The 63,276-nt window shown below is 33.1% G+C and overlaps 3 protein-coding genes across 3 annotated transcripts; 2 read left to right on the top strand and 1 right to left on the bottom strand.

Moving 5' to 3' along the window:
• Window positions 1-5,856: 5,856 nt before the first annotated feature.
• LOC132757718 (nuclear envelope phosphatase-regulatory subunit 1-like) lies at window positions 5,857-17,395 on the bottom strand. Its single transcript, XM_060749085.1, has 7 exons — window positions 17,306-17,395; window positions 16,745-16,766; window positions 13,472-13,543; window positions 10,959-11,032; window positions 10,425-10,534; window positions 7,897-7,951; window positions 5,857-6,590 (listed from the first exon to the last, which is right to left on the bottom strand). Exons 1-7 carry the CDS (start codon window positions 17,348-17,350, stop codon window positions 6,552-6,554), a joined length of 417 nt encoding a protein of 138 aa, XP_060605068.1. The 5' UTR covers window positions 17,351-17,395; the 3' UTR covers window positions 5,857-6,551.
• Window positions 17,396-21,677: 4,282 nt separating this feature from the next.
• LOC132757716 (nuclear receptor coactivator 5-like) lies at window positions 21,678-46,408 on the top strand. Its single transcript, XM_060749083.1, is given in 12 exon segments — window positions 21,678-21,795; window positions 26,064-26,481; window positions 27,673-27,783; window positions 34,226-34,343; window positions 34,677-34,799; window positions 35,409-35,444; window positions 37,737-37,823; window positions 38,090-38,230; window positions 39,387-39,586; window positions 43,281-43,382; window positions 43,385-43,573; window positions 45,101-46,408. Coding segments are annotated over 11 exon segments (2,136 nt in total). The 5' UTR covers window positions 21,678-21,795; window positions 26,064-26,075; the 3' UTR covers window positions 45,724-46,408.
• A 4,498-nt stretch (window positions 46,409-50,906) lies between these two features.
• LOC132757717 (TAR DNA-binding protein 43-like) lies at window positions 50,907-62,627 on the top strand. The gene is made up of 4 exons (XM_060749084.1): window positions 50,907-52,063; window positions 55,089-55,246; window positions 56,352-56,492; window positions 57,589-62,627. The coding sequence occupies exons 1-4, from the start codon at window positions 51,826-51,828 to the stop codon at window positions 58,300-58,302; spliced, it is 1,251 nt and encodes a 416-aa protein (XP_060605067.1). The 5' UTR covers window positions 50,907-51,825; the 3' UTR covers window positions 58,303-62,627.
• The last annotated feature ends 649 nt before the right edge of the window (window positions 62,628-63,276 follow it).

The following is a 63,276-nucleotide window of genomic DNA, read 5'->3' as shown; positions in this document are numbered from 1 at the left end:
TTTTAGACAGGCTCTTGTGGGGTGTGGTGGGGGCGGGGGCACTGCTTAATTAGTGTGTTTCGAACAATGGACCAAGTGTGTTTAAAGTCAATTTTTCTACAATAGGCAAGTTTTCCATAAGTATTTCAAATATTGATAAAACACTAAAGAAATGTATAATTTGGATATTCTTAAAAACATGCTTGAAAATATTAATAATATTCTAAGTATTCTAAGTTTTTAGTATGAACATTTTATGATGGATGATACTATTTTGTTCAAGAACAATTTATTATCTGTTATATGAATATAATAATTCATTATGTTATATCGGATATGTATCTCTAATCCAAGCATAATTCTTTCATAGTTGGTTGTTATGTGTGATAGCACCGTAATTTTTATTGTTTTACATACCTTTCATTGACCAATTCACTTTAAACTATAAAATAGGCTAGCTTCAATGGTGGTACGTTTAGTCTTATTCCACATACTTTTCACGCCTCTGTGTACCTTGCCGCATCGTTATTTGCCTAAAGGACTGGTGGGGGAGAAAATCGGAGTCACCGGTGTACGGTGCATATAGGAGGGGGGGGGAGAAAATGAAAGTCACCGGTGTACGGTGCATATAGGAGGAAATTAAAGTCACTCGGTGGCCCGGGACATTAAAGAGGAAATCAAAGTCACCCGGTGCCCAAGTGCATTCAATTCGGAGGAAATTCAAGTCAACCGGTGTCGCACTGTGCATACTTCTGGACCGGTGGTTAGCACGTAGACTGAAACAAATTTGAACTTCGTAAACAAGCTAAAACGCTTCATGACTATATACTGGGTATTAAATATAGATTACAATTTTATTAAAACATATCATTTTTATTGAATAGCTCTCCATTTATTTTCCTTGGTGCAGTGTTTTTGGTAAAAACACTTTCATAATGCACACTTCGAAGTGCCAATAAGTTCTGAATTCATTTATTGAAACATTTAGCGCCTTAAAGCAAATTAGCCTTATAGTAAATTTGCGCAATAGTCAAATGAAACAGCTAACAGTAAGAACCCACTGTGGCATACTTGTTCGTGTTGATAATTATACATGTAAATGTTACCGATGTACAAGGAAGTCCTACATACTCGTAAACAGTGTTTGTTCCTCATTTCTATTTTTCTCTCCTCTTCCGCTACCGACAAGAATACTGTATTCTGTTATGGCCATGACCATTCAACGGACAGACGGACTGACATACAGACAGAGGGCAAATCTTTAAAGTCCCTGGTAGACACCAGACTATAACATTTTTAAAAGCAAAATTCTTAGTCCAAGGAGGAGATAACTCTTAAAATAAAAATGCTAGAGTTATGAACCTTGTCATACATGATGTATGTGGGTGATGACAAAGAAAACTTCTCTTAAGCCTAAAGTAGATACCATTTATAGTAACAAAGAAGAAAAGTGAAAAAAAAATCAAATAAATCCCAAGTTTAAAATGGACATAATTCTGAAAACCAAGGTGCTAAGACTAATAAATGTAATCACGTATGATGTAGGTGTTGATAACAAACATATATTTAAAATTTGAAGCAAATCCGCGAGGAAATAAGACAATTACAAATTCAAAGTTTAAGGGGGAGATAATTCTGGAAATATTAATGCTGGATTTATACACTTTGTTACATTATTATGAAATAATAATTTCTAGAAAAAAATCTAAATTCAAGGCGGACATAATTTTGGAAGTTAAGGAAGAGTAATATAATAATTTTGATGCTAGAGTCATGAACCTTGCCACATGCGATGTGGGTGCGGATAATTAAGGAACATATAAGTTTGAAATATGTCTTAAGAATTAAATTAAATCAGCTCAGTAAAGAATAACATTTTTTAAGGAAAAGCCTAAGTTGAAGGGGATATGATTATGGAAATATTGCTTCTAGAATTGTGCACCTTGAGATGTGATTAAGAATCAGGAACATTTATTTGAAGTTTGAAATAGATTCCTTAGGAAATAAGAATGTTATACTAAAACAGACTATACTGCGCAAAAACTTTAAATCAGAAATTTGAACGTTGTTGCCAATGCTGGGCAAGTAGGACAGTGTATAGTCAAAATAAAAAAAAGATGTGCACAATCTCCATACTGCCATCTATCCATTTTTTAAGTTTCATAGCACTTTTTTCAGTACTTTTCGAATTACAACAAAATATTGCTATATTTGCCATATTTTAAGTATATTTGTTGCAAAGGCAACAAGTTTCAATAAAAAAAATGTGCATTATCTCCTCTTATAATCGTCTGCAATGTTTGCTATGTAGTCAGTACATATTTCAAATTTTCCCCAAATAACAAAAATGATTTGGTTCAGATAGGTATATGTTATGGCGATTACATACACATGAACTGTTTAAGTGGATATTAAATATTCCCGTGTTGAAAAGTTCGGCAATTTTAAATTCCAGACATTTCAAGTTCATTTCATTTCAAGGAAATATTAGCAAATTGTGCCATTTTAGAATTTGATGACAGGTAGGTTGATCTTCACACTAGAGGATATTTCAACATTTTTGTGTCGCCTCTACGGAGTAGTGGCGACATATAGGGATCACTTCTCCGTCGTCTGTCTGTCCGTCTGTCTGTCTGTCTGTCTGTCCGTCCGTCCGTCACAAAACTTGTCCGGACTACTCCTCATAAACTACTGGTGCAATTTCATCCAAACTTTACAGGAATGATCAGTACCAAGTCTAGTTGTGCATATTGTCAGCATTTTCCGGTTCAATGATTTTTGTCAGAGTTATTGCCCTTTAATAATTTTTAATTTTAAAGTTTGTCCGGACTACTTCTCTTATACCACTAATGCAATTTCAATGAAACTTTACAGGATTGATCTGTAGCTCAAGTCCTTGCGCATATTGCACGGGTTTTCCGGTTGAATGATTTTTGGCCGAGTTATGGCCCTTTGATAAAAAGGTGTTTTTTTCTGTGTGTTGCCAGATACACAAAAGCTTGTCCGGACTACTCCTCATAAACTACTGGTGCAATTTCATCCAAACTTTACAGGAATGATTAGTACCAAGTCTAGTTGTGCATATTGTCAGCATTTTCCGGTTCAATGATTTTTGTCAGAGTAATGGCCCTTTAATAATTTTTATTTTTAAAGTTTGTCATGACTACTTCTCTTATACCACTAATGCAATTTCAATGAAACTTTACAGGATTGATCTGTAGCTCAAGTCCTTGCGCATATTGCACGGGTTTTCCGGGTGAATGATTTTTGGCCGAGTTATGGCCCTTTGATAAAAAGGTGTTTTTTCTGTGTGTTGCCAGATACGCAAAAGCTTGTCCGGACTACTCCTCATAAACTCCTGGTGCAATTTTATCCAAACTTTACAGGAATGATCAGTACCAAGTCTAGTTGTGCACTGTCTGTCTGTCTGTCCGTCTGTCACAAAATTTGTCCCAACATGAAATTGGCCATCATGAGGCGACACATGTGATTACTGATCGCTCTTGTTCATAAATGCGCCAATATTTCCGATCACTAACACAGTATTCTAGTGCGGCTGTCCTTGCTCTTAAAGAAACATATATGAAGCTTATACAGGTCACGTATCATGAAAAAAAAGTGCAATGACTAAGATTGACGTAAATCCAACTTTCCTAAAATTAACGCTTCAATTTATATGATCTAAAAAAATAAAAAGAGTACTACATTTTAGCAGGCTAACCCAGAAATTCCTCTTACATAAACCTGTTACTTCTATTAGCAGTCAAAAGGTGAAAATACATATATTTGTACATTATAAAACACAAAAAACATAAAACCATTTTTTTTACTTTTATCTTTCTTTTTATTTTATAATTTCATCAAAAAAAATATGTTTCAATAAATTGCACAATACATGCATAAATGATATAATGAAAAATAAAACAATACTTTTAATCATGAATCATTAAAGGAACTCCACTGGGGTCCAAAGGCAAAAGAAAAGTAATACAAATATTAAATGAAACAATTAATATGGAAAAATCTGCAAAGGGTAACAAAGAACTAAACTCAAAATTGAATTGAAAATTGATTTTTATGTGACTATAAGCCTGTTTGACTGTAAAGCATTGCAATGCTTCTCATTTTTGGTCTGTTTTTCACAATAAAAATATTATTCTGGAAAAACAAGGTTAGGAAATAAGTTGAAAATTTGCACACAAGCTATTGGATAAAACCTGAATCAATTGGTACACAAATCTCAGAAAAATATTTTCAGCCCAATCATGTCAAAAAACCTTAGGGGAGTCCCTTTAATGCAACAATCAAACTTAAAGTATACAGCTTAATGTAAACTGTCTTGCTTATTTCTTTAGATAGAATGCCTTCAGTTAAAGAGAGTTTAAATCCTTGTCAAATGATATACTTGAAGTTAAAATCTTTAAGTTGTATGCCTCCAGATAAGCAAAAATGAGCTGTGTCACGACAAAACCAACATAATGGGTTTGTCACCAGCATGGACCCAGACCAGCCTGCACATCTGCACAGTCTGATCAGGATCCATGCTGTTTGCTTACCAACCCTATTACAAATAGAGAAACTGATAGCGAACAGCATGGATCCTGATCAGACTGCGCCAGATGGACAGGCTGGTCTGGATCCATGCTGGTCGCAAACGCACTACGTTTGTTTTGTCATGACACGGCTCAAATATTTCACAAAATCAGCCTCAATAAAAATATTCTAAAATGTACTAAAATCCTGGATCACTGGTATGTTTAAGTTTTTTATAGTCCCCCATCCCCTCCAAAAAATTTGTTTCTCCCAAATGCATTTTTCCCTAATTTTATTGTTGTTTCTTTCTCTTCTCTACGTATGTTCTTTTGACAGGTTGATAATAAAACTTTCTGAAATGTTTTTGTGCCATTATCCAGCAGCTTTCCATCACACATACATCATATTTCTATCTCCCCAAGAGCCATAACTCTCAAGACATGGTTATACACAAAGTGCTCTCTCTTACAAATAAAACCAAAAATATACAATATGAAAATTTGGTGTGCTATCAAATATCAATAACCTTTCACAAACAAACAAAACTAATATTTTGTTTCATAAAATAACAATTACTCTTACATAACTACTACATTAATACACAACTACAAAGATGTATGATGAAAAATGGTGCTTACAAATCTATATTTATGCTAGAGAAATTTGTATCAAAACATTCCTGCATATACTCAACCACTCAGCATAAAAAAATCAAAATCATTTTCCGCTTATTGATTAAACACTGTTTCTCAATGTTAAAGATCAAAAACAAAAAACATTTACTGCAAATATAACTTAGCAATGATGTAGGAAGGAGATTTGAGTAAACATTTACAGTATGACCAGATTTTTACAATGATTCTATTTCACAAATATCAGCTTCTAATGATTCTAAGCTCACAAATATCAGGTTCTGATGATACTTAGCTCACAAATATCAGCTTCTGATGATTCTTAGCTCACAAATATCAGCATCTGAAGATCAAAAGCTCACAAAAATCAGTTTCTAATGATTCTAAGCCCACAAATATCAACTTCTGATGATCATAAGCTCACAAATATTAGATTTTGATGATTCTAAGCTCACAAATATCAGCTTCTGATGATTCTAAGCTCACAAATATCAGATTCTGATGAGTATAAGCTCACAAATATCAGATTCTGATGATTCTAAGCTCACAAATATCAGATTCTGATGAGTATAAGCTCACAAATATCAGATTCTGATGATTCTAAGCTCACAAATATCAGATTCTGATAAGTATAAGCTCACAAATATCAGATTCTGATGATCATAAGCTCACAAATATCAGCATCTGGTGATCATAAGCTCACAAATATCAGCTTCTAAAGATTCTAAGCTCACAAATATCAGCTTCTGATGAGTATCAGCTCACACATATCAGCATCTGGTGATTCTTAGCTCAAAAATATCAGCTTCTGATGATTCAAAAACAAAGGAACAATTGCTGCAATAAGGAACAATTGCTGCAAATATAACTTAGAAATGATGTAGGAAGGAGATAAGAGTAGAATTTAGGACCAGTTTTTTACCATGATTCTAAGCTCACACATATCAGCTTTTAATGATTCTAAATTATTATAGTATCAACCTTTAAAGAGTCTTTGCTAATTACAAATATCAGCTTCTGATAATTTTAAGCACTAAAATATCAGCTGTTTATAAATCTAAATCTCAGAAATATCAGCTGAAAGGTGATATGGAGCTTATAAATATCAGCCTTTAAACTCTGAAACATTTGTCAGTAACATGCAATTGTTATATTGTTCATTTTTGTCCCATTACAATAAGTAGTGTTGCTACATTTTCCAATCAGAAAAGTCTTATTATAAATATTCTTACACACTAAATTTGAATTTTATACAGGGATTTCTTAAATCTGTATTTCATACATCAAAGTTCTGTTGAAAATATCTAGAACATTGCTTTAAAGTTCTGGTGTCAATTATAATTAATCAACAAATTATGTAAGCAAGTCTGTAAGTAAATAAACTGACTGCTTCCCAAGTATTCATTGTCAGGTAGTTGGTCTTGGCTTTAAAATAAGTTTCCCAGTCTGAAAATATAGATAAAGAATAATTAACATATCAGTAGCAAAATCAGTCATGTAATATGGAAAATGACACACAATAACATAAAATTCCTATAGTTCACTTTGTTGTAAATTACATGGTTATAACAAACACTCTTAACAAATTGGCAGGTCATATCTATTGGTATATACTATGATATTTACAGCTATTTGCATATTTCTATGAAATTTCTTTGAAATCATGGATAAATGATAATTATGGTAGACAACACTTTCTATGTTTAATATTATTAAGGGCTATAACTCTATTTGAAATTCATAGTATTACAAATAAAAAATATGCATAGGTAAGTTTTAAGTTCATGTACGTTTGTAATCATAGTTCATGTACACATAGTTCATGTACACATAGTTCATGTACACATAGTTCATGTATACATAGTTCATGTACACATCAAAAGTAACAATTCCGACCTTCATCTTTACACTTGAGACAAATGAAGTAAATTAATTTTATAACTGCATTGCAAAACATTACTGGCTATTCCTTTTTTCTACCTTTTGAGGGTGAAATTACACTGTTATAGTCATTTGGCAGCTTTCCAGCAATACTACTGGAGAACTGGTAGTTCAGCTCTACCCTGCATTATATCTGGCACAAGCCAGCACTTAAGTGGAACCACTGACTTCTTATAACTAAGTAAGATAGCTTCCTAAAATGAATAAAAATTCACAGCCCCTGTGGAATTCAACCCAAATGGAGAGGGGCCAGTAATCATAAGCCAGCAATCTTTAAACATTTGGTCATGTAGGTCCCTTCACTTGTCACACACTGTAATTTATCTGTCAGTTGTAACCTAGCCCCTTTCAACTCCTTTGAAATAGTTGTAACTTTGCTTTTACAATTTGGCGAACCCACATCACTTTTAGGGCAAAGTTCATGCAGAAAATGCAAAATGATACAAATTCTTATAAATTTTCTATAAAATTTTTTTTTCATAATACTCTTACTCCTAAAATAAAGTTCATATAGAAAGCACTTTCCTTGGCAGTCAGCAACATGTATGATATGTAAAGTACCTCTGACTTTCTACAGTCTTTTCTTACCTGTTTCATTCGATGGAATGTTTTGAACAATACATGTATGCATAGATGAATCGACTTAATCAGTTGAGAAAAGAGAAGACTTAACATCAAGTTTTAACATTCAAGGAAAGTGCTTCCAAATTGGTGTTTATGCGCTTTATTTAAAGAAAATTTATTCAGTATTAAAAAGGAAATTTGTGACGGGTGCATAATGAGAAAAAGAAATTTTATCAAACATACTCACATCATCACAAGACATATTGTAATCTGCTAAAACTTGTCTACATCTTGCAGCAATACTGAACACAATAGTTAAGGTTTGATTTGAAAATACAGTTATGCATTTAAAACTATCATTCAAAGAATGTGTTACAATCTTTTATTACAAGGTGTAAATAATCTGTTTACAATTTCTTTAACCAGTAACCTCAACTGATCAGCTGTAATTGTTAAGAATTTAGTTGAAAAATTCATCTTTTTTTCTTTTTTTGGTTTACGTCGCACCAACACAGTATAGGTCATATGGTAACTTTCCAGCCAGCTTTTCTAGTTAAGACCTCAGGTGCGCCATGTGTATTATTTCAGACACAAACAGGCACCAGAGAAGGACTGCTGACATTCCATCAGCTATCTGGATAGCACGAAGAAAACACAACAGCTGCTGTGGTGTAGTGATTAGCGTACTGGACAGGCAATCTAGCTGCATCATGCTGATTTTATGTGATTTTTGTTTGTATAATTTCCCACACATGACTTTCTTTCTTTCATATTATATATCTATCTATAACCTAGTACACAAAATAATACACATTTAAGTCACTCTAATGTAACTGGTTTATAAACCACAATGGGATGATCAGGTTGGTTAAATTTAAATGTATGTTAGTTTACAAATTCCTTCATTTTCAACATATGCCATGTAAATGTGCTTTTTGTAACCTTTATTACAAAAAAAATCTTGCTAAACAGTTTTAGCAATGATGTCACTGACCTAGATCACCATCCCCATATCAAGACAGCAAGTACATGTAAATCCATAATGATATTATATTATTGGACAAGGCTTTTAGCAAGGTTGGTGAATGTATATATATTTTGTATGTTATATGTTCTCATTCATAATGTTCTGAAATACATTGTAAATGTAGCAGGTAAAGACACATTTTTTGTTTTGTTTTGATTGGGTTTTACGTCACACCCACACAGTATAGGTCATTTGGGGACATTCCAGCTTTACTGGTGGAGGAAGACCTCAGGTGCCCCTCCGTGCATTTTTTCAGGCATGAACGGGCACCTGAGTGGAACCACCATCGCTACATAAGCTAGCTGGATAGCTTCCTCACATGAAAGAATCCAAAGTCTCAGTCGGGATTCAAACCCACAGCGGTGAGGGGCAAGTGGTTTGAAGTCAATGACCTTAACCACTCTGCAACGGACGCCCCCATTAAAGACACATTGTAAATGTAGCAAGTAAAGATACAAGGTAAATGTAGCAGGTAAAGATACAATGTAAATGTAGCAGGTAAAGATACACTGTAAATGTAGCAGGTAAAGATACACAGTAAATGTAGCAGGTAAAGATACACAGTAAATGTAGCAGGTAAAGATACACTGTAAATGTAGCAGGTAAAGATACATTGTAAATGAAGCAGGTAAAGATACACAGTAAATGTAGCAGGTAAAGATACACTGTAAATGTAGCAGGTAAAGATACATTGTAAATGTAGCAGGTAAAGATACACAGTAAATGTAGCAGGTAAAGATACATTGTAAATGTAGCAGGTAAAGATACATTGTAAATGTAGCAGGTAAAGATACATTGTAAATGTAACAGGTAAAGATACATTGTAAATGTAACAGGTAAAGATACATTGTAAATGTAACAGGTAAAGATACATTGTAAATGTAACAGGTAAAGATACATTGTAAATGTAGCAGGTAAAGATACTTTGAAAATCAAACAGGTAAAGATACTTTGTAAATGTAGCAGGTAAAGATACATTATAAATGTAGCAGTTAAAGATACATTGTAAATATAGCAGGTAAAGACACAAGGTCAATGTAGCAGGTAAAGATACAATGTAAATTTAGCAGGTACTGGATACATTGTAAATGGTGATTACTAGTTCTAGAGTCTGTGAAATTGCTTCCTGAACTCTTTAAAATTATTACATTAACTTATAGTGATTCATGAAATTCCAAGTTTGAGATTCTAAAATGATCAAAGAAAACTTTTTGTGAGTCCTTCCAATTATTCATAGAATTTTTTTTTACACTTACTGGTCATTTCCATTCTTTTTTCTCCCATGGAGACCCCGTAACAAATTTCAGTCAATTTTCAGAAATTCTACATAAATTCATGATTTTTGTCAAATTTTGTGTCTCAATTTACAATTGTTATTTGGAAAATAAAGCTCTGTTCTGTCTACCATGAAACTGGGGTAAAGCTCATGTAGCCTTGTGGGAAAATCAATGGTTAATTCATACCTTAAGACATAAACCATGGATGGAAAGAATCTGAATGGTTTGATTATACCTTAAGACATAAACCATGGATGGAAAGAATCTGAATGGTTTAATTATACCTTAAGACATAAACCATGGATGGAAAGAATCTGAATGGTTTAATTATACCTTAAGACATAACCATGGCAAAAAAAATAAGAATTGATTAGTCATACCTTGAAGCATAAATCATAGGCATAGGCAAAAAGAATGTTTTGCCATACATGTACAAATGTACTTTGAACTGAAACTTTTCTGAAAGGATACATTGAAGGTGCCACAACTCTTTTATGTATACCACACAAGAATAACGCTACCAGCGTTAAACAGGTCAACGTGAAAAATGGATGGTTAAATAATGACTGTGTGAATGGAACCTGAAGAAAGAAAAATACATCAATTTAAAATGTTCATACATAAATATATGAGGCTTATTTAGTTCTTATACATGAAAGTTTATTCTTAAAATAAATATAAATATGGACACTTCCAAGAGATAATCTGATCGATAGAAAATTAAATCTTATAAGCCATTATGAACCAAACATTTTATTATTTGGTTGGACTGCAAGCCACACGATACTGTGATACTGTTAAAGACATGCAGGAATTTTCCAGCTTTACTAATTGTGGGAAATGTGTTAAGAAGAAGAAGAAGCTTAATCATGATCATTGCATTTCTTGTAACAGAGGATAATAATTCAGTATTAATTCTGAGATCATTATCTTTCTCATGGACGATTAAATGCAGATGAGACCCGATTGTGTTATCAATGTTTATGATTGAGGATTGATACTTACCTGTGAAGTGTCAGGATCCCACAACCAAGTCCAGGCTCCAACTGCTGTACATATTGAGATGAAGATAAGTATAACTGAAATATTTAAAAAGCTTTATATTTCCAGTAACTCTGTCATATAGTTTAAAATGTACATAGTTTACTCAGAGTACAATACCGGTAATTATAGCAATAGTTTTACTTCAGGAAAAAGAACATCCCAATTTACTGCAATTTTTATTCCAAAAGATCCATACCCTATAACTGCTCATGGCCTATGCCATCAGTATAGAGCCAGGCTACCCTGCCAACAGGGCTTTTTTCACAGGCTGGGGAAGCAGCCCTTCCAATAATTTTGGTGGAAAATTATATGGAATTTTTGTAAAATGAGAAAAATCTTCTTGATGACAATTAAGTTGTCTTGAAAACTGCATGATTTTAAAGATTTTTGTTTTCTTTGGGGAAGTCGCCCTTAAACTGCTATAGAAGAAAACTAGAACTGCCACTATCATGGCTTGAATACCCCCGCATACCACTTTGTCAGAATCAACAGTGGCCATTTAGAGCTTAAGGACAACCTCCCTGCAAAATCTGAGGTTATGCCAGTGCATTGCTAAGTTATGTATTCTACATGCTTCAAATGTGAAAATGTCAAAATCAATAAATTTTGGACAGGACATACTTTAGCAATTAAGAAGAAAAGCTTTTTTTTTTGTCAAGGTCCCTGTGACCTTGACCTTTGACCCAGTGACCTCAAAATCAATAGGGGTCACCTTATAGTCATGATCAACATCCATGCCAAATATGAAGACTGTGGGTCAAAGGAATCTTAAGGAGTGGACAAACTTTTTGAAGTCAAAGTCCATATGACCTTGACCTTTGATCCAGTGACCTCAAAATCAAAAGGGTCATCTACTAATCATGATCAACATCCATGCCAAATATGAAGACTGTGGGTCAAAGTAATCTAAAGTTATTGGGCAGACAAACTTTTTAAAGTCAAAGTCCCTGTGACCTTGACCTTTGACCTGGTGACCTCAAAATCAATAGGGGTCATCTACTAATCATGACTAACCTCCATGCCAAATATGAAGACTGTGGGTCAAAGGAATCTTAAGTTATTGGGCGGACAAGCTTTTTGAAGTCAAGGCCCCTGTGACCTTGACCTTTGACCTGGTGACCTCAAAATCAATAGGGGTCATCTACTAATCATGATGTACCTCCATGCCAAATATGTAGACCGTGGGTCAAAGGAATCTTAAGTTATAGGGCGGACACGCTTTTTTAAGTTTAGGCCCCTGTGACCTTGACCTTTGACCTGGTGACCTCAAAGTCAATAGGGGTCATCTACTTATCATGACTAGCCTTCATGTCAAATATGAAGACTGTGGGTCAAAGGAATCTTAAGTTATTGGGCGGTCAAGCTTTCTGAAGTGAAGGCCCCTGTGACCTTGACCTTTGACCTGGTGACCTCAAAATCAATAGGGGTCATGTACTAATCATGACTTACCTCCATGCCAAATATGAAGACTGTAGGTCAAAGGAATCTTAAGTTATTGGGCGGACAAGCTTTTTAAAGTCGAGGCCCCTGTGACCTTGACCTTTGACCTGGTGACCTCAAAATCAATAGGGGTCATCTACTAATCATGACTAACTACCATGCCAAATATGAAGACTGTGGGTCAAAGGAATCTTAAGTTATAGGGCGGAAATGAAAAAACCGACGGCCGGACGGACGGCCGGACGGACAGCCGGACAAGCTGATTCCAGTATACCCCCCTTACAACTTTGTTGTGCGGGGGTATAAAAACCCTGGCTTGTATGTGCAGTCAATCGAGGCTCAGTCATTACATACTGATAGGAGCAGAATTTTTTCCTTTTGACATCATAACCCCCTACCAGTAACTTTAATAAATGAACAATGCAAAATTCAAGGCAGAGTAAGTCCATTTTTCAAACATCACATGAGAAGTAATAAGTTGTCTTAGTCTGTATCATAAAATTTTGTATTTTATAGAAAGCATAGTTTTATTATGTGCAGTTTGAAGGGAGAATCTGTTGCTAATGTTGAGATAAATTGTGAGTCATCTCTTATGCCAAATATTCTAAATTACAGCACTGCATTTGTGAGTCATGCCTTTTGCCAAATATTCTAAATTATAGCACTGTATTTTAACTGTCATTATATGTATACTCATGTTTGGCAATGAAATATTTTAAAACATGTGCAATATTCATTTAATTTTATTTATATGCAAATCTGAAATTAAGGTCTAAAGAATAACACATAATCATGTGTCCTTCCATTGCCACAACCTCTATCAACATGTACAATGTGCTAAGAAGATTCATTGAGTACTTGCTTCGAGTACATATCTATATAATAATCAATGAAAGCTTTATTAAAATATGGTATATTAATTCTATTATAATATATTGATATATCCTAAACACCCGTCTTTAAATTTATTTTATAATCCATTTGATAATAAGAGTCTTATTATCAAATGGATTATAAAATAAATTTAAACTAACTTCTCCAAAATCTTGCGGCTGGTTGAAGTTTATCGATAACCTCTGTTAACCTTCGCTCAAATGCCTTCAAATCTGAAAAAAGTACATAGAAGAATTAGAATAAAACAATTTTAAATAAAATATAGTTTTCCTTGAAACATATTGTTCTAGTTGTACTACTACACTCCTAAACTTTTTCTTGTAATTCACTTTAATTATAGAGAAAGAGTCATGGATTCAATTTGCTAGTGACATTTTTTCAAATTTTCAAAACAAGTAAAAGATACGGCACAATTATCTGAAATCAAACACCAACAACTGACTGAGAATGCAGCATTATGTTTTAAGGCTGTTGCACTTGAGATGTTACCTTTATTTGAAGAAAAACAAAATCCATGTTTTAAAATCCTAACCCTATTCCATAACTCTCTAACCTTTACCCTAACCCATAACACTAACCCTAACAGTAATCAGAGTGATTTTGTAGAAAAACCTAATTATTGAAGAAATAATAAAGGTGACGCGATAGCTCAGTTTGTTAGACCACTAACTGTCACTCTCGAGCTCCCGGGTTCGATCCTGGGTAACACCTTGGGATTTTTCAGACACTTTCAGTGTTTTCCACCTACCTAGAGGATGTACTAGTAAGAAATCCTCGCATGTATCAGTGCTATACACTGGGCATGTAAAAGAACCAAGGGGTATATTCAATAAGAGTTAGGGTCCAGTAAGAGACTGGTTCCCGGATTCCCTTAAACCTCATGGTTGTCTCTGAAGTCTAGAGTCATTTGACTGTCTGCGTCTTGCATTGGGGTTTGACATTAATGGAAGATAGATAATATTAGGAAAAATCACAATGTTAAAAATTGGCTAATACACCCATTGACAGTCTCTATATGAACTACGTAAATAACCAAGGTATATCGAGTGAAAAAACACAAGATGTTAGAGGTGTCATCGATAAGGATTTTTGTATCGATATATCGGTAATGAATTATCGGCGATACAGCGATATATCGATTGCCAGGCTAAATTTTAGCTTTCAAGTCTTTTTTTAATGTTTCCTAAGGACACTGACAAAGCAGTTATATTTAGACAAATGCAAAAAAGATAAACTATGAAAACTGAACAATTTGTTTCTTTTTTATCATATAGCTATAAATGAAAACTAATGACTAGTAACTATAAAGTTTTAAAGCCTTTTCCATTTTACTTTAGTTGTTGTTGTTGCTATAACGTAGTTACTGATCATGCTAAATCCCTTCCTTGCCGTTTCAATTAAGCCGTTTTTAATTGGCAAATTATAGTGTTTAGAACCTGAATAATTATTAAAGTTTAACATTTTGTAATCAAAATTTTTACAAAGAAACACTGACAAATTTTTCTTGGCATTTTCCCTTCTTAAAATCTGAATTGAGGGGTCTTGACATCCACTTAGCAGACGTGCGAGATTACAACGAAATTCGGCAGCATTCGTTAGAGACACTGGGAGGTAACTTTGGCATTGATTTTCATTTTAGAAAAAAAATGTTTCTGGCTTCCATAACTTTATATGTCGCTTTTATTTTGACGTTTTGCGACAGTAAACAGGACTATCACTTCTATAAAACCTGTTCACAGAAGTCTGTTTAGCTAGAAATATATGTGCATTCGATATCCGATATTTAAAAAATGGAATCGATATCGAATCGGATAACAAAGATCGTTGATACACCGATATCGATTGAATCGATGACACCCCTACAAGATGTTTCCCTTATCTTCAAGTAAAATAGATATCTCTAGGGCTAAACAATGCATAAATTTACCGTTTTTTAACTGCTAGTTTGGGTTGATTTAATGACCGATTTTAAAATTTATTACACCAATTAAAAGCTTGTGATCTTAGCTTCGTCTCAGTATATATTTCAACACATTGTTTGACACTGAAGGTAAGTAAATTTACGGTTAAACCTACCACAAGTCAGACCATTTTACAAATGTTTTATACAGTGCGATACCCAACCAATTATCTTTACTCGCAATTCTACTGATAAGAATAGCCTGTCGTCTGCTAGTTCGGAAACTGTCAATCTGTGTATTCTAAAATTCTAAAGGACAGGGAACCAAATTACCTCCAACGAAGAGCAAGCAAACTTATTATCCATAATTTTGTTGTACTTCTGGCAAAAATTTTCAAAACCATCAATTTTGAAGATACTGGCATTAACGTAATACTCACATTTCTGTAAAGCTTATAGTATGTCCCAGTACTCTTCGAGGGAAAAGAGTCAACTTGGCCCTATACCAACTCGGCACGGGTCAACCCGGCACGGGTCAACTCGTCCCACTTTACAAAAATATATAGGCCTATAACGTATTTACTTTGCTTTGCATGTTGTTAAGGTAAATGAATAATAAGAAATATCTTATTATTATTATATAATTATACATTGTACCTCTGCTGAAATAAAGTATATTTAGAAAAAAAAAAGTTATTTATTTGCCTTGCAGATTCTATAAAATTAATATAGACACAGGCACGATTATCGAACCTGGGAAGAAAAAATATGAACAGATTGATAAAATAACTTCATATTTTTTCTTCCCAGGTCCGATACTTGTGCCTGTGAATATACATGTAGATATAATAAAAATGTGTTTCCTTAGATGCATTTTGTTTGTAAAGTAATTTTCAAAAAAATATGAAACAAAAACGTGTTTACTTAATAGCATAAGCTTCTAATTGATTGCAGGTGGTCACTAATCAAATTTGAATGAATAAGTCAATCATAATTATCATTAATAATAATTAATCGGTATATTTAACATACACATTGATTGATAATAATAGCCTGTGACAATAGGAGTCCTTTGATGTCCTTTACCCATTTTTAAAAGTGGGCCGAGTTGACCCGTGCCGAGTTGGAATAGGGCCGAGCTGACTCGGGGGCCGAGTATGTTTTAGGGCCGAGCTGACCAGGATTCCTCTTCGAGCTTGGTTTAAAAAATATAACTGTTTGATTTTTATGACACTTTCTAAATCTACCTGAACAACATTTTATATACATTGGTAACAACTTAATGAATTCAGTTTACAGAATTCGCAACAAACTTCCTACTTAAAGCGATTTGACTTTAGATTAGGAAACACAAAATCAGTTTATCCGAAATAGGTACAACTTTATCAGAATTGATTCTTTCTTGGAAAAAGATTATAATGCCGACTGAAAAGTTTCTAAACCATACAAAATAACGATGGAAATTATAAATGAAATTAATAATGTTTAGAAAGAAAAAAGAAACATGAAAAACCTTCAGTTTGTTCGAGAGACATAGTCAAACTCCTCGCAGCGGTTACTTCCCCTGATCTGTACAGTAACCACTGCCACCACAAGTAAATTCGGTCGAATATAGCCGGATATATTTTTTTCACTTTTAATTTTAAAATAGAATACTTTATATCATTTTAGTTTTCTTTCGTTAAATAGTTATGCTTAATGTACAAGAAAGTAAAAAAATATACGTATAAAAATTATTTTGTAAACATAACGAAAGATATTTTCACTGTGACACCGTATGCATAGTAAACAATGGCAGAATATAACAGTTATTGAACGATTGCACAAAAAGATTTGATCCGGCACTTGTTTTAAAGTGATAACAAATAGTGTGTCTTGAACTTATTTTGTCTGGTAAGGATGTAATTATAAATCTGCTAGTTTGATATGGGATCCTTGGCGTTCTGAAACTGGCCGCCATGTTTTTGTCACATGATACAACTATCATCACGTGATTTCAGTGGTGGCAGTGGTTAAAGTAGCAAAGCGTGACGTAACCGCTGTGAGGAGTTTGAGACATAGTTGTTGTTGTGGTTGTTGTTGTTGTAGCGTAGAACAAATGCCATCCGAATACGGTCATTTCGGTTGTCCGGCACTGTCATTTATTGTAGTGGTATAACCCTGTCAAGTTCAGATAAATTGACAACACATATTAAAGATTAACTGTTATAATGAAGATTGACAAAAACTTTATATTAGAAAATATTTAAGATAGAAAATAAATCTGCCTAAAATATAAAACGTTACAGGATATTTACAGAAATTTCCTTGGGCCACACAAGCTGCAGGTAGTCAGACTATTCTCTCCCTTTCCAGTTCCTCCCCTGACGTTTCCTCCCTGACGGTTCTCTCCCTATTTTGGGGGAGAACCGTCTGCATATTTGTAAATAAGCAGACAGTTCCTCCCCATTCTTATTTTTATTATTACATTATTATTAAAGTATTTAGATGATAAATAAATGGGTAAGTTTATTATTCATTGATATATATTAGGAAAAAAAAGATTTTACTGAAGTGTTTAGATGTTAAATAAATCATTAATGGGTAGGCTAAGTTTATTATAGAATGATATATATTAGAGAGAGAAATACTTTAATGAATTATTTAGATGTTTAATAAATTGGTAACTTTATTTTCAATTGATATAAATTAAATTAGAAAAACTTTTTTTAGCATATTAGTTAATTATTATGATTTTTTAAATTAGATGTAATGTATACTTTTTAATGTGTTTTGCCATTGAAAATAAGTAATGAATAATTTACTTGATTAGGATAATCATAAGATATTATTTTTTTTTTTTTATAAATAAATATGAAATTTATAAATAAAAAATGATAAATGAGTTATAATTGCTAAATTTCATACTTTTGTATAATGAAAAAAGGAGTTCAATACACACATGCTGTCAGTGATAATTGAGATGTTTATTAATTCATTACTCAAGAATCAAGGTGTTGATTAGATTAAAATAGCTGTAAAAAGGCATTGATGAATAAGTATTTACAAGCTAGACCTTAACATAATTACAGGTGTCCAATCATTGTCCAATAATCTATATCTCTCACAATGAAGGTGTTGATAGGATTAAAATACCGAAAAAAGGTGTTAAATTTACGAACACTTTTCAGCTAATTAACATAAAACATAAAATGCAGTTAATATCAAACACATTCTTTAAATAATCTTCATTAAGAAATATTTTAGATTACAGTAAGTCAAAACTAAATGATAAAAAATGGGGGGAGAACTGTCTGCATATTTCAAATTTGGGAGAGAACCGTCAGGGGAGGAAACGGTTAGGGAGAGAACCGTCAGGGAGAGGAACTGGTAAGGGAGAGAATAGTCTGTCATTCTGACCTGCATGTACTAATCGTTCATGCGAAGTAAACTTTTGTGTTGTTCATTATTATTATTATTTAAATATTTAATTTTGTTAATAAATTTTTGGCTTTGTAGCTTCAGGTGTGGAGTTTTTGTATATTTTACTATATTTTTACATCTTTTTATTATTTCACATACTGCCAAATATCCAGCCGAACAGGAGAAAAGTTATAAAAAAAGAATTGAGTCCATTCAAACACATTGACATTTAAAAACATAAAAATAAAACCCTCGTAATCTAAGGATCTAGTGGTTCAAACCACCTCAGGGGAAAGCTGTTGTTGTCTGAAGTATGAAACTATATGTACTGGTTGGTTCTATCCGGGATATAAGATCTTATGTCTCATGCAGGTTCTATTAACGGATTCAGATCGAGTTCTTTATAACCTAATTAACAGCTTAATTAAATTAATTCCCACACAATCGAACTAAAACAAATTCTAATATAAACTAACTATTTTTGTTCGTTTGTTCTATACTCCCCCCAGTGTGAAATATATCCACATATTTGGTATCACAATTGACACAAACAGTTTTTTAAGGCAGTTCTGTCACATCCAAGACTTAGTGTTATAGAGATATCGTGTTTAAAATTTAAAATGAACATTTCAATGAAATCATTCCTTCGACTGGTATGAAAGGCATATATTTTCTGCATGACAACGTTTGTGCACACAAAGGAGCTACCGAAATTGTTTGTTTGTTTGTTGTTTTTTTTTTCAGAGACATAGATAACTATACATATCTATGACTCTGGTTTTTTACAAGAGAAACGAATGACTGTCTTAAGTGATTATTTCGAAGGGTTGAAAAAAATAGTAAAATATTTGCTCTTTTGTTATTTATTGACAATTTTGCATTACATATTGACCCACCGCCGTAGATGTGCAAAAGAATCAGTATTTTCGGATAATATGAAAAAAGTTTTACCGTTCGTGAATAAAAATATAAGATTCTAGACGAGAGAGACTACAGACCAGCTAGTCTTTTGACTGCATTGTCTAAGGTATTTGAGATACACATATTTTAATAGTATTTTAAATCATGTTCTTAATGCATTTAGACAAGGTTATTGTTGCAACACTGCTTTTTTAAAAAAAATGTTGAACTGATATGGGACACGTCCAAGAACAAATAGGTATGGTTAGAAATCAACAGCTGCTAAACCATGACATTATCTTCTGTAAAACTTTAGGAAATCAACATCTTTTATGCAGTTTCGATTTTAGATAAATACATGGCAAGGGGAAAAAATCGTTTCTGTTCATCAGGGTCTTTGAACAATTGATGTCTTTATCATATGATATTACAGAATACATTTTTAAAACCATAGTTTAAGGTACGTACATGTAGCGACAAACTGTTTCCCCTCAATTTTGTTGTGTTATAAAAGAACATTTATTAAAGAAGAATATTATGTAATTTAAAGCTCTATGGTTATGCAGCTAGCTTTCCTTTAATATATATTTTTTGTTGTTGTTGGAAATTTGGCTTCGTAACAGTACTGTATACTTATTTGTTGTTTCTTAACCATTTATATACATTTGCTTTAACCATATGTCTTAACTGTGAAGTTGTATGCTTGGTGTTTTGTTTAGATGGTGCATATTTTATTAATTAGTCTGTAACATGTATTTAAATAGGCCTGGATCACTGGGGAGGAAGTGTTACACGAGGGATGGAGTTCCTATGATAACTTGTCAAGGAGTTCTTGTGATAAATGTCACGGAGTTCGTCGGAAAACTAGCTATTGTATATACTGCAAAAACACTCGTCAATTTTGAAAAATGGTAATTTTCATCTTTAAAAAATGAGTTTAAGGTGCTAAATAGCGACAAACTGTTTCCCCTCAATTTTGTTGTGTTATAAAAGAACATTTATTAAAGAAGAATATTATGTAATTTAAAGCTCTATGGTTATGCAGCTGGCTTTCCTTTAATATATTTTTTTTGTTGTTGTTGGAAATTTGGCTTCGTAACAGAACTGTATACTTATTTGTTGTTTCTTAACCATTTAAATACATTTGCTTTGACCATATGTCTTAACTGTGAAGTTGTATGCTTGGTGTTTTGTTTAGATGGTGCATATTTTATTAATTAGTCTGTAACATGTATTTAAATAGGCCTGAATCAAGGGGAAGGAAGTGTTACACGAGGGATGGAGTTCCTATGATAACTTGTCAATGAGTTCTTGTGATAAATGTCACGGAGTTCGTCGGAAAACTATTGTATATATACTGCAAAACACTCGTCAATTTTGAAAAATGGTAATTTTCATCTTTAAAAAGTGAGTTTAAGGTGCTAAATTAAACTTTCATGATTAAGCTTGCCTTACATATTGTATTATGTGTCAAAATCTAATTCATAGTCCATTTTTCATCGCCTCTTGCGTAAAATCTGGGAGTTTTGAGTAAAATTTCCAAATTATTTGCCAATTCGCAAGTATTGACCTGTTCATCCTTGCCATATATAATTACCTAATTATAATGCAAAATCGCAAACATAAAGCCCCGGCTAACAAATTTATACCAGATTTTTCTAATGTCCCGGAGTTCTTGTGATATCTCAAAATATGTCCTGGAGTTCTTATGCCTCTGAAACCACTGATCGATCACCTAATTTTATTTGTTTCCGCCTAGGACTTAAGTCCCAGGTTCCGCCCATTGTTTTCTCGTTTAGAACATTCTTTTATTTGGGGACCATTCGCCGCTTTTCATGGAATGACACTTAATTGTCACCCTGAAGGTTCCTTGATAACCGACGTACGTGTTGTTGCCATATGAACATGTATATATCGTTCAAAAAGTTACCATTTCACGTTTTAAATGTTGAATGCTATAAAGAACGTAGGTGGTAACACCGTCCATGAACAGACTCAATTAAACCAAGCCTGCAACATTTATAAAATTGCCGTTTTGGACTTTTTGTAGGGATTCCATTTCTCGATTGTCAGAACAGTGCGCGCGTGCAAAGCTCATTTCGGAAAACGTGTGCGCGAATTTAGACATACCATTTATGTTATTCGTAATTTTATTGGACAATAAGCAAACTAATAAACCAATGAAAAATACCGTTTCACCTTCACATCAAATTGAGGCCGAAAACACATTGTAAAATTTTGGCAAAGTTTTTACTGAAAAAGGTAATTTTGTGAGTTTGTATATGAAGTTGACTTAAATGGAATGCATTATTAATGTAATTTCCTTATATGCTAACAGAAACATAAATGCAGAATGCACAAACATGACTCAATTTCATCGGCCGTAACAAAGAAGTGCAGCCAGTTTGTGAAAAAATTTACGGTTCCATGATTAATTCTCATTTTATATAAATTTGGAAAGAAAAACGTGTAAGCAAACTTTAAGATGCATTTAAACATATTGTAGCACTGGAGTTCGAACACTTTGGGTTCTAATAATTTAGTTGGAATTTTACTGTGAAGAAAGTTTTTTTTTTCTTTTCATTCTCACCCGATTGTGTGGATTTAGTTCTGGCTTCCAGAACTTTATGACCTGCTTTTTAATATTTTTTTTGTTTCGTCTGATGCTGCATTAAACTTTTGTATCAGAGCTGTTATGAGAAACCTTTTTTAAATTTGCAAATATTCTTTTCCTAATTAATTCTTGCGAATAATCATAATCTAAATAAATATTGTTTTAATGTTGATCCAGACTATTTAAATTGTAATATATATATGAAAAAGGCAAAGCCTCAAAGCGAGCTCGATTTTCTTTTACTGTAAAATAGTTAAAACAATCGTTCATTTTTATTTTAAATTTTCCGTTTTAAAATAGTCATTCAGTATTTTATATACTGCTTCCGTTTATTCTGGTTCCTCCTTATTATGGTTTCAATATAAGTGCGCGGGACACCAGTCTACACTTCCGTTTTCAATCAGAGTACATCAGCTTTTATCCTTATCTTGTAATTTGAAAAGTTGCGATGTGTCCAATTAGGTACTTCGGACGGAAGTTTTCAAAACCTGCCCTCACTTAGCAGGTACTCGCGTTACCGTTAAGCTCGCTTTAGGAGCAGGCCCTTCGGGCCAGCTCATCGAGCTCGCTATTAAGATATTAATACTGTTTAGTCTCTTAATGAAATTGCCGCGAAAACATCAATAAAACCAGCTGATGTTGACCATGATGTTGTTAGGAGTAGGAGTTACGTCACCGTGAGACCTCGAATGACATAAAGTCGTAATTTGCGGTAATCACTTGGAGTACTGGCATACATACTATATTTAAAACATCTTTGTTGACATGACATGATTTCAATTTTATTTCAATTTTATAAGTTTACAGTACGTAAATAAAATTGTAGAATTAGCCAGTGAATCACCTTTTATAATTTTTGAATTTTTTTATTTAGTTAAAAAAGATTAAATCATTTAAAGCACATGGCATTGTTTTCGTACCTTCCACACATATTTAAACGAACCCGCAAAGGTCCATCTGGTACTCACATAGTCACGTGATCAAACATTTTGTTTAAGATGGTGGCAAAACAGTGAATGTTTTCACCTATTCAGTATTGGAAATTATTGGGTAGTTTATGTTCGGAATAATTTTTTTTATATGTTGATTACATGGCTTGTTTTAATAGATTATATATAGTTTTATCAGCATGTGCTTCACTTTTATAAATATGCTTCACTTTACTCAAAAGAGTGATTCATGAATAAATACTAATGTGCCAGATTCCTGGCATGATTATTAGTGGACTTTCACTACAGCGTTTTCTTGGAGTACACATCCTGTAGGCCTAGCTAGTGATTACCTGTTAACTGATCTCAATCCTGACATGAGTCATGACCATGTTTTGACACCTATCTCAAGATGAAGTTCTGGTTACTCAAAAGCATTATAATTTGCAAGAATTTGTTATGTAATCAATGTTTAAAGTGAAGTATGATCATGAATCCATGATAGTCAACCCTTTTAGCATTTTTAGAATTTATGTTTTGTTAACAATTTTTCTAAATTGTTAGACCTTTGTGTCAATGAAAAAAATAATTATGCTTAATAAATCCTTTTTTTGTTCTTGAGTAACAGAAATCTCAAGAGAAGCTGCGATGTAAACAAAATAAGTATCACACTTATGTAGCAAACCGGAGGATATAAATTATTATGATCTAACTGGTGTCATTTTGACTTTAAACTCTACAATAAAAAATTTATGATTTGACAAATTGGTATACATATATATCCTTTAAAAAGATATTTCTTTTGTCTGTTGATATCATTTTAAGCTAAGTGATAGTCATTATATCATTTTGAGACTGATAACTTATAAAATTTCTGTAAGTTATAAAGTTCTTATATTTTGCATTTTGAGACAGTATTTTTAGTAATGATGTTTTTATACAACCATAGTTCTTCAGGACATACATGTATAAAAATATGGTGTTGTTTGTCCATCTGTCTGTCTGTAATCAATCATTTTCCTATGCATAACTTTGCAGGAATTCAGGAATCCTTTTGATGATTATTCACAAATAAATGCTTTTATTATGTTTTAAACATGCAAACTATTTTCAGGAACTTTTTTTACTAGAGAGAGTATTAATTATATTTTTTATTCATAGTAGCAATAACTTCTTTTTATAAAATTTATGGGGCAGATTTAACAGACTTTTCCTTTTTATTGAAAATATTTTGTTTCTTTTATCAATTTTATGCCAGTAAGTATTAGTTAAGTTGTCCTATTGTATTGTAAGCCTAAATTTAGACATTAAGTTCCCTGCTTAGTGCTATTATTATGTTATTTAAAAATACCATTTTATATATGTATATAGGTTTATATTGCTTTGAAAATTTGATATATATGATTGGAGTAATGACGGTTTTTGGAAGCATTTTCAAGAGTTTATTCGGTGTTTATTCGCCTACATTTTGATGTTTTTTGACGTAACAAATTTTTCATTTTGTACTTGCGGTTATTTTGTTTGCCTATCACGATAAAGGGGACAGGTAAAGTTGAAGTTATGTTTAGATTTGTTCTTTCTATTCGTTACTTATACTACAAACATAAATATACCGGAAATATTGTAGCTATATCCAGCTGCAAGGTTGATAAAAAAGTTTAAGTCTTTGAAAGTGATTTTTTTTTTCAATATATTTATATACATGGGTGCCTGTGTAATTTCAATGTTCATAAATTTTCCATCTTTGTCCCTTGAAACAAATATTGTATACATGTACATCAGTTACTGTTGAAGATATGCACACTAACTGTATAACCCAATCTTCAACAATTAATGCACACCATTTAACTGTTCTTTAATTAAGGGCTAAAAGAAAATTTTCCAATTAAGTGAACTAAACAATAAAACAAAAAATCCCACAATGAGAAGTATCGAATTAAAATCATTTTGAAACAAAGACAAAAATTTTGTGAATACTTTAAAAATTTCTTTTAGTTTTTTGTTATTGAAACATTTAATGGATAGAAATGAAATAAAAGGTTCTGGAATGGAGTCCTGCTTAAATTTTGATTTAAGAAGAATTGTTTTTTTTTAATTTCACCACACTGAGAATTCGGGTTGCAGACATTTACACTTTCAAAAACTCATTTTGGTTGTCTGGACGCCAAAATAAGAACAGAAGTTGATATGAAACCCATTTTATGAATGAAATATATAGCTATTTCTTTTCTTTTTTTATAAAATTTCTAAAATGCAGCTTTTAAATAAGTAGGATTTTGCTAAAATATTTTAGAAAAACTTGAGAAATACAGAGAATTTAAAACAAGAACTTTAGGAAAAATAATGATTTATTAAAATGTTGATTGATAAAGTAAATTTTGGGTATATACATGTAATCTCTCTGGATATTAAAACTGGTTATATGTGCTGGATTAAAAAAATGCTTGTAGTTTTATCTTTGCAAGAAATACTAGTATGAACAAATTAACCCATTTCTCATCAATACTTAACATTTTGATAATGGAAATAATTTTCATTGGCTGAGAAAAAATACCTATATTTGGCCTTGGAAATTTGTTTGATAGCCCCCACCTGTATTAAGGTAAGTATTGTAAAAGAAAGTGTGAAATGGATGATCTGAAGAAAAAAATTTTAAAAGTCATACATCATCGGTTTTAACTTAAGTTGGGGAAAAACAGGTTGTTATTTCATTAGTATTCTCAAGACCAAAGTTTAAACATTCACCCCATGACTAGAAAATTTACACAAAGACAGTTGATAGACAGTTGATACTCCAAAAATAAGATTGAAATTTGTTTTCTGACATTGAAATTTTAAGAAAAACATTATTTGTGTTTTATTATTGATTTTATAATAGCCCAGAAAATTTCTTCACATGACATATACAATTGTATCATGTACCATTAGGAATTACATCAAGTTCTTTTTTACAGTTTATTAATTGCAATATTGGCATATTTTTTCAGAGTTGGGCACCAATGGTTAGGACCAGGTCACGGAGTACAAGCAGAAGCCGGAGCCGTAGTCGCTCCCCACGTGAACGTATAGATAAATTTGGAAGAGTCATACCTCCTGGTAAAAAAAGATCAATGTCCAGGTCGCGGTCCCGTTCACGTGATCGGTACCGGAGAAGAAGTAGGTCACCAGTTCGTCGTAGACATTACAGGAGTCGGTCCCGAAGTAAATCGAGAGAATCTAGAAATTCTAGAAGTGAGAGGCGGAGTAGTAGATCTCCGTCGCGACACTTGAGGGATGTTAGAAGTCGGACAAATATTGAAGATCCGGCATTTTTAAACGCTAGAATTTTTATTGGAAAGTTACCATCGGACAAATGTACAAAAGAAGAATTAGAGTCACTTTTCGCACCATATGGTAAAATTTTAGGTAAGTTTACAATTCAAGTTATATTTAATTAAATAGTAATCTGTTTCATTTGTAGAAATGATGGGACATCGTTCTAAGTCAAAATGTCTTTTTGTTGACATATTTTTTGCAAAATGCACTATTATTTCTAATCAAACTTTGATTCAGTCAAGGAAACAAAATTTACATTAAAAGTGATTTGTCAAATATATAACAATAAGTAATGTTTATATTATATTGAATGGTTAGAATTATTTATTTTGGCGAAGTACTGTGATTTAAAAACTTTGCATAGGTGAAATTAGAAGCTTTTTAAAGAGATTGTGATAATGTACTTTCTAAATACCAGCTTCATTTGGTCTAAGATACCTGTATCAAATTACATATATGTTGAATGACTAAGTAAAAAGAAAACTTACTAAGGTTAGAGATTCTTCAGCACTTACAGAAGTAACTTTGTTCTGATTTATATTTCAGATTAGAATTGCATGTTTGTCCATTTAGACCATATAACAATTATGGATTATGGACACTAGTTGGCATTTATGCAATTCGCCATATTCATTTTAGTATTTTCTTAAATTTTGACATGGCAGTGGAAAACACCCACTCATATCACTGTAAATCATCACTACATGGAAACTGTTTAAAGAAAGCAGGAGCAGCTTGTGTTCTTAAGATGCATTGCCCTAAATTTGTCAATATTTACAGATCCATTAGTGTTAACTGTTTGTGCTTGTTTTTCTAAATTTTATTCCTGTGGCTTTACGGCGCACTTACTAAGTTAAGGTCATAAGGCGCCAAAACAGGAAAAGTTATTTTGGCTAGCCGCTAACAGTGAGTGTAAAAAAAAACTTCAAGCAACACCAACAAAACCACCTCACCTGCTGGAGCTAAGCGATGCATAGTTAGATTAGTTACCAGTAATTCAGATCCATTTAGTTGCCTCTTATGATCACACAGAGGGAACCAGAGGGAACCTGTGGCTGCAATTCTTAAAGGCAGTCCCTAAGCCACAAGGGAGTATTCCTGTGTCTCTGACAAAGCTTTATGATAGACATTATTCATCTGAAATCATTTTTCATGAAATCATATAATTGAGTTCATACCCTTCTTTGTTTCATAAAATTGAATCCATGCCCTTGGGTTTTGTTAAAATTTTGTGTGACTGTATGAAAGTAACATTTGTTTGAGTTAAGTACATTATTTCAGGTGTTTCAATCCATGACCGTGGTTTTGGTTTCGTGCAATTTGAGAATGAAGAGGATGCCAGGAAGGCACAAGAGGCTGAGAATGGAACAAAATTTTTAGGACAAGTTCTTGGTAGGTGCTCTTTGTTGATTTTTCCTTTCAGTGAAATATTTGCTTTGGGAGAATTTTTGCTCACTTATAACCTTAATATAGTTAATTAATAAAAAGGGAATTTTTGTTTTGCAAAGTAGTTATGGTGGCTGACTATAAATTTTGAATTCGAACAGGAGCTTTGGAGTTTTTCATGCAAGGAAGCTTTCCGGCTAGTTTAAAAAGTTAGTGGTTCTAACTCGGGTGCCTGTTTGTTCCTTTAATGTATGGATCAGAACTGGGGTCTTCCTATATTTATAAAGCTAGAAAGTCGCCATATGCCTTTATCAATGTTGGCATGTCTTTAAACCTGAATTTATTTAATGGACTTGCCTGGCTTTGAACTTTGAACAGTCCATTTAAAGTTTTAAGAGATTTCGGTGTCAAGATGCAAAAATGGGGGCATATATATGTACAAATTGATAGAATTTGATGCGTGACATTTTTGGTTCGAACCTCTGTTCTGTTTCTAGAACTGAGAGTTATATTTATTTCTTGCATATCAAAATGGTGTTTCAGTTATTTTTACATTTGTACCCATGCTGGAAGTTTCTTTTGTTTTATGTACCGGTAATACATAAAAAAGCAATTGAAATGAAGGGTTGTCTTGCAAGCCATCCATGAGTGTGGTAAAATTCAGACTGGTAACAATACCATGAGAGTTATTGAAACTTGAACATGATCAAATGTATATAATAAATTTTCTTTACAATGTATGTTTCGTTAAACAATAACCATTGTTAACCGCCATGTTGATAATCAACAATAAGCTGGTTCAATATGACTAATTATTATGCGTCTTGCCACAAATAAATAAAGATTTTTAAAATTATTTATCTGAAGTTGGAAATAAAACACTCTAAACTTTATAGCGCTCTTTTAATGATTTTTCCTGAAGTTCAGGCTTTTGATGTTCCTAAACGCCCAAATTTTAGCTTGATTATTCGAAGAACAGAGACAACTGCTGTACTAATAACCCCGGTGTAACCGTCACACTGGTTAAGTTTTCTCATGCAAGTATGTGTCCCAAAAAATATCTGAAGTGATTTGAGAGCATAGAAGGATGTCAGGCTATGTAAGGCTCATAACTCTTACTTGGATTTTAACAGAATTATAGCCCTATTTGAATGTACAAAATTCTATATTATCCAGAAGCTTTATCAAGCACTGAGAATAGTCGAGCATGCTGTCTTACAGACAGCTCTTGTCCTATTTATAAGTAATTAAAATGCTCTGAAAATAGAATGTGATATTATTAGTTATAAAGATTTTTTGACATTATAATTATGGCCCTATATAAATGTTTGAGCGGCTCGGGTTATATTGAAAACAACCGTTTATATACGGCCATATAACCTGTTAGAAATCTTATAACAAATTTTTAATACAGCAAGCAACATTGTTTTCTTCATAAATCGACAGCAGCCGTGCATATAAAACTATATAAACGTCACAATTATCCAATGAAAAGCGACATTACATACGTGCAGTATTATTAAAAGTCAAATTAATGTGTGTGTCAGTTAGCTCCAGGAAGCAATCTTCTGTGTGGTTTCAATAAGCTTCAAACTTTTCATCATTATGAAATTAAAATTTGTTCAAACTAACTATAAAATTTACTTCTATATTTTCCAATTATATAAGAATAAATATATGAAAAACACACACTACATTAAATATATGAATAACAAAAAAACACAACTGAAGAATGATAAATATATAAAAAAAAACTCTACATAACATTATATATAAGAATAGCAAGAAAAATTAATACAACTTTACAAACATTTAAATGAAAACAAATATTTTTTGTTAATGTATTTATTGTATACCTAAAAATTTAACCCTAAAATAGAGACAAATCATGAAGCACTAGTATGATTCAACACATTGACATAAAACGGTACCATATAAGGAAGAGTATTTTTCATCGTTGCTTCCCATCTTAGCTGTGCATTATGTAGCATTTAAAAATGGGAGCTGATACTTCTGAGGGTCGGGCCTCTTTTGTTAGATTTATGTAGTCATCCGTCATTCATGAATTTAATTTCTCAACAAGCTATATTTCCAATAGAAGTCAAGTAAATTGAAATTCTTTTAGTGATAATATTTATAGGTATGTAATAAACGGATCATTATGTTGTAACCTTTTAGGGGCCATGTATTTTGCTACCCTTTGGTCTTGTGAGATATTGCCAACACTGCTGGTAGCAAAATACAAAGCCTCAGAAAACCACTACAGCATAATATGCTATACCTATTTCACAGTAGATAAATGGGGCGTCCATGGCCGTGTGGTCAAGGTCGTTGACTTCAAACCACTGTCCCCTCGCGCTGTGGGTTTGAATCCCCAGAGGGACTGGGGATTCTTTCATGTGAGGAAGCTATCCAGCTAGCTTACGGAACGTCGATGGTTCTACTCAGGTCCCCATTCAAGGCTGAAATAATGCACCGAAGAGCACCTGAGGTCTTCCTCCACTAGTAAAGCTGGAATGTTGGCTTATGACCTATACTGTGTCGGTGTGACGTAAAACCCAATCAAACAAACAATTCATTAGATGAATGTGTCACATGTTGTTGCCAATGTCTACTGTTAAAAAGAGTTACCATAGCAATAAAATAATTTGTTTTGATATTTTATGTCAAAAGTCTCATAAGTGCATCTTGCAAGAAACAAATCGTTTACTTTTAAAATATATTGTAAAAAAGTTGTGGTGAGTTGTCAGCCTATCAGCGTGACATATTGTTTACTTTTTAAAATATTCGATGTAAAAAAGTTCCAACAATTTGTGTTGTATGACATTAATTAGTAAGACTACTAAAATTGAAATCGGTAAACAAAATTTTGATTTAACGTTAAAGTGTTTAAAGCTATCGCTGTTAAAATAAGTAGAACGTTCCTAAAATACCCAAATGATGAGAAATATGTAATATTTCCTTAAAAGCTAAATGCGCATGCACAAAATCATTGATGAACAGTAGAAAACCTACTTCAAATAGCAGTATATTCACTTACAGAACATGTTAATCTATAACATACAATATTCATGCGTTTTAAATAACCCTTTAATTTTGGAGAAACAGTGAAAAAGAGATATAACAGTATGTGTTTTAATTTCTATAAACTATACTAAAATAATCCTTAACATATTTCCTCAGCATATTATATACAGTTAACTTATTCAGTTGTTATTCTTCAAAATGTATAACAATAAAAAGGTTGTGTTATTTACTTAAAAAATTTGAAGCGCATGATTAGCAAAAAAATCGATTGGGTGACGTACACAGTCCCATCATATTAGCTTAATTGTAAAGTAAGAATTGAAATAGTTTAATACGACATTGTATATTAATGAAAATATGTAAATTTGAGTATCACAATCATAGTTAAAACAAATGCATCTTTGTTGTTGAAACAAAAATCGGCAAAGCGATAGATAATTTTAGCGGCAGTACCTGGTACCACATGCATACACTAGTACGGTGAGTGAAACTATACATGTTGTTATTTAAATAATACATAAAAAAACGAATGAAAATAAAACTTCATCCATAATTCAGTAATTCGCCTGTAGTAGATTATTTTTAGAACACCACGGTACATATATATAACATAATTATATTAAATTTTCATTTATTATTCACTTTAAAATTTGTGTTCAGATGAATGGATCGAATATAATATTCATCTCTCTATGATCTACAAGTAGAAGAGGATTTTATCATATTCTTTATTACTATTGTTGCATTACGTATTGATATAAAATAGCAAGCATCTAGTTAGCAGACGAGAGACTGTCTTAAAATGCAAGCTGATTTTATGCTGCCCGATAAATTTTCTGGGGAGCTTATAGTTTCTGGTTTTTCCTTCTATACATAATGTGTACTTCTTCTCATTGTTCCTTAATTTCTATACTGATGTAGATATTAAATATATTTGTACCTAGCAAAGGCTAAGATAGACGTCTGCCCTTGTGTGAGGTTTTTAAGGGTAGTTGAGGGGTGGGGAGAGCGATGGTGAGATTTAAGAGGTCAGTTTGGATAAAAATATTTAGATAGATTTCTGTACTGTTTGTCATATATATATATAAATGAAGAGAATAAAAGCTATGTCAAGGGCCCTCAGGAGATTTTGTCAGTGTTATTCTTCTTAAACTCAAATTAAAATATGCTAATATTGAATTTTTGTGTTGCCAGTAGTGGCAACATATATGGATCACTTCTCCGTCGTCTGTCTGTCACAAAACCTGTCCGGACTATTCCTCGTAAACTGCTGGTGCAATTTCATCCAAACATAACAGGAATGATCAGTACCAAGTCTAGTTGTGCAATATTATCAGCATTTTTCTGTTAAAGGTTTATTGTCAGAGTTATGGCCCTTTAATGATTTTTATTTTTTAAAGTTTTGTCTTTACTATTAATGCAAAATTAAATGAAACTTTACAGGATTGATCGGTACCTCAAGTATTTGCGCATTTTAAACACATTTTCTGGTTAAGCTGTGATTTTTAGCTCGACTTTTCTATGAAAAGGGGAGCTATCCTACTCGCCCCGGCGTCGGCGTCGGCGTTGGCGTCGGCGTTGGCGTCACACCTTGGTTAAGTTTTTCGTACCACCCCACTTTATTTCAGAAGTATTACAAGTATGGCTTTGAAACTTACCATACTTGTTCACCATCATAACCTCCATCTACAGACAAGAGTACATAACTCTGTCAAGGTTTTTGACAGAATTATGGCCCTTTTTTGACTTAGAAAGTGTATTGAGCTTGGTTAAGTTTTTTGTACCACCTCACTTTATTTCAAAACCATTGGAGGTATTGCTTTGAAACTGACCATACTTGTTTACCATCACGACCTTCATCAAGAGACAAGAGGACATAACTCTGTCAAGGTTTTTGACAGAATTATGCCCCTTTTTGACTTAGAAAATACATTGAATATGGGTAAAATCCACTTATTGCCTTAACCCTTTGAGATATTGCTTTGAAACTTTTAATGCTATTTCACATCATTACCCCCATCTGTACGCAAGAGAAGGTAACTCTGTCAAGGATTTGTTTTAGAAATTAAGGCCTTTTATCGACTTAGTTTTTTTTTCTTTCTTACCAGCCCTCTTTTGACTTAAACATTTCAAACTTTGCTGCAGTGTTCAAGGGTATCACACAATTCAGTAAAATAATTCTTCACTAAATATCTTAATGCTCATGGCCATTGTTCACTTTAAAAATACAGAGATTCTTGTATTGCCTTTTACTGCAAAAACTTTTTTTATTGGCAAGCAATAAAAAAGTCGAGCGCGCTGTCTTACGCTTATTTTCTGGTTAAGCTGTGATTTTTAGCTATGTTATGGCCCTTGAATAATAGTAACACATTTTAGCCTGTTAATAATTTTTGTGCCTCCTGCTACACAGTAGCTGCAACATGCATTTGGCTATCAGCAGGTGACACATGTGATCACTGATCGCTCTTGTTACAGAAACTGGATAATTTGCTGAAATAAAACATATTTAAATGTTCAGTTTGTTTTTCATTTTCATAATAAAACAATTGTTTTTTCTCCCCATAGTTATGTAGAAGAAAGCTTTAAGAGCTCTTCTCTTTGATGGAAAAAACAAAACTGTTTGTAATGCTTGTTCATAGTGGCCAAAATAAAAAATATACATTTAATGTCTCGGATATGTACAGGTAGTGTACAAATAATGATTATGTCAAGTGTACAAATAATGTCAAGTGTACAAATAATGTCAAGAGGATGAACACAGTTTTATTCCACTGTATACCACAGGCCTCTGATAGATATTTTTAACATCAGATTTATCCTAACTAATTGCATTATAGTCATGTATATTGTATTTGTTATAGACACATTTTATAAAGAAATAACATATTTTCCTAGAGCAACATTGCAGAAGTTATAGAATTGATCTATAATTTTATGGATTTCTCATGAAGACATGTTCTGCATGAGAAATACAGTTTTTTTTGTGCATCTGCAATAAAAAAAGCTGATAGATGTCAATTCTTGTTTGTCTATAAATAATAAACACATGAAAATTGAAACAAGTTTGTTGTTGTTTTTTTGTTCCCTCATTTTTACACTGTCATTTATTGTGACATCTATTGATAATTTGATATGAAGTTATATTTTTCAAAGATTCATGATGCTAATTATTAACTCATAGTATGAAGATTAAAAGTCATTAGAACTTTTGATAGTAAAAAATGTTTAAAAAGACTCGTCCTCAAAACAATTTTGAAACCTTATCCCTATAATATGTATTTGCATGTTCCCTGTTCACAAGCAGAAATTCAACATACATTTAACTTATTGCTTAAGCAAAAGCATGGTAAGAAGGAATATATTAAAAGGGATAAAGAATATATATACATACGAAAATGTGTGTTTGTTTTATTTTTGACAGACGTAAAAATGGCAGCAGAAGGTAGACGTGCCGGAGGTCCACCGCGCCCACCATTAGACAGAGGTGCAGGTCGGGGAGGACCAGGATCCAGTAGAGATTTTGATAGGGAACCAGGCGGGTATGTCATTTATGGCAAACTAACCTTTCTTTATATGTTTGAAAACATGTCAATTTCTAGTATTATACAAGAACTTGACCTTTTTGCTGTTAAGGAAAAATTCACCATTACAAACTGAGCAAAGAGGCTAGTGAGTTGGGTTGAGTTCAATTTGTTCAGGTGCTCTGAATTTTTTCAACTGCGATCTGCAGGTTCTTTTTATTTGTAACTTAAATATGACAGCCTAAAATGTTAAAAAATCTTTCCAAATATTCAAGAGATTGTTTTCAAGATATGTAAGATATTTTAGTTAAATATTGTGTATAAATACATCATATGCATAATCTTAAATAGATATCCAGGCAGAGATGGCCGTGGTCCTCCACCCCCAGGGGGTAGGGACAGATCACCAGTTCGAGGGGACCCCTATGATGACAGATTCAGAGACCCTTATCCTAGGAGGGAACCCCCACCCAGGTATGTACTTTCTGAAATCATGAAAGTTTGTCATTTAAAAAAAAGTTTTCTCTTAAGTTTGATCATGTGTATTGATCATTTGATGATATGCATTGATCACTTGTTCATATGTATTGATAACTTGTTCATATGTATTGATCACTTGCTCATATGTATTGATCACTACTTGGTCAAATGTAGTGATCACTACTTGTTCATATGTATCAATAACTTGTTCATATTATATTGTGCTCACTAGTCATCACTTGTTCATTATGAAGTGATCACTATGTTCAAATGTATTGATCACTACTTGTTTTTATGTAGAGATCACTACACCAAAATCATGATGTGATGATTTGCTTTCTTAAAAATGGTACAGATATTGTTGAAATTCTTAATTAAAAATACATATATGTTGCAGTTCAGGACTACAATTCAAAATGCTCATGATAGAAAATAAAAATAAGCACAAAATACCTATTTTTTGTGTATAAAAAAATGTTGTGAATAAAACCTTTAAAAATGTAATAACATTGTCATGGTCTCTTGAAATTACTGGCGGTTATTGGTTTTTAACAATTTCGAGATATTATAAAATTTGTATTTTTAATGTCCCTATAATTTTAGGGACAGTGTTGATATGGCAGGGCCTGCTCCACCAAGGTAGGCTGTGTGTTGATATATTAGCCTTGCATGACTCATTGTTATCATGCTGATCTTTGGAAACAGTCTGCTTATGGGATTATTTCATTGGTCAATTTCAAATGTTGTATTCAAAATCAACCAATCAGAGGCCGGTATTAATGACTGATCTCGATTCAAAATTTTTATAACTCGGGACTTGAGTTAGTTGGTAAATGATAAATTTTGAGAGCATTTATTCAGTTCTCTTATTTCTTTTTATACCCCCGCACAACAAAGTTGTAAGGGGGGTATACTGGAATCAGCTTGTCCGTCCGGCTGTCCGTCGGTTTTTTTTTGTCCGCCCAATAACTTAAGATTCCTTTCACCCTTAGTCTTCATATTTGGCATGGAGGTTAGTCATGATTAGTAGATGACCCCTATTGATTTTGAGTTCACTAGGTCAAAGGTCAAGGTCACAGGGGCCTTGACTTCAAAAAGCTTGTCCACCCAATAACTTAAGATTCCTCTGACCCTTAGTCTTCATATTTGGCATGGAGGTTAGTCATGATTAGTAGATGACCCCTATTGACTTTGAGGTCACCAGGTCCAAGGTTGGAATCAAAGGTCAAGGTCATAGGGACTTTGACTTCAAAAAGTTTGTCCACACCATTAACTTAAGATTCCTTTGACCCACAGTCTTCATATTTGGCATGGATGTTGATCATGACTATAAGGTGACCCCTATTGATTTTGAGGTCACTGGGGTCAAAGGTCAAGGTCACAGGACCTTGACAAAAAAAAAGCTTTTCTTCTCAATTGCTAAAGAATGTCCTGTTCGCAATGTATTGATTTTGACATTTTCACATTTGAAGCATGTAGAATACATAACTTAGCAATGCACTGGCTGTAGTAACCTCAGATTTGGCAGGGAGGTTGTCCTTGAGCTCTAAATTGGCCACTGTTGATTCTGACAAAGTGGTTGTCGGGAAGATATTTTTAGAGCCATTTATAGTCTGCTAGTTTCTAGTTTTGAGTTGTTTTGTTTTCGGCTAGAATATTTGAAAAAATATTTGATGCTGATGTACTCGTCTTTCTATTTGTGTAACTCAATTAGATTTTTGTTCTGCAACTTGTAACCTTTATGAATATGCATAATTATGTAAAGGCAATGGACACATTTATAGTTTTGATTCCAACAAAGATGTTGCAACATCTTGCTAGATATTATTTTATGTTGTATGTCATAGTACCTTTTATTTGCTGTAGTTATTGCTTAATTGCTTTATCCTTTGTACACTTTCAATGGATTTCATCTCACCATGTACACTTTCAATGTCTTTCATCTCACCACAATCTTGTTAAATTTTTTGTTAAATTGGTGTATTTATGTGGCTGTGTCTGATTTAGTTTTAGGCATTATCTTTAAAACTTTATTTACAAAATGCCTAGGCCTCAGAAATTGATTGCCCAAATCAATGGTTGCTTAGAGATTAGATTGAAACAAAGTTATACAGTAAAAAACTTGCACTAGTCAGGGGAGCAGTGGCCTAGTGGTTAAGGTGTCTGCCTTTAAACCCAGAATCATGGGTTCAAGCCCTGCTCGGGTCAGGACTATGTTTCTTCATGTGGCACCAGTATTTGCTGGTTCCAGGAAGATTAGTAAAGTTGCAAGAACTTGTTACGAAATTGAGCTTAAAATAAAATAAGTGCACCAAAGTATATGCTATGTATATTACTAACACGTGTCTAGTATAGCTCGGTTTTGCTGTAACATTGGGCAAGAATATTTATGCTCTTTGTTTAAAAGTCTGGCCGCTTTGCTCAGTAGAGAGAGCATCGGATTTGTAATCAACGGGACAGGACACTGGTTTGGACCTTCGGCAAAGATAAATTTCCCCCTAAGAATTGATTTGAGACATTGCGTCTTATGGTCATTTGCCCCTCACCCTGTATTCAGAAATCATGTGGGATAAGTTGTTGGTCACTTGCTGACAAATTAATAATTACTTGTTAGTTGTCAGGTAAAGCTGGAAACGACTGCCTAGATATGACAAAAAATGTCTTAAAGTCGACATAAAGACAAGACAAACTGTGATTAAAATTGAGGTTGCTGATAATTACTTTTGAACATTCAACTTGTTGCCTGATTTTTTGCTGAATGAAACACGGTACGGTTTTACGTGCAGCATCAATATTCTTAACAAACAGGTCAAGGTCAAACCAGAAGCTCAAAGGTCTTAAATATCGATTATTTTTCTATATATTTGTTATTCATTTTTAAAGATGATAAGCTGCAATTGATTTTATTTTGGAAATTGTTGCCTGTTTCAGGGATGACCCATACTATGCTGACCCATACAGACGACCACCCCCACTTGACGACCCCTACAGAGACCCTTACAGGGACGATCCTTACAGGTATGTCATTTAAATGATAAAAAAGCAGTGTATATAGATTATATTGATGTTATGCTCAGCCAATGAAAATCAGTGTTACAAGTGAGTAGTCTTATAAGACAGGAAAACTGTTTTGTTACTGCTAAATTTAAACTCAACACACCCAACATGATCTGAAAAAGGTAAAAAGTGTTAGTCTTTCAATTGAGTAATATCTTAATATAATGTAGTTATTTAACATTATATGAATATTATGTAGTTATTTTACTTAAAAATTGTAATTTTAGACGTGACCCATACAGACGAGATCCCTATGATGATCCATACAGAGATCCTTACTACAGAGACCCCTTTCTACCCCCACCACCACCGCCAAAAAAGTCCCTTCCGGCAGATGTTCAGATTATTTGTATGAATAAGCAACTAGCGTACGTATATTCTATGATAAATTTGGGCAGAATTTAACAGATAAGATTTAAATATTACAGCTTAACTTGATAATCATTAACCACTATATATTTATTTCATGCTTTCCAGTGTTTTATTGTAATATATCAGATGATTATATTCTGATAAACCACTAGTGAAGTTTATAAAATATAATTTTCACTGTAGCCGGACTATATCTGAATGCGGATGAAAAGAAAATCAAAACTGAATGGAATTACAGGCAAAAATAAATGCCGTCATGCGTAAATTTTGCTTCTTTCGGAAAAGAAAGTCGATGTCACCATACATTATGCTAAAAATGTAACAAAATTAGAGAAATTTAACAGAACTATATTTCAAATTTGTTGATGTGACGTCATGATGTGATGACGTCACGAAGGAGAATGCGCGACGTTACGCGGCAAAATCAGTAAAAATTACTTAAAATTACTTAAAACGCATGAAATAAAAAGAAAATTTATTTGTTTTACATATAAGATTGAAATATATTTCATTCGTGAACACCAGCTATTATATTTTCACTCGTGGCTACGCCACTCGTGAAAATATTGCATCTGGTGTTCACTCAGTGAAATTATATTTCAATCTTACATGCAAAACAAACAAATATCCTCTATATTACGATACATTGCAACCACTGTAGGGTGGCCTTCTGAAGAGCAAATACTCTTCACACCCACATCTGCAACGTTCTCAAAGTAAAACTTCACTATAGATTTAACTCCCTTGAGTAACACCTCAACAACAAACAAAATCTTTGTTACCACAAGATTGTTAGGACATGCACTGTATAACATAGATAAAAATAAAAATAGCATATAAAGTAAATGAATTGAACTTTTACATGAGCAGGTAAAATGTATGTTTATAAAGTGATACTTTGTATATGTTTATAAAGTGGTACTAACATTACAGTTGAATAATTCTTACCATGGCTAAATATGTGAAATGAGCTTGCCTTGCTTTACAGTTAAAAACTGTCCTTTGTTAAAGTGGAAATTTTAATGCCCATACATTGTCTGACTAAAAAAATCAGTAAAATGTGGGGGCATCCATGTGATATCATATGTACTATTTAATCAAAATGTTAAAAAAAATACTATATTTAAAGCAGGATATTCTTGATTATTACAGACAATATGCCGAGTCTATTGAGGCTAGGCTGCGACAACACGCCCTCATCATTGACATCATTGTCATACCAGAGGATCTGACGGTGCCAAATATGGTGGAGGAAGCTGCGAGGCAGAAGTTTTTATTCGCCATCATAATCAATACCCAAAATGAGACTCATAAATCTCTTACATTGAACATTCTTCATGGTACTCCTCAAGGTAAGGAATTTTTGTTGTGGAAATGGGGTAATTTTAGGTACAAAAGTAGAGATACGATGTTTTTCTTCTAAGCAGCTGTCTCCTTATAACTTATTGCGAAATTGTTGAGTTTAAATGAAAGCTGTATATAAAACACATGTTTATTCGGTAAACCATTTCATGTAAATATGGCTCGCTACATATGTTGCATAAATAGTGTTGAAATGCGTAAAATGGATAATCCAAGATACTGTAGGTTGTTGCGTTAGGAGAAAGTTTATAGCCATTTTCTCATTAAAGTTCAATGACCTTTTTCTCAACTAACAGTCCATAAAACGACAAAGACCTATCAATAGCGTTTGATACAAATTTGCAGACTTGTTGCAAACTTTGTGTGTTTAGATGTCTGTCAAATAATTAACAGCTTTCTAACTAAACCTTTATTAAGATTTTTAAGTAGACGTGCAAATAATTGCAAATGGTAGCGTTGTGACAAAACCGTAAAACCGTAAAAACAGATGGTACGAAAAATAATAAAAATAGATTACGTCAATGGTGTTTATTTAAGTTTTTTTTACGATTTTTTATTTCTAATTAACACCCCCCCCCCATTTTAAACAAACCCTTATAAAAAAAGAAACTGTTCAAATTGAATGAGTAATCTTGATGCTCATTGGTTGAACTCGTATAAAAAGATGTAAACTTACGTTTTACCGTTCGCGTCATTTTGTTCGAACAATACCTGGGACAGAATAAATTCTGAATGCACGATGTTGGGGAACTGTTTTAAAATGAATAAAAACAAATAGTTTACTGCATTTTGTTTTTACTTTTGTTTAACTTTTCTCTAAGAAATCATATCATCATTACTAATACATTTACATCATCATCGTATTCATCATCGTCATCATCATTATAGCTCTTTACCTTTAAAATTTAGAAAAGCCGGTGTTTCCAGAAAACTTTGTGCCGTACAAAATTGTTATGCAATAGATATAACACAAAAACTTTATGAAATGTTAAGTGTTAAGCTATTAAAAGAATTTTCCTACCCAATCTAAATAAGCCAATGTGAAGATGTATATTAAGTACATAGTATATAGATATAAAGGTATTTCCAAATTATCGATGTGAAAAGGTGTACAATGTCCTTAAAGAGTCCCCACTCCTCTGTAATTCCCAATTAGGTTATTTATATAACCCTAACAAATCGTGAAAGTTCCTTTTGTTGGCACTGTGTGACCTTGTTGTGTAGATCTCAAATATTATGAACTACCAGTATACCTTTTCCTTTGTTTTCATTTTCTAATTTTAGGGGAGACAGCTGTTTAGTTATTTCAAGTATTCGCTTTTTGTAAAAACTGATGCGGAATGATGTATTTAACTATTTAATACACGGTGTAAAATATGTTTAATTTAATCATTGTGAAAAGTACTTAATTTCTGGTTGAAAGTATGGACTTTTTTTAACGCTTGTGGCGATTGTAATCAGTCTGTGACACAAGTATAAAATCAGGTCGGCTTTCACATAGAACCAGACCCTAAATCGTTAGTTGCCGAATTTTACGATTGTTATATTATAATCCTTCATATTTTAAATGGACAGTTTGGCGTTACGAACCGGATCGGTCCATTACCTGTTGATACAAATAATATGCGTTTAAATTTAATGTTAAATATATTTCAACATTATTCTCGGTTATTTCGCAATATTTTATACTATGTCGATTTTAAATGATTGTATTTTAGTAGAAATGTATATTTATGTATATTGTTCTTTGATTAAATAAAAATAAAAAATGGTAAGTTAAAATCTCACATGTATTATAAATTGAATAAAAAAAATTTTTTTTCTTACTTTTTATAAACTTTTAAAAGGCTTCTTTAAGCAGTTAAAAACCCAGCAAGATATAAATTGTCAAAAAGCAAATAACTCATCAAAAGCAACCTTAAAGTTATAAAATCAAGATGTACCATCATGAGTAAAAATAACATAAAAGGACATACCTTCATATAACACAATACAGGGACTATGTTTTGACCTTTCGGCCGTTGTCACGGTGGATTTGGATATAGCCACTGCCAATATAGTTAACGCGTATCTCTTAATATAGTGTGTAGTATATAAATTATGCACAGTTGATAAAATATATTGAGTGGCCTTCAGTGCCTATAATGGCACATTTTTGCCCCCATAAAATACTGATATACCCAACAGTATATAGATGATGCGTAGTTTTGGATAAACTATTGTCATTTGATGATACATTATAAATTACTCAGATAGTTGTTGATGCAGCCTACAGTTCGATAAAAAATAAACTGATATTGTCTAAAGTATATTAATGACACACAGTTGTTTTATAAACTATTTATATACCCTACAAAATATAGATGACGCGTAATTTTGAAAAAAGCCAAATTCGACCTGAAATATATAAATTGCACAAAGTTTTTTTTCCTTATAAAATGCATAATGTACAAGTGACATGCATTTAATGAAATATATAGATTTATCCTGTAGCATATAAATGATGTTGAGTTTTTGATGCACTTTTGATATAGTCGCACAGTATATAAGTTAAATTTAAACAAATATTGATATCACCTTCTGTATATAAATAATGCATAAAAACCTGTTAAAATAGGAGTTAAATGAAAAAACCTGACAAAGGAGCAAACTAAACTACATGTAAAATAATATGAACAGTAACTCTAATTCAATTTCATCGGGACACGGGATAAAGGTGAGAGAAAAGGTATGACCCGCATTCATTGTACAGTATCATAGTATTTCATAATCAACTGTATAAGTGCTCTAAATAAGTCTGTCACTGTTTTGTTCACGTACATTCTCTGATTTCTCTCCGAAAAAAAAAACCCGAACCGAACACAAGTAAGAAGTCTGTGATAGTCAAATATTTCGTCAGCGATCGACATTTTACAACAAAGTCGTATTAAACATCCAAACTTAACACATTAAAATTATTTGGTAATATCCTCCTAGAATATATTTCTGAATATTTTCGGAGTTAAGAAAACCCCCAAGAAAAGCCATTAAACTAGAATAGTAGTCTATAAAGCAGGATAACACTTCTTTGACATATTTGTTATTTAAAATGTTCACTTCACGTTCTTTATATGCTTCTTGCATATGATTAAAAATAAAAAAGAATTTTATTTTCCTTATTGAAAATGATATACAGTATAGGAAATAGATTGCTGAAAAATATAACAATTAGATGAAATAAAATTTTTGATATATCATGTTCTAAATAAATATAAATCATCGGCATAAACATAAGCAATAACAAACTCATTTACATCTGATTCTGATAGTACAGTAATATAGGGATTTTAATTTGATTTAAAAAATAAAAAGCAAATTCTGTTTTACATGAAAGATATAAAAAGTAAAGTAATCAAACATTTTTGTGTAAAAAGAAATAAATAAATACAAAATTTTTCGGATTTTTTTTTCTTGGTCTTGAATGTCTGGAACTAGCTAAAATGTAACTTAAAACGGTAAGTTTATTATTTCTTTCAAACAAAATTGTATAGGCTTAAAGTTTTTTTTTAGATAAACATAGTATCACTGTTTGCAAGTGAGAGTAAACAGAAAAGTTTAACGTATATTTTGAATGTTGTAGTAACGTCATAAATAAACAATCATTCCACCGTTTAATCGAAAGACGTATGTTTCCTCTCCTCGCAGAACACCGCAACATGCCGCTGGAAGATGCCATGAAGCTAATCGCTTCCAGTTTTGAGAAGTACATCCAGACGCAGCGTGAGAAGGCAGCCGCGCCACCTGCGCATTGCCGGGAGCAACTCCAGCACCAAGTGCTCCCCCGTTCCTACCAGCGTCAGCTGATATTGCGTACCTTTTAAATTTACTGGCAGATAATCGCCAGCTTACAATTGAAGAGTTAGGAAAAGTTATCGACTATCTAAAAGAACGTAGGGAAAAACTGATGATAAATGAGGGTATACGGCCACCAGCAGAGAGTAAGTTTAATTTAAATACAATAATGAAATATTTCCCAGTTTTTTGTACTCTTTTTATTAACAAAGCAAACTTAATAAAAATAAGAACAAATATACAAAATGAATAAGATGTTTCTTAAAAGCGAGTAGTTTTGGATGATAGCTGGGCTTTTAATCCATTTATAGCAGGCGTCTTCTCCATAGAAAATTCGTAAAAATAGGCAGTTTTCTGTTGAAATTCAATTTTCTTCTCTTTTTGCAAAAAAATACTTTGCTAATTTCCCCAACTTAAAGGGAAGGACCCGATTGGTTAAAATAACCCTTGTATAGGGCTGTCTTGCTGTTGGTTTGGACCTTGTTGAAAACATCATTCTTTTATTCAATTACTCCAAGTATTATTTTTTAAATGTATGAGTTTATAGAATACCAGGTTTTGTCATTTAGAATTAGAGCCAATAAAACAGTATTTTGTTTGAAACTTTCTGTTTTATGTAAAACACATTTGTTCACCTCCCAGTCATGCATAATTCACATAATTTCATGTGTGCTTTTGTGTGAAGATGTTTTGACCATGTTTGACAGTCACAGCTTAAACAGTATATTAAATTACTTCAGTTATATAAAATACATAACGTGTTCTTCCTTCATGGTGCAACCACTCTACCTGTTTTGGAAAATAAGCACTATTTTTAATAATTTGGAGGATCAAAATATATTGAATGCCTATCAGTGTAACACTGAAAGAAATGTAGTTACTAGTGGTTATGCTTGTAGGGTAAGCTTTGACCTTGTGGTAAAGTTGTGTGCCTTTATGTCAAAGCTTTATTTAGATTTGTTTTTAGATTAAAAGTTGGTCGCTTACAAAGAAATCCGATAATTACTGGTTAGTTATCCAGCACAGTTGGTTAGGTGATCTGACTGCTGAAGTAATTCTAGAAATTTGTTACAATAGGTGTTAAAACCAATCAGAAACCAGGAGATCATGGCCATGTTTCGCATTACAACAGGTTTTGTTCTATGAATCTCATTTGGAACAGGTTATTAAAATTTGCCTGAATTTGTTTCATAGTCAAGATTCAATAAATAGGTTTAAACTGATATACATGAAAGGTCATGTTCCGCAATATGTCTAACAGCCATTTTGAAGATTGAAACACTTTGCCGGGCATTTTTAGAGAATATCTTTGTAAACAATAGTTTGAGAAATTTTTTTCAACTTTTCATTCAATCCTTTTACTCTCAATATTTGCCTCCCTGTTTTAGCCTACATTGTTCCAATTCTGTCTAAGTCCCAGGAAAAGTAATTGGCTAAAGATAGTTTTTCATATATTTTGAAAATCCTTGAGTGGTTTTAAAGTAACTTCAGTGATTTTGAAAAGATTTGCATTTTGAAAATGTTTTAAAAGACATGGTGTTTATGATATAAGATTAAAACCATATGATCTGGCCAAATCATAAGGTGATCATGTCTAACAATAAAATAGATTGAGTTACGATTTGTAAAAATGATTGAGCATAAAATTCATACTAACTTTTTCTTTGTTGTAGGTGCTGGCCCACCAAGACCAGCTCCCACTGGGGTTCAAGCCCCAAGTGCCAGTGCAGGGGACAGTACCTCTGCCTTCCTACAGCAACAGCAACAAGAACTTCAAAACAAAATTCTCAACATACTAAATGGATCAGGATCCTCGGTACCGAGTGCGAGCCAGTCAGCAGCCATCCAAGCCCAGTCCGTATATGGTGGTTCGGGAGGTGGTACCCCAGCCAGACCTCAACAGAACCAGCAAGGATCTAATCCATTGATTAACTTTGATAACCCAAATGTTCAGAAGGCATTAGATAATCTGATTCAGAGTGGACCAAGTCTGTTGAAAAGTTTGCCATCAACTGTGACCCAGTCAACATCCCCTAGGTCAAGTTCCTATCAACCAAATAATCAACAAGGTGCCCGCCAGCCAGGTGGTTATCCAGGACAGCAGGGACAGCAAGGGAGCCAGGGTGCTCAGGCTGGTTACGGTGGATCTCAGTATGGTCAGTTTCAACAGCAATCCCCAATGCAAGGTCAGGCTGCACCTAGGGGACCCCAACAGGGAGGTTTTGGTGCACAGCAACAGAGGGGTCAGATTGGAGGTGCAAGGACCCCACAACAGGCTTCTAGGCCAAGATACTAAACATCAGTCTCTAGCTTTCATTAATAAATCAAACAATTATATTGATAAAAGTCAGTATTTGTGCAGCAATGTTGTTATAGTTTTTGTTAGTGCTTTAATAAATGAATACAGTAATGAGTATGCCAATTAATGATATTTTAAATATCCCTTTTACAAAACAATGTATTTTAAAGTTGTATATATTTTTCAAGCAGACAGGCATTTTGAGAGGTAGGTTATAGGTTAGTGTTTTGTCACCTTAGGAATTCAAACATTTACTACTGTTTAATTAAACATCTTACAAGGTACATGTATTGTATAATGAAATTTTCTGTTGTTCAGCCAATATTTCTCTTGCTGCATGTTGATGTTAATTTAAATGACATAAGCATACAAAATGTACAGTGTTAAGTAAGGGCTGCTTAAATTTCTTTTCTTTAATAGATGAAATAAGTTAATAATAGATGTTCAACAAGTATTAAAGTGTTATCCAGTCACCGGTAGTGGTGCATACAGCAAGGCCAAACCTCCAGGACAGAGCCAGGCCAAACCCATTGGAACAGTCTATAGTTGTTTTCTTTGTTAAATGTTGTACTTTTATCACCAGTCATTCATTTTCATATTGACATTTCATGCCTAATCATGTGACATCAGTTGTTGGTGTACTTTACCTTTGTAAATTTAATAAAAGATTGACTAAAAGTAATGGTGTTAGTTCCTTTAACATGCGTTATTTCATTAGTTTTCATTATCACTGTCTTGTCATCAAATCATCTAAAAAGTTTTCCATGATAGAGTCATCAACATGTCTACCTAATCATCATAAGAAAATTGCCAATCTCAATCAATGTCAAGTTATGTTCTTTAACTTTTTTCTTCACATCAAATTTTATCAGTTTAAAAATAAATTTTCGTTTTTGGGGATATAGAAATTTTGTCGGTAAATAAATTGTCTTTTTTGAAACGTAAAAAATTATAAGGATACACAATGATTTCTGATGACAACTTGGTCACACGCGTAGATCGTACCTAATTTCATTTCAATTAACAGAGCTATATTGCTAACAAATAGTTCTTACGATTTCGGTATTTTGTTTTGCTCTTCCACATCTTACACAATAAGTTTACTCCTCGTTAGGTCTACCATTTCTACTGGCCTTTATAATTATGAAGACCTGATTGGTTTATAATACATATAATATGTACTTTTACCATTGTAACACCATTCATAGTCATCAAATCAGTGTTTTATTAATTAATTTTAATTTAATTTTATTAAGAAGCCATGAACTTTTACAGCCACTGCAGGTTGCAGGACCCCCAATTGTTCACACGTCGTCAAGTTGTTTGATTGTGTGCCTTTTTCACCGTTCTTCAGTGATAGCTAGCTTTTACCACAAAAACCGCATCTTGTTGGACGTCCAGATCCTAAGGAATCAATCCAAGGATTGACATCTCCAAACAATTGCAAGATGTATATAAGGTGAAGTTAATATCAAAAGTACGCTTTGTTATTAAACCTAACCCTTGTAGAGTGCAAGAGAACAAAGTGTTAAGCCTTTGTCAGGCCAGTCTTAAACATTTGAGCTGTCATAACTTTTCAGAATAGAATTCAGCTTTTCATCTCTATATACTCTAATTGACATAGGGAGAAATTATACAGGCTGTAAGCTTTAATTATAGGATAGACTTTACATCACTTCGTCCAGGATTCTATTGCCAACATACTTAACCTATCTTCTAATGAGAATGTATTTACCCAGTTTCTAAAATCTGTTGCAATAGCCGGTCCGTCTGTTGATGTGAAACTGAGGTGATCGTTTGTTTTAGTTTAAAAAAAAAAATTAAAAAAATAAACCCGCTTAAATTTTAAAATCAAACACAAACCCCGGATGAGGGTTTGGGGAAAAATGGTTTTCCCACCCGGATTTTTTTTTAACCCTTTTTTTTTTTTCTTGTTGGGGACATTTTTTCTCACTGCTGCCCCCAAATTCATTCCCTTTAATCTGATGGTGTTTTTATGATAGTGCCATAGATTTACAATATCAGGGGTGGGTTCTTGTCGAAATTTTAAAAGGCTAAAAAACTGTTTACTTTTAAAATCTTGCAGTTTTAAAGTATTATTTTACAAATCTCCCGGAAATTTTTAAATATTAGTATCTCGCCCCTTGCCCGGTTCGGATTCCAATGCTTTGTTTCTTTCCAAGACTTTTTATTCATTACCTATCAGTCCCGTAATTGCCATGCAAGCATGTCATTTCGAGATATGCAAGTAATTTGACGATTTCTTGAAAGTGTTCAATTTCGGAGGTCGCCAATTCATTCAAGTGAACTTCAGCTACATCCATATGGATAAAATTGCTGAGTAGTGTACATAGATCACTAAGATCAGTACATTTACGTGTTTTGTCAACATTGCAATTCCATGTCTATGAAAAATTTTGTTTAGAAGGAGCGAGCATATTACAGCCCTCATTGATGTGTCACCCAAATGACGGGACGATGACGTGTTTTTACAAGGAGAAGAAATATGAAATGAGGTAAGACCGTAGTTTTTGCAGCTATCACTCCGAGTCCGCTGAACATTAGTAATTTACTGTATCAAATATCGGGAAATCTATAAAATATCGCGTCATAGACAAATCGTTATTTACGGTAGGCGCGATTTTTTCCCGAATAGTTAAAACCGGATGCGCAAGAAGAAAAATGAAGTATGCACTCCCATCATTGTAGGCCATCATTTAAAATGACATTTTAACTGCACTTAGTTAGTCTTCCTAGTGCACGCATTAAGAAATTCCCTGTCCTTTACAAATATATTATACTGCCCGTTTTCAAATGTTTTCGGATATTTTTTCAACACTGACGTTATTTCAGGCGAGTGCTTTTTTGTTTGATATTCACTGTATATTGCAATGAATGAATGAGTTCAGTATCAAGCTAACGCGTTTCTTGTTATTCATCACAAAGAAAAAGTCATCAATAGATATTCCAATGTTACGTTTGTATGGTACGTTGATACAGGCATACATGTTAGTATGGGAAAAGAAACTAAGAATAAATGTAATATAAATTCTGAAAAGGGACACATTTGTGACACTGAACAGTAAAAAATTACAAAGATAAAAATTAAACAATTTTATTATTTACAATATATTCTTATTTTCGTGTTATTAAGGTTCAAGGGAAAATATTTTCGTCCGTTTTGTGCGATCACGTTTACCGGTGAAAAAAAAACGACATTTTTATACTTCATGTGCTGTCACTGCATAACGCGTTTGGAACTCCTTGTCGATGGTTCATAATCATCTCGGAAATAAAATTTATTGAAAAAAATCTACTGAGAAAGGACAAAATTATACTGCCTTTCATTTGTCGATAATCGTAATGTTTCAAAAATATTAAAAATGTTTGAACCCCCTTTAAAAAAATTTCGTAAAACCAAAAATTTTAAAAAATATATATATTCACCTTTTTTTTGTCCAAAAAAAATGTTTTTTGTCTTTTTTTTTCGAAACACTAACCGGGCGTTTTTTTTACTTTGGGGGCTGTCAAAAGGCATAAATTTCGTTTGGGGCACCTCGCCGGGTGGGTCAAAATAATCTCCTTTGGGGAAAAAAAAAAGATTAGAAAAAATCACTGTGAAAGGACAAAAAATTTACAGCCCCTTTTAAATTGTCGATAATGGGCAAAAACAAATGTTTTTAAAAAAGTTTAATTTAGCTGTATAAAAAACATTTCATGAAAAATTCATCAAAACATAAATTTAATTTTTTAAAGGAAAATATTTTCGTTCCTTCTGTGCGATAACTTTTACCGGACGACATTTTTATACAACATGTGCTGTCACGACATTTCGCGCCAATGATTCGCTATCATCTCGGAAATAAAACTGATCTGAGTCTTCCATGTAGCGATATTATCACAGAAAATACAGTTCCACAGATGAAAAATTAACAATATTCAATTAATTCAAATTTTCGTGTCTTTTATGTTTACGGGAAAATATTTTCGGCCGTTTTGTAGGACCTTCTGTTGACCGGTGACAAAATAAACGACATTTTTTTACTTCAAGCGCTGTCACGGCATATCGCGTTTAGAACACCTCGCCGATTGTTCATAATCATCTTGGAAATAAAACAGACTGAAAAAAATACCATCATGCGACTTTTGATTTACAGGGTGTAATCTTTTTATAATCAGAACGTATTATTTTGTTGAAAGTTTTCTATTTCAATTATAATTTTGTGATTAAAACATATGTTTGTCATTCAGAATCGATTTAAAAATACAACTAGACAATTATAACCAAATCCGAATTATTTAAAATTAGTTGGTCGTTTGTTCTTTTGGGTTCATGATATAGCCGATTAGATCAACTAATGATCAACCCAAAATCTGCCTTTGCCATCCAATAAATAAAATGTTGACGAGATTTCAACGTTTGACTTACAGAACTGTTTGTAGTGTAGCATGAGTATTATGAAATTTAAGTGAAAAAATTACTACCAAGTCATTAAAGACGGTTTATAAGTAAATTTGCACAAGCTGCTTTTTTATGTGACCAAGTAAATCCTGGTGACATGTTTTACATTATTCATGTTTATCGTGCAAAAGAAAGGGGAAAAGACAACATATGATATTTTACTCGGACGTTAATTCGTACAAAACATACGCTGTACTGCATGAATATGCATTGTACTCAATATTTTTACAAAACATTCTTTCAATACGGACCCTTTCATTCGTAATTTTTAAAAAGGGGCATATTTGAAGGTAGAAAAACTGGTACCTTGACGTATTTTAATACGATGTGCATAGTGATTTTTTTTTTTGACAATATATAAAATCTTCGGTAAAAGGTCAACTGAATAAAATATAGCTCTCACTTTTAGATTTCTTGGCGAAAATCAAAAATCGCCTTCATGATTTTGCAGATTACAAATAACCTCAATTGTATTGAAATTCGTGTGTTCTTTCCGACTTTTTTCCGAAACTAAAATACATTTTTTTTTAAAAAAAACCTCGTATTTATGCTTTTCGCAGCTAATGATCATAACCGATTTAGATAAATTATAATTGTTAACCGTCGAATCAAATAAAAGTTATGAATGTAAAAATATCTGTCTGTTATGTATATTAAATGTTATAAGTGTTTCCAAGTGGTCTGCTATTTGCAGAATTAATCACAACGAAAAAAGTATCGCTGCATGCCAAACCTATTAATAGTCTGATAATGTTTGTCACGTGGATATATTTTTATATTGCATTACTTACAGTCCATTTTGCAAGTAATCAGGACTACTACTTGATACTGTCCTTGTGTATAATATCTATCAAACTGAGAAACTAAAATTATTAACAATGGTAGTTCACCAAAGACCTTATCAACTTAAGAAAACCTTAACATTGCTCTTCTGTGTCAACAAAGGTATATCACTGTATGAAAGGTTGAAATATCTTCAAAGCTCAGAAAAATTAAAGATTGTCTACTGCATAAGGTCATGGAACGTTATATTACATTCTGTAATAATAAATTCTGATAAGGTCCTATTGAAGCCGTGGTCCGGACACATATTTTATTAAAATATGAATTTTTGAATGCAACATGGCACCGCTTGTTCACTGTCTTTTAGTGCACGGTGATGTCCTCTATACGCGGTCATGATTTAAAGCCCATTTTGCAAAAAAAATGCAATAAAACCGACACGTAAAACGTTCACAAGTGTGCAAGGCAGTGGACCACTAAATTTTGTATATTGTATAAAAATGAAGTGGTTTTTACCATTCTTGCTACGATATAATACAGAATAATGATTGTAATCACCAGAAAAGCAATTGCATTGTTAATTACAGCGAGTATATCTTACATTAAACTTTCAATTAACAGAAAGAAATATTTTACGAGTTGCCGGTAATGCTTTATCACTGTAAATTGAATTTACATATACACCGATAATTACGATAGACTGGTGAACGAAATATAAATCGGAAACGGACATTGCGACGTAAATGTATTCGAACCGTTCTAAAAGAGTGTCGTGTCGCCATTTTGTTTCGGAAGTAATTTCTTGGGAAAACCCTGCAAGATATTTTTCGAGATTTTAATGCCATTTTACTAAAATGCCTCAATATATTCAGGTAACAGACGACGAAAATGAAGAGGCTGTTGAAATCCCAAGTGAAGAGGATGGTACTCTTCTACTTAGCACAATATCCGGACAGTTTCCCAACGCCTGTGGATTGAAGTACAGAAACCCACAAACTGGAAATTTCCGAGGGATACGCCTAAGTGATAACAAGCTCCACCCACCAGACAACGGCTGGAAAAATCATACATACCTCGTTGTTTTTCCAAAAGGTATACATCAATGACTTTGCAACTAATTAATAGAGGTTGATAAATGATAATGCACATTGTATAATTAGAACATTAAATTTATTGGAGCACTTCGCAGTAAAAGTCCATGTTTCATTTTTCAAACCCTTAGCTTCTAAACCTAACCCTTACCCTTAAACACTTACTCTAACCATATCCCTAGAAGTAATTGAGTGATTTTGTAGAGAAACATCAGTGATTTTTTTCCCTGTATTTTACAGCCGAATAAAGGCTGTTTCCCCTAGCTAAATATAGGTATATTTTCCCCTAAAAAAGCTAATATTTTCCCCTGTTATGCCCTGTGCACTTCACCAGAACCATTACTTAACAGCATCTGACTTATTATATCAGCTAGAATCCCTAAAGCCTCTGCTATGTACCATGCATGATAAATTGAATTGAAATTAAAAATTTTATATAATGTGTGGGTAACTATTCCACTCTCAGTTGTTGGAATTTGATTTCCCCCTTTTCTGATTTATCGCGCTATATTTTCCCCTTCAGAAAGCCACAGGTTGTTTTGAAAATTGGAAAAAAAATCACTGAACATATATATTGAAGAAATAATACTGGGTAAAATTATAATGTGAAAAATAGCTGCGGAGAGATTTCTAAAGTCTAGCCAATTTATTTAATACAAAAATAAAGTAAAAGATTTAATTTGGATCAGGAATCTTACAATTGTTCTCGCCTGACTATAATATTCACTTGCAAATGCAAGCGGGCGTTTGGACCTGTCGAAGCCTGCACTTATTTTAACACACACATCGCCATAGCAAACCACTTGCCCCTCACCGCTGTGGGTTCGAATCCCGACAGGGACTTTGGATTCTTTCATGTGAGGAAGCTATCAAGCTAGCTTACGGAACGTCGGTGGTTCTACTCAGGTGCCCGTTCATGCCTGAAATAATGCACGGAAGGGCACCCTGAGGTCTTCCTCCACCAGTAAAGCTGGAACGTCGCGATATGACCTATACTGTGTCGATGTGATGTAAAACCCAAAACAAACAAACATCGCCATAGTGGCAGTGCAGGCACTTCTCCCCGGTTTTACTTTATACATGTAGAATGGACTTTGACTTAAATTGCCAGCTAAGGTGACAGTAGTCCAATATATTACACGTTACAGGCTTGTTATAGTTTTATGTAGGTCAAGTCTGATGTCTAATAGTTATTGCTCATAAATGCATAGCATTTTTAAAAAAAACAAAAGATGTCTTTTATCTTGCCTTTCAAGCTTTATTCAAAAGCTTATCTTCTTTTCTTTCAATTTCATGCTCAATCATTAACAAAAACTCTGAAACAATGTACTTAATAACTTATCAATTAAAAATAAAATAAAAACATCAATTTAGTTTTGCCAATCGGCCATACTGGTTAAGTAAAGTGCTTTACAGATTGATTCCACATTTTTGAACGAAAAAATATATTCGAACACCCTGACGGTGCATGAGCAATTATTTCGTTAAAAAAATATTCTGTTAAAAACTTCTGACTCATTTAAACGCTTGCATTTGAATTAGCCAATAAGATTTCGAGCACTGTATGGCGGCCATTTGTTTATCGGCTGTACAAGGAATTTAATTATAAATGAGAGGATGTGACAGTTTAATTATTTTGTTAAAAGGTATTTATTTTTTAGCGTTGTTTATAAATAGGTCAAAATTAATGTAAATACACGCTGTCTTAATTGTTTAAATGCATTAGATCTAAATCGATGTCTAATGTCAAATTGTTTGCTACATGTTTTTGCAGTGATCTGTTAAGACCTAACGTAACATGAAAAATGTAAAATATCAGATTAATAACTGATAAATATGAAATAGGTTACGTATAGGTCTTATAATTAGGACTAAGGTGACAGCAGATGCTAAACTCCATGTGAAATGTTTTGCGCATACGCACATGTGTATTTGCCCTTTGATTTTGTGGTTAAAATAGTAATCAAATCACTGCATTGAAAACTGTTATATATATATAATATTTTCATTAGAATTTAGACTGTTTTTTGCAATGAGTAAAATGGCAAAAGTCTGTTAAATTTTATTGATATAGTTTGCTTAATTAATCATACAGCCTGGATGTAATATTATAGATTGAATACCATGTACTTCGATGGTGTAAACAAACATGTTTATGTTTGAACTTACCATAATTTGTCTATAATTAAGTTCTGACTAACACTAAATATGTCAAAAGCTTTTAAAGTTACAATTTGGTCAGGCTGAAGGTAAGAATTAAAGGTAAAGGTTTCCCTTAATTTTGTAAAGAATTTTATTTATAACCAGCAATAACTGAATCGGATATTTTTCCTTGCTTGATTCAAATGTATGGTTTTTGCTGGATAAACAATTTCTAATAAAAATAGCATTACAGTATGCAAGAAAAAATGAAACATGTTTTATCTGGTTACACAAATAATAGAAATACTGTTATTTCCCCCTATATGGCAGCCCTAATCTGCCTGCAATAAATATTTTTTTGCAACTAACTGCCGAAAAATGTTTTATTTCATGCCTGTAAGAGTTACTGTTAAGCAAGGTTGTTTACAAATCGTTTTCTGGTAGGTAAGGGGAGCTACTCCCGGCGTCCCAACAAGTTTAACATGTGACGCATCGATATTTTAGATCCGTATATTAAGAAAAAGAGACATATTTTAAACTTGTGTTGCAAGAGTTGCTCCCCTTTTCCATCGCAAAAAAAAAACGTAAAATAAGTAAACAACTAAAATTTCCCTTCCAAAGGGCACCGACCCCCTTCCCCCAAAAGTGAAAAAAAACACTGATAAAGATAATCTGGTGTTTTGATAGTGTTCTCTGGTTTTTCGGTTTGTTGTGTGTCACACAGGCTGTTTTCTCTATTACAATTCACATCCATGATAGTTCTATCAAAAAACATGCCTTTGCACATGGGGCAAAGAAATTGAACTGATGAACATATGTATACAAGTTTGGTAAATAGTCACATATTTTGTTAATGTTTTATTTTATCACGGATTTATTTACAGACAAGAAGAAAGGAGCTGTAGGCGAAGATATAAGCTTAAAGACTAGTCTCAGTGAAAAGAAATGTAGTGACCTCATCGTGTTAGGGCTACCTTGGAAGAGTTCTGAGGAAGACCTAAGAAATTACTTCTCAAAGTTTGGTGAACTCCTGCTTGTACAGGTACGAAATGTTCAATATAAAATGACCATTTGAAAATGTTAAAGGAAAAGTGGGGTGCAGTCCCATTGGTCAAGATTTCTAATTGAAAATTCCCTATGTTTCACAGCTGTTGAGTGGAACACTAAATCAGGTTTATCGGTTTATCTAAAGGAAAGTTTTTGGGTGTATTAAGATGTTGTCAGTTTGTCTGAAATAGTGCACAAAGAAGCACCTTAAGCTTTAAGGCTAATAAAAGTGGAAAGTTACTAGTTCTTAGTTTGACTATTCAGCCTGAATAAGGTTTCTTACTTTACTGAAATTGTTTCTGCAACTGTTAGGTTTTTAATGCAACTTTCTATGGATTTCTATGGAATTACCGTATTGTTTCCATTTATCGCCCCCGGGGCGTTGCAAAAACGGAAACGGGGGGCGTTAATTAGAAGCACATTTGCATAAAATGAAAATTAATTTTATGTTTAAAAATATCTAAAAAATCTCCCAACTATTTTCGTCCTATAAACCCCTTGTTCACGTACGATAAATAAGCAGCACAAAATTATTGTAGACAATACGGTAGTCTGCTGACCAAGATAAACTTTGTTAAGTATTGATTTTTCCTAAATTAGTACTAACACCCATCAGTTTACCTGTGTGTAAAAAAACTTGATTCAGTGATTTAATCAATACACAATAGAAGGTTGCACTTCTAAGAAAACGTACATGAATGCATTCAAACTGGAAGTTGAATGTTACTTGGAAGTTACAACAGTTAGTTTTTTTCTGTTTATTTTTTTTAAATACACTTCGGATATTAAAATTTTCAAGTCAGGTAAGAATTTTTTTTTCATTTTTCACCCAGGGGGCGCTAATTAGAAGGGGGACTATAAATAGAAACAATACGGTATATTATTACACTTTTGTACCTGTAAAATTTCAAAATCTATCGTTGAAACTTGACACATATCTTCAGTGTTATAGGAGTTGGTCACTTACCGAGACTTATTACTGTACAGTTCCTACTGACAAAATACTACTACCTCATATCTTATGAAAACTAGGTGTTTACTTTTAGCACACAGTATGTAGAGTTGATATTAATTTTTCTTTTGTAATTTGTCAATTTCAGGTGAAACGAGATCAAAAAACAAGCCAATCGAAAGGCTACGGGTTTATACGTTTCCATAAGTATGAAGATCAAATGAAATGTATGTCCCAGCGACACAACATTGATGGTAGATGGTGCGATGTTACCATTCCAAACTCAAATGTAAGTTTGTGTCAAAAAGATTTTTGGTAATATCCATTTTTATAAATTATATAATTATGTGTTTGAAATTTTTTGGTCACTCACGTCTTGGAATTACAAACAGAAGTCGAGCCTTGAACTATTATCCAAGTCCTTAGCAAAACCATGGAGAATCTTATGTTACTGTACTGTCTGTACTTGAATTTAATGAAATTGTATTGCAATTCTAAAATACAGTAACATGGAATTAGAACTTTTTGTGTACACCAGCTTACAATCTGAGTTTTTAATGTCTTTTTCCTGAAAGTAGGCATAGACAAGCATCTCTTGAGAGTTGCATCTTAATGGCTTTTATGGCTGATATTGTTTCCTAGGCAGTGATCTTTTTCAGTTTTCAAAACAACCTGTTGCTTGCTGAAGGGAAAATAATTGCAAGATAAATCAGAAATAGGGGAAATTCTGAAATCATATTCCAACAATTGAAAATGGAATTTACCCAATAATTTTCAATTTCAGTTCAGTTTAAAATGCATGGTCCATAGCAGAGGCTATCTATAGGAACATCTTTCTGTTGTTCAGTCAGTTAAATTTATCAACTAGCTGCTGTTAAGTCATGGTTCTGATGAAGAATGTGCTTGGGGCATTTCAGTTATATAAGTTAACAGATGGCATTGTAAATAGAAAAATGTTTTTATAATATTTTTAATATTATACCCCCCACAAAGTTGTTGGGGGGGGGGGGGTGTCATTTAGCCAGCAAACTTGTCGGTTTGTCTTTCAATCTAGTTTCCAGATAATAACTTTGAACGAAGTAATGGCTTTTAATAATATTTGGTGCACTGATGTTATATCATAAAACAGAGGTGAAATTCCTTATCATGACAGTAAGTCACATTTAATTATTTAATTTACCAGTGCATAGTCCAACCACTGCATTGTTCCCGGTCCGCCTCATACAGTATATATTGTAATGACGACTAATGTCAGCTGATATATATATATATATATATGAAGGCAATATTTATTAGATTGACCACCTTATAAGATATGAGAATCATAGAAAATTCAATATTTGGTTGGGTAATTACAAGAACATGATTTTGAAATGTCATTTTAGGAAGGTGCACACCAAATGATCAACCGTAAAGTGTTCATTGCTAGATGTACAGAAGATATCACATCAGACGATCTCAGGAATTATTTCTGTCAGTATGGCGAGGTGGTAGACGTTTTCATCCCGAAACCATTCCGATCATTTGCGTTTGTCACATTTTCGGACCCTGAAGTTGCTCACAGTCTTTGTGGGGAAGATCATATAGTAAAAGGTGTAAGTGTCCATGTGAGTTATGCGGCACCAAAAGGAACAGACCGATTTGGAGACAAGAAGGTTCAGCCAGGAGTTCAAAATGGCCCTGTTCAACAAAGGGGAGGTAACTATACACAGTTGGTGAATCATCAGGGGACTTGGCAGCCACACAAAAATAACCAGATTGCAAAACCAATGGGCTTCCCTCCAAACATGCCACCACAGGATATGAATGCTGTTGGTATTAACCTATTCAATTCTGCGATGATGGCAGCTGCACAAGCCATGCTGCAGGGTCAGGGTGGTAACTGGGCACATATGACTCCTCCCCCTGGCCCGCCTCCGCAACATCATCAGCCTGTAGCCTCGGGTGATGCAGGGGTTCCTCAAACTGCAGGTCATGTTTACGCTGCACCACAGACCAGTACAGCCTGGGGATGGGGTGGACATCATGCGACTGAGCCTCAGCCTGGGAGTTACGCTGGTTGGAGTGCTTCCAACAGACAGCAGCAGGGGTGGAGCTAATAAAGGTGTTCATGCATGGGTGAAAGAGGTAACTGAACTGAAACTAGAAAAAAAAATCATACTCTTTTGATTTTACCTCTATGTATAATGTTAGATGCTAGTCTTCCAAGTTGGTCAAATGGGTATTGCTCGGTCATAGATATTTCAGATGTAGACAAAGTGTGTGTTTTAAATGCTTGAAACCTGTAATTTGTAAGAAAAATCTTTTTAAATCAGTTTTCTAGTCTTGAATTTACTGATTTACCTATTTAACTTGTCACTTTCAACCTTAAGGTTGCTGTCAGAGCCATGCAACCAGTGCAGACCAAGGTCAGCCTGAACATCCACAACATCTGATCATGGTCTGCATTGTTTGCTATCCAGTCAGTGAATATTTTGAACTTTTCTATGAAAATGATAAATGGTTTGGTCCAGATTTGAAAGATGCAAAATTCCATTTAAGATATATAGCGTTGAAAAGGTTAATTATTCATGATAATACAGTTTCAGTTCAGGTACTTAAAATTCCAGGGGTCACATTCTGTTTATTACTGGCAAGTATTTTAATAAGAGCCAAAATGAATTAGGAAAGTTATATGACTGGAATGGGCTTAATATTGCAGTATTGTGAGCCCTGGAAATGCGTGTAAATAGAGAACAAATACTATGAATTCAATTCAGCATGGGTAGTTAATACTTACAATTTATTACATTTTAGAATTTGTTGTTGTTGTACCCTTATTAGATAGAATAGGCACATCTGTTTGTGGGTTTTGTTTTAGCTGTTTTGTTGAATTCATAGTATTTGTGGGAATGAATTTGTCATGTACTAAGTACTGACTGTTTCAAAGCTTTTGTTCCTTATTAAGCAGAGTGTGTTATAGTCTTTTTGTTTTTCTTTGTTAAGAGGTAGTCGATTTTTGTCTTGCACAGTAAACTTCATATAGCCATCATATACATGGTAATTACTATTTGACTCTGTACCTTTCTTTGAACTTAAAAGCTTGACCAGGTGTGGCATTCTTAAGGAAGTTGAATTCGGGGCCCTAATTCTGAGTGCCCCGTTACTTGTATGTGATTTTTCTGAGATGCAAGGTTTGATAAAGATAGCTTGTTTAATTAAATTAAGGTGGTGTTAACATTGCATAAACCTTTTGCAAGAATGTAATACGTGTCTTAGTATATCACATGACTTAATCTCAAAAGTGAGGAATGCTTGTCACCCAAATTCAAATTGAAATCACGAGTCAATATTCATAGAAGCTTGTGCAAGACAAAAGTAGATGATTGTCATGTATCAAATGAAATTTTGTGTTCTTACAATGCTATTTAGTGCAACCACATGAAAATAGTCTTTCAGGAATGAAACATACTGAATGGGAGAGCTGCTGTGTGAACCGTGTTGTTGTCATCTAATGACATAGTTTGTTCTTGTTACAGAGATGGTCACATGTTCATGTTTAAAGTAGCTAATTGTTATTTGTCATACTGTGAAATTTTAAACCTTACTTAAAGTGATAGACTTTGCCAGAATTTAGTTAAACAAATGTATAGTTTTGGGCAAGTTTTCTTAATGGATGTTCAAATTACTGGTAAGCAAAATTTCAATTAAAAAAAAAAAATATGCTTTCAGACAAAACATAAACACCATAACATGTTAGTGATTTGGGTAAAAATCCCCTATAAATTTCAAACAGTGGTATATTTGTCCGGCTACATTACATTTGGAGTCCGGTAGAGGAAATACCGGCTATAAATAACCGACTTTTCTTTAGCCTCGTTTAAAAAAGGAAATTTAATGATAAAAACATATCATATAGTGCGTTTCTGCAGTGATAAAGTTAGTCATTATACATAACAGCAGTCCTACTGCTGTGATAGTCAAACTTTGTTAATGTGATAGATGTACTTTGCTTAACTGAAGAAAATAGAATGTTAGATGATGCATTGAAATCATAGGCTTATGTATATTAATTGTTGGCTGTTCGTCTGTTTCCATCTCTGTGACAGTGCATAGTGTGATCAAGTTTTGTTTTACTATATTATCACGTGAGATTAGGCCATAGATACAATGCTCAAGGACTTCGTGTTTTCTTTTTTTTTATTGTCACACACTTCAGGAATTTTACTCTGTGCCAAATTGCTCGTGGTTTGGACGATGCTTAAAAGTATGTAGAATGAGTGACGCTGATGTGATTCAAAACCAAAGTTAAATATTACATGTTTTATTCTTGTCAGTTCTTTGCAGTTGTATGGCCTAGTCCCGAGGTTGTAAAATTATAAAATCGAGACAAATTCACCTCATTGGTCGATTTTGAAGGTTTGCAGTTTGAAATGGACCAATCAAGATGCAGTATTTAGATCAGCTCACATTTTATAACCTTGGGCACTGGATTGTTGCTAGACTTCATTTTATGTGGTTGTGTACATTGTTATATATAGAAATATAAAATTATAATTATGGATATGGTTTTATTTGCTGAGAAATTCATTTCTAGAAAATCACATTCTGTGGTAATTTAGCTTTAGGACAGGGACTTGTTAAATTTTAGAAAAAGTTAGTCTTTGTAGGTGGGTAAATGTTGTAAAAAATGTATTTCTTTCTCTCCTTCCTTAGCAAGTAAAGCCATATCTTATGTAAAATTTGAATCCATTTGTTGAAACTATGTTATGTTTGTCTAAAGACAAGTTTGGTAGTATAAAAAAAACAACAAAAACTATTAGCTGGTAAAAGTTAGTCATAATTGTTACTAAAATATTTAAAAGTGGAAAATGTTTTATAGGGAAGCCTTTGAAGCAATTCATCTATCAATGGCTAGTTTAAATTCAGCCATTCACATCTTTCGGTATAGTAAGATAAATTAACAAATGTTGGTCTACATGGACTAGACTGTATTTGAATTTGTGAAGAAATCTAGAGGGCTTTAATTGCCAAGTGGTTAAAGTTACTGACATTGATACACTTGCCACTTGTCACTGTTTGTCAACTCCTGCACAGGACTTTTGATACTTGATGCTCGGAAGATATCCATATAGGATGTTGATGGTTTTCTTTCACAAGTAAAACAGGAAAATCACTAAGATGACTGCTACAGTGTCATTGAGACTTAAAATCTTACAAACAAAAAATGCAAAACATGGCAAAATGGATTGTTGAATTTACACAAGCTATTGATAGTCTTAATATTGGTGAACTTCTTTGGAAAATGATACTGTAGACAATAGTTTCAACTGTGGATTCATTTATTTAAAAATACCTATACTTATATTGTTAAATTGTACATAATACCTTTTTTATATTGTATATATTTGCTTAAAATTGTTAATAATAATGTACTCTAAGTGCTATATAATTCCATGAAGTTTTTACACTGATCACCTATTGGGCAGAAGTGACCTTGACCTGTTTCGTCATCTTGTGTGTGAAATATGTTAGTTTATCCAAGTAGTTAATTATTGTTAGAACTGGAATGAGTCACTATAGTTATGGTTGAGGTTTACTTTTTTTTTTTTCGTTGTTGTTGAAAATAATGAATATTGTTCATTTTTGTTGTTACCATGGTAACAAAAGTGGTTAATTAGGAAAGTGTCGAGGTTTATGAGTAAGAAGAGAGTGGATTTTTTTTTATATTATTGTTAAAGGTGTTTCTTTAATACAGAAAAGACTGGTAATATTATATGACATTGAAAGTTAGTTCCTTGAATACCCATTTACTGTGAAGATCTTGTATGTGAATGGAATTTTTGTAAAATGGCAGTTTCCATGGTAACGGTATATGATATATCTCAAAACCGTGAAAAATAGCCACATTTCTGTAAAGAAACACCTTATACGTAGTATACTGTATGATCATTTATGTAAGGTAATGAAGTAGACAAAGATAAAGGAGTGGGTCAAACTATATTTTTATTGCTCAAAAAAGTCTGAGAGGGCGGGGCGAAATCTGACGAGTATGAAACTTGTATTGTTGAATATGTTATTGTTCCATGATCGTTTTAAGTGGACGGAGAAAGCAATTTTCGTTTTACATATATACAGCATTTTGTTGTTATTGAAATTTGTTATATATTTTTTTATTCTGTTAAACAGAGAAACAGTTCTAGTCCTGCCATATTTTACTTTGCTAATCAAGGTCATTTCTGCCCATACAGATTATTTTATAGAGATTTTTTTTTCAAACCACAATTTGGTTCATTTTTTTAACGATTGTGGTTTTGATAAAAAGTTTATTTTTACACTGTTAAATTTTAAGAGGATGAAAATAAGTAAACAGTATGTGTCGTGAAAAGATTAAGTCTTTTATAAGAGAAGAACGAGCCGTGTTGATGAGAACTTCTTTTTTTGTTGCGGAGAATTAGATGATATTATAAACGTCTTAATGGGTCGAAACTTAACTGAATTGAATGATGGTTGTTTCCCCTTGGAAGAGAATTGTATAGAAGATCTGTGAATGGTAGATTTTTAATTTTTTTTGACAGTGTAGGAGTGACGGTATAAAACTTATGTAAGAGAAATGGTAGTAGAGACTTCTAAGAATGAAATCAGAATTCTTTCTTTTTAGCTTGACTTTTCTATGAAAAGGGGAGCTATCCTACTCGCCCCGGCGTCGGCGTCGGCGTTGGCGTCACACCTTGGTTAAGTTTTTCGTACCACCCCACTTTATTTCAGAAGTATTACAAGTATGGCTTTGAAACTTACCATACTTGTTCACCATCATAACCTCCATCTACAGACAAGAGTACATAACTCTGTCAAGGTTTTTGACAGAATTATGGCCCTTTTTTGACTTAGAAAGTGTATTGAGCTTGGTTAAGTTTTTTGTACCACCTCACTTTATTTCAAAACCATTGGAGGTATTGCTTTGAAACTGACCATACTTGTTTACCATCACGACCTTCATCAACAGACAAGAGGACATAACTCTGTCAAGGTTTTTTGACAGAATTATGCCCCTTTTTGACTTAGAAAATACATTGAATATGGGTAAAATCCAC

The sequence above is a fragment of the Ruditapes philippinarum genome, unplaced genomic scaffold (genome assembly GCF_026571515.1).
Source record: "Ruditapes philippinarum isolate M1 unplaced genomic scaffold, ASM2657151v2 ctg1722_1_1_1_1, whole genome shotgun sequence".
Taxonomy (NCBI): domain Eukaryota; kingdom Metazoa; phylum Mollusca; class Bivalvia; order Venerida; family Veneridae; genus Ruditapes; species Ruditapes philippinarum.
The sequence above is the reverse complement of the archived record's forward strand: the minus strand, read 5'-3'. Positions and strand labels throughout refer to the sequence as shown.

What these genes read in the sequence shown, in the direction of transcription:
- LOC132757718 (XM_060749085.1), bottom strand. Translation starts at nt 17,350, where the DNA reads ATGACCGTATTCGGATGGCATTTGTTCTACGCTACAACAACAACA. An exon ending in TCTACGCTACAACAACAACA is followed by an intron (nt 16,767 to 17,305) that starts ACCACAACAACA and finishes AGGAGTTTGACT; the next exon opens with ATGTCTCTCGAACAAACTGA. An exon ending in GTCTCTCGAACAAACTGAAG is followed by an intron (nt 13,544 to 16,744) that starts GTTTTTCATGTT and finishes TACTTTTTTCAG; the next exon opens with ATTTGAAGGCATTTGAGCGA.
- LOC132757717 (XM_060749084.1), top strand. Translation starts at nt 51,826, where the DNA reads ATGCCTCAATATATTCAGGTAACAGACGACGAAAATGAAGAGGCTGTT. An exon ending in GTGAACTCCTGCTTGTACAG is followed by an intron (nt 55,247 to 56,351) that starts GTACGAAATGTT and finishes TGTCAATTTCAG; the next exon opens with GTGAAACGAGATCAAAAAAC. An exon ending in TTACCATTCCAAACTCAAAT is followed by an intron (nt 56,493 to 57,588) that starts GTAAGTTTGTGT and finishes ATGTCATTTTAG; the next exon opens with GAAGGTGCACACCAAATGAT.